The following is a 72,089-nucleotide window of genomic DNA, read 5'->3' on the forward strand; positions in this document are numbered from 1 at the left end:
TAAAATTAAAAACGGGATTATTTCCAATAAACAAAAATTGTCGACAGTTACAGCAAGATTTTACAAAGTGTTATACCATTTTGGAATCCTTACTAAATGCGCCAAATTATGACGTCACTTGCCACACTCGCGTAGTACAATTTTTTTTTCAGTACAGTCAGTTTAAACTAGGCAAAATTTTTATTTTGATATTTTTTTGGGAATAATGTATTTTTTTCATCCAAGTTGGAGCAGCTGGTTTTGTAATTTTGATAACAATTTAGAGAAGCATTATTCAGGGTTACATAACAAAAAAAAATTTGGAAAAAGTGAAGATTTGTGGCAACACGAGTAAAAGGACCGTCACCTGGAGTAGAATTTTTAGATTTTTTTAAAATGCCTATTATTTTTAAAATATGCCACATAGATTTTTTTTTATATTTTTCTGATAACCAGCACAACTTGCCTCAACACCCAGTTCCGGCTTGACGTTACATTACGGGACACCCTGTATAAAAGGAGAAACTGACTGACTGACTGACAGATCAACGCACAGCCTAAACGGCTAAACGTAGGCACTTGAAATTTGGAAGGGACGTAGTTTAGGTACCGTAGAGGTGCACTAAGAAAGGAATTCCCGAAATTACCACGGGAACGGGAATTAGCGGAAAAATCCTTTTGTATGAAAAATCTAAACCGCTTAAGTTAGATGCTTGAAATTTGGTGTGCAGGTACCTTAGTAAACTTAAAGCTTAGGTACAACAGGATATCGTAAAATTCCCACGGGAACGGGAGTTAGCGGGAAAAAACATATGTATGAAAAAATCTAAACTGCGTAAGATAGACGCTTGAAATGTGGCATGCAGGTACCTTAGTAAACTTAAAGCTTAGTTACAACAGGATATTGCAAAATTCCTACGCGAACGGGAGTTAGCGGGAAAAAACATTTGTATGAAAAAAATCTAAACCGCTTAAGATAGATAAAGGGGGTAAAACGGGATCCACGCGTACGGAGTCGCGGGCGGCCGCTAGCTATCATCTAATCTATCTAAATATATAAAAGGAGAAACTGACTGACTGACTGACAGATCAACGCACAGCCTAAACAGCTAAACGTAGGCACTTGAAATTTGGAAGGGACGTAGTTTAGGTACCGTAGAGGTGCACTAAGAAAGGAATTCCCGAAATTACCACGGGAACGGGAATTAGCGGAAAAATCCTTTTGTATGAAAAATCTAAACCGCTTAAGTTAGATGCTTGAAATTTGGTGTGCAGGTACCTTAGTAAACTTAAAGCTTAGGTACAACAGGATATCGTAAAATTCCCACGGGAACGGGAGTTAGCGGGAAAAAACATATGTATGAAAAAATCTAAACTGCGTAAGATAGACGCTTGAAATGTGGCATGCAGGTACCTTAGTAAACTTAAAGCTTAGTTACAACAGGATATTGCAAAATTCCTACGCGAACGGGAGTTAGCGGGAAAAAACATTTGTATGAAAAAAATCTAAACCGCTTAAGATAGATAAAGGGGGTAAAACGGGATCCACGCGTACGGAGTCGCGGGCGGCCGCTAGCTATCATCTAATCTATCTAAATATATAAAAGGAGAAACTGACTGACTGACTGACAGATCAACGCACAGCCTAAACGGCTAAACGTAGGCACTTGAAATTTGGAAGGGACGTAGTTTAGGTACCGTAGAGGTGCACTAAGAAAGGAATTCCCGAAATTACCACGGGAACGGGAATTAGCGGAAAAATCCTTTTGTATGAAAAATCTAAACCGCTTAAGTTAGATGCTTGAAATTTGGTGTGCAGGTACCTTAGTAAACTTAAAGCTTAGGTACAACAGGATATCGTAAAATTCCCACGGGCACGGGAGTTAGCGGGAAAAAACATATGTATGAAATTATCTAAACTGCGTAAGATAGACGCTTGAAATGAGGCATGCAGGTACCTTAGTAAACTTAAAGCTTAGTTTCAACAGGATATTGCAAAATTCCTACGCGAACGGGAGTTAGCGGGAAAAAACATTTGTATGAAAAAAATCTAAACCGCTTAAGATAGATAAAGGGGGTAAAACGGGATCCACGCGTACGAAGTCGCGGGCGGCCGCTAGCTATCATCTATCTATCTATATAAATAAAAATGAATTGATCTTCGTTAGTCTGATTAGAACTCGAGAACGGCTGGGCCGATTGAGCTGATTTTGGTTTTAAAATGTTTGTCGTAGTCCAGGGTAGGTCTAAACGGTGAGTAAATACGCGCGCGATATTGTTTTTCTGTGACAGACAAAATTCCACGCGGGCGAAGCCGCGGGCGGAAAGCTAGTTATTTACTCGGGTGTGTGTTGCAAAATTTAGAAAACTAAACTACAACAATGATCATAAAAGCGAAATCAATGCGTGGTAATATTATAATTATGTTGTGCTATGTTAGCACTTACAATTTATTTAATTTACAATTTTTATAATTTAAAATTACAGATTATACTAGTTTGATGTACAGTATATACCACACAAGGATGACAGAGTTAGCAAAAATCAGCCTTACAACTAGGGTTTAGAAAGCCAACACCAAAAAAAAACCATTAAATGCTTTAAGAAATCTCAGTAGCGTTTCGGTTGAGATAAAAATACCTTGAATGGGCGCCATTGTACCAACCTTTTAGATATGACGGTAACAAAATCTATTTAAGAGGAAGAAAAAGAGAAACAAAAGAATAGCCAGATTTATTTATTAATAGTTAATCTAATTCTCAGGGAGTGAGTTCCTAATTAGTCTCAACCGACGCACTACTAAAGTCTCTAAAAATCCAACCGCACTGTCCTTGGTTCGCTTGTAGTGGCAGCAGCGACAAGCAACGCTTGCCACGTCAGGTTCGGCGTCGCGGGCAAGCGACAGACGATGGCCGCACAGCAGCGGACCTCTTGACGGAGGAAGGAGCCCTGTAATCCACGTCATCGGTCGTTTTATTGAATGTCCGATTTTATAGTTTAGCTGCGACATCAGCTTTAAAGCGAAGCAGGGGAAAGATTTGTGCAAGAAATAGTAATTCATGATGCGGCAGCCAAACAAAATCAACTTTAAAAATAAATAATTCATTTTATCCACTAATACTGAGACTATAAGAATTTACTAAGTAGGTACTGAACTACTGAGTAAATATTTCACATTTGTTTGTGTAATATTCCTATTTTTAAGTACTAAAGTTATTTAATAATCAGCTTAACTAATTAAAGTAATCTATGGTAATAGTTAACAATATAATTTACAATTAAATAAAGTTTCTAAGATGACATGCACAATTCGATGACCATCGAAGGTCAAAGGTCATGTCAGGAACCATTTTGACTTATGCCTATGTGCGTAAAATAAAAGAGGATTCTGCATAGAACGTTTCAATACATACGTTTACCAATTAATTAGGAGTAATAAAAATAATTAAATACGCACTACTCATGCGAGCACTAAAATCTTATATCTACGTAAGCACTTACCTACTAGGCAACTAGTTAAGCACTAAAACTAGGTGGGATAGGTATTAAAATTAATTACAACACTCACCCGAGACTGGGGAAGCACAACAAGTAATTTAAATAAATCGATAAGTATTAGAAAGTTCGACCTCGTGGATCGCGAGTAATATTTTTCTAAGCGAGGTGTACTATCGGGGACTCTTTCGCCTGACCACTTTGTAGAAAATTTTGCGTAAGCGCATCGCTCCGGTCACGTGCTCACCCCGTCTCTAATTGGTTACGCATTTTACTATATTTTTTACTACGACCAATAGGAGACAATCGGGGCTTAGGTTGCAATACGGAATAAGTCTAAGAGTTGCCACATGCCATTGTGCACTTTATCGTCATACAGTTAAGGTTTAAAACTAAATATACAGTTAAGGTATAAAACGGGATTCGCCGCGCGACCGTCAACAACAACACAACTCCGTTGTTATTATCCGTGTTTGTTTGTGCAAAATGATAGGAAAAAGTGCGCATCGTTTAAGTCTAATGTGTTAATAGTGTAGACTAAACCCTTTTCTATAAAATTCCGGAAAAAACAGTAAAAAAAATCAAAATAGTGAAGTTTTAAACAAAATTATTCACAAGAAATTAAAATTATCGTTGACTGCTCGACAATCACTGGCGGGCCGTCGCTGCTGTGAGTCACCGCGCTGCTCGTCGACCGCTTCGCCCGCTACCACCGTACCGCCTGCCTAGCGATACGTGTCGCTGTATTATCGCAGCGTAACATAGTAAAAGGATTGCAGAAATGAAGTCTGGACGTGCGTTGAACTGCGCTGGATGCAAAAACAATATAAGGGACAGTAAATATGTATTATGCACGAGCATAAATTGCAAAAATGTTTTTCACCACCTTTGTGTAAACTTCAAAAACACCGAACCGAATGAAACCTGGATTTGCCCGGACTGCCGCAGCACTATTAAAAGAGTGGGAGATAATTCGGCTACACCTGTACGACCTACAGATAACGTCACAATAAGGAAGCCCAGAAACACAAGTCCAACTACCAGTACATCAACGAGCACCACAAACTCACTCTCGGAACTTACCCAGGAAATCCGTCTCTTGAGGGAAGAGGTCTCGTCCATGAAGTCTGAATTCAAGTCTGTTATCTGCGCGCTGACTGAATGTGAAGAAAGGCTGGATGACATTACCACCAAGATCTCAGCTCAAGAGGCTCGGCTTGAGGTCGTGGAGGGCCGCGCGGCGGGCATGACGGACCTGAAAGTCGAAGTTGAAATCCTGCAGGAAAAACTCAACAACCAGTATCAAGGTATGTTGAGGAAAGATGTAGAAATCCAAGGACTCGCTGAGACTACTGACGAAAATGCTCACTGCATCATAACGTCGCTGGCTAACGCGGCTGGGATAAAACTGGAAGAAGCAGACATTGACTTCGCTAACCGAGTAGGACCAGTTAAACCCAACTTACCCCAAACACCGCGACCTATAGTAGTACGGTTTATCCGGCGCGCGACGCGTGACAGGTTTTTCAGAGCAGTCAAAACACGTCGCCTAACCTCCAAAAACATCAACATTGATGGACCGGAACGAAACATCTATATTAATGAAAGACTCACACAAGTTAATAGACAGTTATTTCGGACCTGCAGAACCGAATTCAAAAGTGTGGGATACAAGCACTGCTGGACTAGGGACGGAATTATCTTTGTCAAAAGGCGCGAGGGGAAAGGAGAGGAAATATTTACAATCAGGAGGCATGAAGACATTCAGAGACTTTTGCAAAAAAGCAAAAATGAGCAGCATCAGTCCTCGGGCTGACAGGTTTACCTCTGAAAATAATATGCTTATTTTTATTATCTCATGTTTTATGTTATCTTTTTTCTTTTCATTATTAGTTTTTTCTTTGGACCCACAATCAAACAAACATAACTCTCATCACTACACACATCAACATCATACACACCTAAACAAGTCAACACCTCACCACACAATCGACGTGTCAAGTGCAATCTATAAAATGTGGCGGGGAGGATCCAGCTCAATTATAAATCATTATATTGACGACTTTTCATTTGAAAATGGCTGACTTAGATATATTACAGGAGCTGGATTCCATTGAAACCCCCTGCCACACTGTAGATTCTCTAGAAGCATGCAAAACACACATCTCGAATTATTATAATCTTAAAGTACTTAGTCTGAATATTAGAAGTATACAGCAAAACTTTAATCAATTTCTGGTAATTTTGCAAAGATTAAGCATATCTATCGACATTATAGTGCTTACTGAATGTTGGATACATGAGCATTCTGTAATTCCACAAATGAATGGCTATCTATCTTTTAGAACACACAAGTATATTAATAAAGCAGGAGGGGTAGTAACATATGTAAAAAACCACCTGATGCCTGAAGTCACGAAGCCAGATTTGATTGAGGCTAATTGTCTACAGATTATGCAAGAAAGGATTTTTTCCTGGCGGCTTGGTGACTGGAATTGAACCGCCACCGGTGCAGACTGAGAAGATGGTGAGTTGTCTGCACGTGAAAAAGAGGTTGTCCGGCTTGCAGAAATTTATAAAAGTTACCGTTCCTTGTGTTGTAATTAGAAATGTAAATAAAACAGCTCCCTCTCAATTGACACAATTTATTTTGTCTCGTAAGCTTGAATACAGTTGACAATTACGATATTATAACTACTGTAATAGATAGTGCCAATCTCAAGGGATTCAGGGTCGTTAATTAGGTTCGGTTTGGTGAATATTATTTCCACTACAAATTTCTTAAAACTCAGCCTAAATATTAAAAGACTCTACTAGTTAACTGCGCGATGTCAGGTCGGAAAGACTCCTACTTGAAGGATGGAAAAGTGGGTACCTTGGAAGCCATGCGGTTATAAGCCGTTACCCTGAACGTTCCTCTCTTCTTCCGGGGTCCAACGGGTCTCGCACACTTTTAGGCTACAAGCTGCGTCCTCCACGGCCTCAAGCGCGCAGTGCCAGATGAAGCTCTTGCATCTCCTCGGCAGGAAGGCGTTCACACTCTTGCAGAGACAGAGGTTTGATGACAAGGAGGAAATGCGAAGAGATCAGCAGTTTAGAAAGGAGAAATAATTCATACGAAATGAAGAGAAATTAAAATATATGAAATATCATCAAAACATTATGTTTAAATTATAAAATAATGAAATACCGCATCTGAAACGAAAAATACGAGTGTCAGCATCACAAGTGGAACGTGGCATCAGGTTATGAAAAAACCCGCAATGGGAAACAAATACTTACAAAGACTGTTCGCTAATTTGAGCTTCACTCGCAGTCTTCAGCAACCCAATACCCTCATCCGAATAGGATTTAGGGAATTTCTGAAAGAAACGATCACATGAAATACCACGTACTGGAATACGAAAAATATCAATCACGAAAAAATAAATAAATTCTCCGACGGGAACTTACCTCATGTGTGTTTATTTTAAATTATATTAAGAAATTATCGTGGATGCATTCTGCATCACACGATTTGAAACACGGGGGATTACATCCCCGAAAATAATAAAATTGCGGCTGCGCACGATCGACCAAAATTCCAAAGTGATTTGACAGCTCAACTGACAGTGACAATGACTCGCATTGACATCGCGAAACGTTTCGTTTCGCCGCTCAAAAAAGCAAATACCAACAAAAACCATGATGAAAACAATTTCCAGAACACTGAAAATATTCCATTAAAAAATAGAATAATCAAAAAATAACATTAGGAAATGTTTCACCAAAATATATTTGAATTGACTGAGCAAAAAGCGCCATCTATTGCAAACCTTCTTCAATCAAACTTCTAAATCCGCCAATAGATGTCGCTAGTGGTATCCTAAATCCAAATATCGAGTAAGAAAATCAATTTGTGAAAAACAGCCAAAACTGCAACGCTACAATACCCTCCCCCCTAGACATTCGCACGGAGAAAGAATCTGAGCTGCCCTCAGCGAACTACAAACTGAAAAAGAAAAAAAAATGTGTCTAAACGCAGAAAGACCTCAAAAGGAAAACGTTCCAGCAGAAACTTCAACTGAAAAAAAAATCGAGAAAACAAACAACGAGTTGTAGGGTATGCTGACATAACAGGAACAAAAACAAACTGACTTTGCACTAAGCAAAACAAACCAGATGAAAACCAACTACCAGGACTGATGTTCTTCTAACCTAAAACAATCTCTGCTGTCCGAGCATAAATAAAACCCAACACTAACATACAATCATCTTTCATACCTCTCTTTCATACCTGTAAGCATCAGTTTCAAATTACACTGCTTGCCACCTGCATTCAAAATTCCCCATAGAGTCCCAACTGTGAACCAGTGGTACTCGAATCCCCAGTAACGTTGTAAGGCTATTTCGGCCATTACTAACATATTTTCTGGAATAGCCATCCAGTGGGCCCTAGGGAAAGTGTATATTTCAACACATGTCATCCCTAGAAAAAATGTCTGGGTTAAAAACCACAGAACAAAAACGTCGCTGGCCACAATATAAATTGGACGTCATCGCAACAAAACACAAAACACAGGGAATAGTGCATAAAAGCACATGATGTCATCCCTGGAAAAACAAAACAAACGAGGCATGTATATAGGAGATACATAGCACTCACACAAAACAAAACAAAAACACAGAGATAAAATCTCTGGAAAAAAATCTGAACTTTAAGTTACAGATAAAGCACCGAGGCAAAACTGTAGCAGATACCCGACAACTCGATTGTGTCCAAAAAAAATTTGCTATAAAAGAATCTACCGTTGATAAATTCCTAACAGAAAACATTACACAATACGATTGTGTCCAAAAAAAAACTAAAAACTAAACTCAAGTTAGATATCAAAGTAAAGTACCTACCTACCCAGAAAAAAAAAATCCTAAGTCCTACGACTGAGAACCTTGGCAAAACTATAATTTAAAAAAAACTTCCTTAGAGAAGGTAGCTTAGTAAAATTATTTTTGAAAAAAACTGTGGCAAAAATATTTTCCAAAAATTATTTGAAAATTAATTATTATTTATACAAATTTAAGAGAATGGCACTTTACTAAAATTAATAACTTTTAATTGTTATCAAAACCATAATAATAATCAATTAAGTCATTCCCGTATAAAAATTAACAAGTTAGTAAGTGTACCCACAAACAACTCACTAGCCAGTAACAACATTATGACATTAAGTACCAAACATTAAGATACACTGCAGTATAATGCCTAAATAACTATTAGGTATAACTGTATTAAATTATTTAAAATCCATTACTTATGATTCAAAAGTACTGAAATGTAAACAAATATTTGCCAAAAACTATAAAGTTATAATATTATGCTAACATTATGTAATGCAAAATAATGTGTACTAGGTAACATAAAATAAAGGTTATATGTCCATAGTGACACAAAAGCAATTTGTTACCTAAGTACATAAACAATAATAAAGATTTCAGTTAGCATTAATTAAACAAAATATCCGGGTAGGTAATATAAACTACATTATGTACTTACTTTTTATGAGTACAAATAAATAAACACTAAAATTAAAACTAAAACTGTGTTTGTCTTGTATGAAAAAACAAAATAATTAAAATAAGTAACTAAAAGTTATAAGCTATAAAGCCCAAAAACAGTGTAGGTATAAAATAAATATAACCTAACAAAAAAAATATTACTTACTTGTCCCAACATAATATACAAAATAAGAGTTGCAACACAAAAAAATATGTAACCTAACATCATGTAAACTAACCTCATATAGAGTAGTACGCTCTGTTATAATGGTTAACATAATAAGTTTAAAGTTGACAACCTAAATAAAAAAAATTATGTGGGCATCACAAATAAAATAAATTACAAAAAAAACAAGACAAACAACAGCACACACATGAGAGACTCCCTAATAAAAAATATTTAACAACAAAATAGAAGTGTATGAGCGGATAGTCAGCACACAATGTTGCTTCTATTATTGGCTTTCCACCCATAAACTTCATAAAAAAGGATGGCAATAATAAACACCAAAAGATGGGCGCCACTGCAAGAAAGGATTTTTTCCTGGCGGCTTGGTGACTGGAATTGAACCGCCACCGGTGCAGACTGAGAAGATGGTGAGTTGTCTGCACGTGAAAAAGAGGTTGTCCGGCTTGCAGAAATTTATAAAAGTTACCGTTCCTTGTGTTGTAATTAGAAATGTAAATAAAACAGCTCCCTCTCAATTGACACAATTTATTTTGTCTCGTAAGCTTGAATACAGTTGACAATTACGATATTATAACTACTGTAATAGATAGTGCCAATCTCAAGGGATTCAGGGTCGTTAATTAGGTTCGGTTTGGTGAATATTATTGCCACTACAAATTTCTTAAAACTCAGCCTAAATATTAAAAGACTCTACTAGTTAACTGCGCGATGTCAGGTCGGAAAGACTCCTACTTGAAGGATGGAAAAGTGGGTACCTTGGAAGCCATGCGGTTATAAGCCGTTACCCTGAACGTTCCTCTCTTCTTCCGGGGTCCAACGGGTCTCGCACACTTTTAGGCTACAAGCTTCGTCCTCCACGGCCTCAAGCGCGCAGTGCCAGATGAAGCTCTTGCATCTCCTCGGCAGGAAGGCGTTCACACTCTTGCAGAGACAGAGGTTTGATGACAAGGAGGAAATGCGAAGAGATCAGCAGTTTAGAAAGGAGAAATAATTCATACGAAATGAAGAGAAATTAAAATATATGAAATATCATCAAAACATTATGTTTAAATTATAAAATAATGAAATACCGCATCTGAAACGAAAAATACGAGTGTCAGCATCACAAGTGGAACGTGGCATCAGGTTATGAAAAAACCCGCAATTGGAAACAAATACTTACAAAGACTGTTCGCTAATTTGAGCTTCACTCGCAGTCTTCAGCAACCCAATACCCTCATCCGAATAGGATTTAGGGAATTTCTGAAAGAAACGATCACATGAAATACCACGTACTGGAATACGAAAAATATCAATCACGAAAAAATAAATAAATTCTCCGACGGGAACTTACCTCATGTGTGTTTATTTTAAATTATATTAAGAAATTATCGTGGATGCATTCTGCATCACACGATTTGAAACACGGGGGATTACATCCCCGAAAATAATAAAATTGCGGCTGCGCACGATCGACCAAAATTCCAAAGTGATTTGACAGCTCAACTGACAGTGACAATGACTCGCATTGACATCGCGAAACGTTTCGTTTCGCCGCTCAAAAAAGCAAATACCAACAAAAACCATGATGAAAACAATTTCCAGAACACTGAAAATATACCATTAAAAAATAGAATAATCAAAAAATAACATTAGGAAATGTTTCACCAAAATATATTTGAATTGACTGAGCAAAAAGCGCCATCTATTGCAAACCTTCTTCAATCAAACTTCTAAATCCGCCAATAGATGTCGCTAGTGGTATCCTAAATCCAAATATCGAGTAAGAAAATCAATTTGTGAAAAACAGCCAAAACTGCAACGCTACAATTAACATTAAACACAGTACTACTCTACTGGCTGTATATCGATCAACATCTTTTGAAAATATTTGCCCATTCATTTCGTCACTTGTTCCTATTGTGAATGCCATAAAACACTCGCCTTGCGTAATAATGGCGGGTGATATAAATATTAATATATGCTCAGAAAATGTTTCAGAATCTAGCGCAACTTATTTGTGTGTTCTTGCGGAGCTTGGCCTTGTCCCTACAATCACAAAACCAACTCGAAACAGTGCTTGTCTGGATCACATTAACATAACTTCTAAATTTCAATCAGTATCAGTGATATGCAGGACGAGTATAACGGATCATGATCTAATTATAACAGCAATAAGATTAAAAACGCCGAATAAAAGCCATCGACATACAGTGAATAAATTAAACTTTGCTGCTATAGAATTAGAACTAAGCAAAGTGAACTGGCATAATGTAGTTAATAACAATTCGGTAAATGCTGCCGCCGCCGCATTTTCAGAGAAAATACTTGGTATTGTTGAAAAAAACACTTCTAAAGTTAAGGTTAGTCGATCAAAGGTTTTGCTTAAGCCATGGATTACACCTGGCCTTGTTAGGTGCTCCAAACATAGGGACAAGCTACACGCACAGGCGAAGAACAACCCTCATGATCAAATAAAAAGAAAAATTTTTACCCGCTACAGAAATTTTTATACTGATCTTTTAAGAAAACTCAAACATGAACACGAATCATTAGAACTAGAAAAAAACAAAAATTCTCCAAAAAAACTCTGGAAATCGATTAGGACTATAACACACACAAACAAAACTAAAGAAAAATCTCAAGCACTTATAAAAATTAAAGACACAACAGAGAAATCTCTGAACCACTGCAATGAATTCTTTTCAAGTATCGGTAAATGTTTGGCAGAGAAAATACTTACAAACACAAATGAAACTCAAAAGTCATTAGCAGCCAAGGTTTCATTGCAAGGTGCACCTGTCCAATCGTTGTTCTTGGAACCTACTGATGTGGCCGAAATCGAGTCCATAATAATAAATCTTAAAATAGATAGTGCACCCGGCCTAGATGGTGTATCAAATAGGCTATTAAAAGTAGTGAAAAACCACTTAATAACTCCCCTTACAGCTATCTGTAACTTAAGTCTATCTGAGGGAATATTCCCCGATCAATGGAAAGTAGCAGCTGTTGCTCCCATCTATAAGTCTGGCGACAAAACTGAACCGAACAGCTACAGACCGATTTCCTTACTGGGTGCTTTCTCTAAAATCTTGGAGAGACTAGTAAGCAAGCGTCTTATAGAATTTATTGAAAGCAACAGGCTGATCTCTGAAAGGCAATTTGGCTTCAGGCAAGGTAGGTCCACTGAAGGGGCGGTATCTCTGTTAACTAGTATAATCACAGAAAACCTTGACAATAAAATGCCCTGCATAGGAGTGTTCCTCGACCTCGCAAAGGCATTTGATACTGTGTCAACGTATATACTTATCGAAAAACTAGAAAAAATGGGTATTCGGGGCACTCCGCTTAATTGGTTTCAGAGTTACTTAGTCAGTGTGTCAGAATCGGGGAACACCAAAGTACAGCCAGCCTAGTGGAATATGGGGTTCCGCAGGGTAGCATTCTCGGCCCGACGCTTTTTACCCTCTATATCAATGATATCATATCCTCCGACCTAGTGAATGCCGAGACTATCTGCTACGCCGACGACACAGCGATTATTTTCCATGATACTACCTGGAATAGAGTCGTGGAACGCGTAGAGGAGGGGATGAAAGTAATCACCACCTGGCTGCAAAACAATCTGTTAACTCTTAACGTACAAAAAACTAAATTTCTCTGTTTCTACAAGACCCTGACTTCCTCGCCCTCTCTCACTGACATTACGATTCACGAGTGTAGAAATAGGCAACCTCAACAACCCTGTTCTTGTGGCGGCATCACCAGATCTCCGACAATAAAATATCTAGGTTTGGTCCTGGACGAGAAGCTATCGTTCAAAGCGCATATTGATGTAACTGCTAAAAGGGTTCGCAAAATTATTTACATCATTAAAAATTTGCGAACAGCAGCTGACATTAGTCTCCTAAAGACAGTCTATGTTGCCTTATGCCAGTCCATAATAACGTACTGCATTGCTACTTGGGGTGGGGCGACATCGATCAATATGATGTCACTAGAGAGAGCACAGCGATCCGTGATCAAGGTTTTACTTGGTAAACCTGTAAGATACCCTACCCGTGATTTATACCAAGAAAGTGGGTTTCTCACTGTTCGTGGGCTGTTTGTGCTCAGAGCAGTAATGAGTGTACATTTTTCGGTTGTAAAATCTGATAATTACAAAGTTATGCTCTCAAAACGAGTATTTAAGGTACCGGTCCCCACTATCAAAAGCGCATTTATCAGAAAATACAGCAACTTCTTACACCCATATATCTACAACAAGGTTCAGACACAATGCTGTATCAAGCATTGTTCCAAAATAGAATTAAAGAAAACTGTATCGGACTGGCTGGGCACACTTTCTTACGAGGACATAGAAAAATTGCTAAAAACTTCTGTATAATAAGCCTATTACGTGGAACACTCCGATCCCAAGACTTAGACTTCGTAGGGCTAATAGGCTTAAATATATTATCTTACCTTCTTACCTATATGTATACAACAAAGTACGTTCGCGCACGCACACACACACACACACACACACACACACACACACACACACACACACACACACACACACACACACACACACACACACACAAACACGGTCCAATTATGCATAAATATTATAGTTTTCATTTATTTTCTTTTTCGTTGTTGACTGACAGTTGAGGTCGCATATGATATAAATATTTTTGTTAACTTGTGACAAAATTTTATAAAAAAAAAAAACCGACTCCAAAAAACCTACACTAAAACGTAGAAAAATAATTACTAATTACCTACTTATTTATTAGGACGAATTAATTATTAATATTTATGTAGGTATACCATGATTGATACTTCTGGAGTCGGTGCCAAGATTATGAAACATGTAAAGTTTGCCTGCACCGACTCCAAAAGTATCAATCATGGTATACCTACATAAATATTAATAATTAATTCGTCCTAATAAATAAGTAGGTAATTAGTAATTATTTTTCTACGTTTTAGTGTAGGTTTTTTGGAGTCGGTTTTTTTTTTTTTATAAAATTTTACTTATTTCTTGCTTTTTAGTTAACTAATTATTACCTTGATGTTACCACTGAAGGTAGGCAGTACACTGAGACCAAAAAAAATTGGTTCATAATCGGCGGAGATATTGCGTATAAAAAAGTTCATCCCCAATTTTCCACCCTTGGGGGTGAAATATTTTCTTCAAATTCGCATGAAACCACCCTTTTGATAATACCTATTCAACAAAAAAATAATCGTTCAAATTGGTTTATAATCGGCGGAGATATTGCGTATAAAAAAGTTCATCCCCAATTTTCCACCCTTGGGGGTTGTTTTTTTATTATTAAATTTAAATGGGACCACCCTTGAGATATTACCTATACGCCGAAAAAAGATTTGTTCAAATCGGTTCATAATTGGCGGAGTTATCGCGTAACAAACATAGAAAAAAAAAAAAAAAAAAAACATACGGGTCGAATTGAGAACCTCCTCCTTTTTTGAAGTCGGTTGAAAAGATTGTCTACATGACAGGCTTAGCCTAGCGTAGAAATCTCAGTTACTTTATGAACTGAAGCGTTTGTCGGTACAACCTTAGCATTAAACGGGTCTTTAAGGAAATGTATGTACAACAATGCAATGTAAGCAATGTAAAAAATGTTAAAGTTGTTAAATAAACTTTTATTATTTTTATTATTTAAATGTTTTTTTCTTCAAATAATAGAATAATAGAATTTGGTTACAAACAAATAGATATTTTTTTTAAATATTAGTATATTTTTTATACGAGGTCAGTCTGCTTTTTGCTTTGGCGAACTGTCGACATCTCTCCTTTGTTTTTTTGTGAAGTTTTGTGATCCCTACGACCTGTGCTTTCTTACTGGACCGATTGATTTTGTTTTGTGTTAACCCGTGCTAGTAATTGGACTGTTTGATTGCCTTTTTATTGACCTCCGCGCGATTACTGGACCATGGCCTCTCAAAACATTTCTATTGAAGAAAGAGCAAGAATCGTTGCTCTTCATGAACTTGGCAGGAATATTTCTGAAATTTCACGAGAACTGGGATTTTCGGTAAGTTGTTTTATATTATACTAAACACTATTTTAACTTTTTAAGTGATAACTTACTGCTAGTTACAAAATAACTCATTTAATCATGATGATGCTGGCTTTTTTTTTTTTTTTTTTTTCATTTATTATCATTTTACAAAGGAAGTTCTTAAACATATTACAATTAAATGCATTGGCATAAACCACTGAGGTTTGTTTATAGGCTATGAGCGTGAAGTATTCAAACTGCAAAAGTAATTATTCAGATGTATTGAAAATAGACAATCACACGTTTTAAACTGTAGCCATATTGTTAACGTTTAAACTTTTATTTATTTCCCTTACTAGTAAAAACATTGTAGCATTAATTGTTGCAATTAATAATTTCTAATAATACTAATGACAGAGTAAATACAAATGAGTAGGCTATCTTCATAGAATCGCACCGAGCGCGGTTTGTATGTGAGCGCAAATTTAACGTGGATTATCGGGGAGCCAGTTAGTCGTGGTTGCGCCGAATTTTGTCAGCGTGCGCGCCGCATACGTATTGGCGCGCTCACATACAAACCGCGCTCGGTGCGGTTCTATGAATATAACATACTCATTTGTATTTACTCTGCTAATGATATTAATAGTATTTTGGAAGCTTTAGTGCTTTGGAAATATAATTTTTGTAACATTGTTTGCCTACCGACTTTTTACTTTCGTTGTTTTGTTTTTTTTTTTTTATATATTAGAGCAATGTTATGGAATTTATTTGCACAGAACCGGCTGTGGTTTTTGACTTGAAAATTATGAATTATACTATTAAGTTTAAAAAAGACTAAATAATTAAAGGCAACATCGTTATGATCTTATTAATACTAATAAAAATCCCTATGATTTTATGACAGCAATGTTTTTAGTTAAATACCTATGTCACCTTTGCATAGTTTGTGTAAAGGCAGGTATTGATTAAACGTTAATTTTTATTTCGCAGCGAAACACTGTTCGTCTATGGATTCGCCGCTGTGGTATCTTAAATAAAACACTGATATATGTTCACTGTGTAAGCTAGTGCAAGCACTGACGTCCGTCTCGTGTGGCGGCCCGACTACGACTGACTCCCCACCGCGCCGTACTAGTCAGTGTTGCCATAGCGCACACACTTTATTTGTGTAGTAGTACACCACATCTCTTCCTTATTTTATTTGATTCGAGACAAGCTATATTATAATTAATGCTACTACTAAATTAAAGTACATTGGTTTGTAATAACTAGTAAGTAGGTACTTTCTATAAGCTTACAAATTATACACAAATATTTTGCTTATTCAATTTCCTGACACGTTACTCATCTTCCTTTCAATTAAATTGAAACAAGTCAAAAGGTCAAAATATTCAATCATCTTTGGACAATAGCCCATTAATGATCTGTAATACTTAATTAGTAAGTACTTTCTATAAGCTTACAATTTACACATAAATATTTTGCTTATTAAATTTCCTGACACGTTACACATCTTCCTTTCAATTAGATTGAAACAAATCAAAAGGTCAAATTAATATTCAACCATCTTTGGACAAAATAGCCAATTTATCAAATAAAATATTAGACTCAAACATCACAACACATTATTATTTGACCTCAAATAAGTTAATAAATAGTAGGTGTGTCTACTTATTACATTACGAATTTTCCACAAGATAGATTGGTATCTCAAATTAATATGTGAATTATTTTTCTTACAATTTCAATTTCCTTAGTGTAGGCCTAGGATGCACGCCATGATAAACCTTTTATAAACTTTGAACGATAAGCCCATACGTCTGTTGTCTAAAATCATGGAAAGATTCCATCAGGGTGCGCATCCTAGCTCAGCTGATCTAGTTAAAATATAATAAAAATAAAGTTTCATCTACCACTGCTTCGGAACATTAAGTGGGCCAGTGCTGAGAAGAAGCAGCGCAAGAAACTCAGTCACCTCTGTGGGCCGCTTTTAAAGGCTTTACTAGTATTTTATATATTGATGCGAGCGAGCGAAGATAGTTATCATATTCGGATCATTTACCTCTATACAGTTTGTGACACAAAATATAGTGCGTTCGCTACTCCCACAGGTTAATCTTATGTAATCTGAAATGTGTAGGCAGGCACATCACTCACACTTTTTCATAGACTTGTCTTTATTTTGCCATGAAATATGAACTGTGAAGCTACTGTCTCACTGACACTATTTTCAACGTTCATTATTTTTGTATGCTACCGAGTTAATGAATTCCTATCGTTGTTATATTATGCATTTTTTTTAGACATAATTATGATGTATGAGGCTTGAAGTTATAAATGTCCATTCTTTTCAAAACTAAAATGATCTGTCACGCTATTTATTATATTGTATGTATATACAGGGTGTTTCTTGTAAGGTGTCAAGCCGAAGGCAGGTGATAGGTGAGGACTAGACCTATCGATTTCACCCCCATGTATGTTTTACGATTTTTCATAGTTTAGAAGTTATCGTTAATTTTGTGAATTTTTCAAATTGTATGACCTAGTAGGCTTTAAATTTTTTTATCTTTTTTTTGGGTCGACTTTTCTCAGATTTCTTTTTTTTGACAGATTCCCTATTAATTGCAGATTTTTGAAAAAAATAATCAACTCCCTATCTTTGATGCAAGATACAAAATTTTTGCTAGAAACATAAAAAATATGCTTTTGGCGGAACATTCTAAAATTTTCAACTTAAAAGTTAAAAAAAAAAAACAAAATTCCATAGGTCCAAAATAATTTTAAAAACTGCGCAGTTTTCTGAACTTTCATAATAACACAAAAAAACATGTACTTAATAGGCCATTATTTTCTGTAATCGCTCCACTAAAGTGGTAAGTCGGAGATTCCGTAACATGTTTTTGACTTTCTTAGGACCAAGTAATGTTTGCAATCCCTTAAGTTTACGTTATGTAGAACACATTTAGAGACAATATCGAGTAGATGTTCCACCCCACACTTCGGCATGAGGTAGTGGCATAGATTATAGTTATCTGGGAATGTTCGTTCAGCCCTCCTTAAGGCATTATTCCGTTTGTTAGTAGTCAGTAAACATATTCTGTGGCTACTATTAGAGTTACAATTTTCTGACACACCTTTATTTTTGTTGGGGTTATTTTCGTGCATAACTTCTTGTCTCATTGATTGTTCTATCAAGTTGTTTGAATGCACTATAGGGGGTTCACTTTCCATTGTAGAGGAGTTTTTATTTTTTGAAAGGGGTTTTTTACGTTGAGATGCAAGTTTTAAGTGATCTAGTTCATTCTCGCTATTTATGAGTTTTTTCTTTAATTCTCCATTTTCAGTGGTCAGACTTTCAATCGTTTTGTCAGCAATTTCAAGTTTTTTTTGTAATTCTAATATTTTTGAGTTTAATAATATGTTTACAGTGTCATTGCTCTTTGCCCTTTCATTTTCTTCATTTATGATTTCTGTCGTGGTATCTCCTTCTTGTGAGTGTAATGTGTCGTCCATGAATAATGACTCATTGGTACAGTTTGTATTTCGCTTCCGTCTCATAGTAATGTTACTCTCCGCAGTTGGTGTTAACCAATTTGAGTTGTTGCGTTCATCAGCCGTGTTGCTCAGTCTAATAGGTGTGTTTGTATTATCGAGCTTTGGTTGTTTGGATTTGCATAAAGGACACTTCCAGTCATTTTTACGTTCTATGCTCATTAAATTGTAGAATATTTTCTCACAAACATTAGCACACTTCAAATCATAACTTTGTAAACAAATAGAACATTTTAAATAGCTTCTACTTGTTATTTCTTGAAGACATCCAGCACAGGATAGTTCCATTATTATTTATTTTATGTTAGTGAAATTAAAAATTTTTCACACAAAAATGTTGAAGATGCTCGGATTCGAACTCGGGTCCCGTCAAACAAGCCCGTACTAATCAGAGTCTTGACCAACAGCGCCACGCGTTCGTATGAAAAGTTGACGAATTTAACTATAGGTTCTTCGCTCAGAGTTGACGTTAGGAAAGGTGATTTCAATTTATTTTTATTGTCTGTTGTACCCTCCTTGTATCATAATGTTACAACGATAATGCATTTAGGTGAAATGTTTCGTTATAATAATATCACTTTACACAGCACTTTTTTAGCTTCACGTAGGTACAGTCATATTGTCCGCAGTAAGTTTCTTGTTTGTGATTGTTTACATACTTTTTTGTCCGTTTCGTCAGTCTTGCTCGTCCACACAAGTTTTGAGTTAATTATTAAGTTTATTCACGCACACTAGTTTTAGATAACATTATCACTGTTTAGTCACAATATTTAATATCGATTTCACTGGTTTAATGTGTAGATAATGTCTTTTTACATTTTAAAAATCAATTTATTTACGGAGCTAGCTTGTTTGTGTGACAAGTGCTGCCACCTACAAGTTATCGTCAATTTTGTGATTTTTTCAAATTGAAAAAATCACAAAATTGACGATAACTTCTAAACTATGAAAAATCGTAGAACATACATGGGGGTCAAATCGATAGGTCTAGTCCTCACCTATCACCTGCCTTCGGCTTGACACCTTACAAGAAACACCCTGTATATAGGTAGGTGGCAGCACTTGTCACACAAACAAGCTAGCTCCGTAAATAAATTGATTTTTAAAATGTAAAAAGACATTATCTACACATTAAACCAGTGAAATCGATATTAAATATTGTGACTAAACAGTGATAATGTTATCTAAAACTAGTGTGCGTGAATAAACTTAATAATTAACTCAAAACTTGTGTGGACGAGCAAGACTGACGAAACGGACAAAAAAGTATGTAAACAATCACAAACAAGAAACTTACTGCGGACAATATGACTGTACCTACGTGAAGCTAAAAAAGTGCTGTGTAAAGTGATATTATTATAACGAAACATTTCACCTAAATGCATTATCGTTGTAACATTATGATACAAGGAGGGTACAACAGACAATAAAAATAAATTGAAATCACCTTTCCTAACGTCAACTCTGAGCGAAGAACCTATAGTTAAATTCGTCAACTTTTCATACGAACGCGTGGCGCTGTTGGTCAAGACTCTGATTAGTACGGGCTTGTTTGACGGGACCCGAGTTCGAATCCGAGCATCTTCAACATTTTTGTGTGAAAAATTTTTAATTTCACTAACATAAAATAAATAATAATGGAACTATCCTGTGCTGGATGTCTTCAAGAAATAACAAGTAGAAGCTATTTAAAATGTTCTATTTGTTTACAAAGTTATGATTTGAAGTGTGCTAATGTTTGTGAGAAAATATTCTACAATTTAATGAGCATAGAACGTAAAAATGACTGGAAGTGTCCTTTATGCAAATCCAAACAACCAAAGCTCGATAATACAAACACACCTATTAGACTGAGCAACACGGCTGATGAACGCAACAACTCAAATTGGTTAACACCAACTGCGGAGAGTAACATTACTATGAGACGGAAGCGAAATACAAACTGTACCAATGAGTCATTATTCATGGACGACACATTACACTCACAAGAAGGAGATACCACGACAGAAATCATAAATGAAGAAAATGAAAGGGCAAAGAGCAATGACACTGTAAACATATTATTAAACTCAAAAATATTAGAATTACAAAAAAAACTTGAAATTGCTGACAAAACGATTGAAAGTCTGACCACTGAAAATGGAGAATTAAAGAAAAAACTCATAAATAGCGAGAATGAACTAGATCACTTAAAACTTGCATCTCAACGTAAAAAACCCCTTTCAAAAAATAAAAACTCCTCTACAATGGAAAGTGAACCCCCTATAGTGCATTCAAACAACTTGATAGAACAATCAATGAGACAAGAAGTTATGCACGAAAATAACCCCAACAAAAATAAAGGTGTGTCAGAAAATTGTAACTCTAATAGTAGCCACAGAATATGTTTACTGACTACTAACAAACGGAATAATGCCTTAAGGAGGGCTGAACGAACATTCCCAGATAACTATAATCTATGCCACTACCTCATGCCGAAGTGTGGGGTGGAACATCTACTAACCGGATTAGAAACAAAGTTACAGGATTTTACCATGAAAGATTATTGTATCATATTTGTCGGGGAAGAAGACTTCTTAAGGACTCATAATTATGTTGATTTAGTTATATTAATTAGAGAAATGATTTTACCACTTAAACACACAAATGTTATAATCTGTCTTCCTACTTATAAGCTTAGTTATTACAGTAGCGTTTACAATTGGCGAGTTGAACATTTTAATAATTTAATGTATCTAGATATGTTGACCCATGAGCATGTGTATTTGTTAGATTCGAATATGAATCTTCAATATAACGCATCAATGTTTGATATACGTGATGGATCTATTCTCAATCGCGGGTTAAATACTATATTTAAGGATCTTTTTAACATTGTAACGGATATAGGGGATTATTTGTCTAGTGAGTTACCCGATATGAAAGAAAATAATACTAATATTACTAACAACTCGATGAGTAACACGACTGCAAAGATGCTAAAAAATACTAACTTCAACGAGACCAAGAATGATTTTTTTCGGACATAGCCTTAACTTAACATATTGCACCAGAACATTGCGGGTCTCATACGCAAGACAGACTTACTTGCTATCAGTTTAGATCAATTACATGATGAAGGTATCATTGTTGATGTAGTTTGTATTACAGAGCATTTTATTATGTCTGGGTTCGAGCAGTTCCTAACTTTACCCAATTTTTCCTTAGCTACTTACTTCAGTAGAAAGGATGCTAAGAGAGGAGGAACATGTATATTAGTAAAAAATGGATACCAATGGAAAGACATACCCGAGGCAGTTAAACTCTCTATTTCTGGAGTGTTCGAATGTTGTGCAGTGGAATTGATTGCATATCAAATTATTGTGGTCTGTCTTTATAGAACACCTAAGCCTAATAATATAAATCTATTTTTTGAACAGTTAGAGAAATTGTTACACTTGTTAAGAATGAAAAAATGCCGCATTATGATTGCCGGTGATTTTAATATCGATATTTTGAAACGTAATAACATTACTCGAGATTTCGAATATCTTTTGTTGAGTGCTAATTTAAAATTAGAAATAAAGCAACCAACTAGGCTTGCCAGCAATTCATGCTTGGACAACTTCGCACATGACTTTGGTAAAGGTTGTATAGCAAAAGTATTTGAGCTAGCTCTATCAGACCATACGGCACAGTTATTACACATACCCGTAAAAAAACAGTGCATATTAAAATACTGGCGTTTAAAGAGACGCGACTACAGCAGCGAAAATATAAATAAATTTAAACAAAGTCTGGAGAATATTTCTTTCTCAGAAATATATCAAACCGATGATCCTAATGAGGCGTATAATATATTTGTACAGCTCTTCTGTCTGTTCTATGATATGTGCTTTCCTTATAAAATAGTTATCCAAAAACCAACTAAAAAGCAAAACTGGATATCTAGAGGAATTAAGGTCTGTTGTAAAAGAAAAAGAAGCTTATTATGGCGTTATAGACTCAAACCAAATGACAAAAATAAATTCGCATTTAAAAAATACTCTAAAATTCTTAAAACCATTATAAACTATACAAAACGTGCACAAAACAGTTATAAAGTCAAAATATCAAATAATAAGGCTAAAGAAACATGGAATTTAATAAATAACGCTAGGCAATCTCAACCTAAAGAAGCAATTGACAAATTTAAAATAGGTGAAAATTTTTTGACAAACTCATATGACATTGTAAATGCTTTTAATGACTATTTTATTGACAAAATCAAACCTTTAAAAGATTCTGGTAAAAATGTTACTGCAAATATAAAGAGTAATTATAAGTCAATGTTTATGGCACCATGCTCACCTGCTGATATAATAAAGATTACTAATTCTCTAAAAAACACCACTGCCGTTGGATATGATGGCATCTCAACTAAGATAATTAAGACCGTAATAAATATTGTAAGTGATCATATTAGTTACCTTGTAAACTTGAGCATTAGTCGTGGAATATATCCAGATAATTTAAAAATATCAATAGTAAAACCTTTGTTTAAAAAACATAATAAAGAGCTAATGGAAAACTATAGACCCATTGCTTTGATCCCAATTATATCGAAAATATTTGAAAAATATATCTATCAACAAATAAACTTATATCTCGAGAAACATAACATTTTAGCAGAAGAGCAAAAAGGTTTTAGGCAAAAAAAGACAATAAATATGGCCATTTTTGATTTTCTGAATATAGTCGTAGAGAGTGTAGATCAAAAAATACCAATTTGTGCAATTTATTGTGATATGACCCAGGCATTCGACTACGTTGACCACGCAATTTTACTGCGCAAGCTTCATGCTTATGGAATACGCGGGAATGTCCTACAATTAATAGAATCCTATCTTAAGGAACGAAAACAATACACCGAAATTACTAGAATAAATTTAAAAACCAAAAATGAAGAAACTTATCGATCTCGTGAAAGATACACGTTTTATGGCGTACCACAAGGCAGTGTTCTAGGACCATTATTATTTAACATATATATAAACGACCTTCCAAAAGCTATACCGCAGCCTATGACATTATTTGCAGATGACAGCACAGTTACTATAAAGTGTAGGGACCTAGACAATTATGAAAATGACATTAATGTAAGTTTAAAATTAATAATTGAATGGCTGAATAATAATAATCTTGTTATTAATTTAAATAAGACTAAATTGACACATTTCAGGCAGAGAATTGCTCCATTGACCATGAAAATTAATTATGATAAAACTAACATTAGTGATATAGATTCAACAAAATTTTTAGGAATAACCATAGATAGTAAACTTAATTGGAAAACTCACATAGAAGTATTGTGCAAGAAAGTTAGTTCCTCTGCGTATGCTCTGCGAAAACTTGCACCTGTCTTGAATATAGATGCTCTGATGACTGCATACTATGGCATTGCCGAGTCACATCTAAGATATGGGGTTATATTTTGGGGTAACTCTACAGATAAGGAGATGGCTTTTAAAATCCAAAAAAGGTGCATCAGAGCAATGTTCGGGATAGAACCGACGGAAAGTTGCAAGCCATTTTTCCAAAAATTTAAAATACTAACTATTGTGTATTTGGTTGACATTGACAGTTTCTAATATTGTATCTAATTGTGGGTATACAAATAATAAATCAGTTATGCTTTGACTTGAGTTGATGTTGTATCTTTTAATGGCGACTGAGTAAAATTAAGTGATTGTGGTGAAATATGGCAGCTAATATGGCTCATGTGATGTTTCCTGGACCATTTAACCCCAAAACTGATAAGTGGAGTGAATATAAGGACCGTTTGCTGTGTGCCCTTGATGTGGCAGGGATTGGTAACAATGACCTTGACAAAGCTCGTTCTGTGTTTTTGTCTCAGTGCGGCAAAGAGACTTATTCACTTATTGCGTCGTTATTAGTGCCTATTCGTCCGACGAGTGTGCCTTTTAAAAACATTTTGGAGGTTTTGGACAAATTTTATGAGCCTGAAGTGAATGAAATATTGCAAGCCGGGAAATTTCATAAATGCGTACAATCCAAAGACGGAAGCGTGCAAGAGTTTGTGGCGGCTATCAGTTTATTAGGCGCCCAGTGTAATTTTGCGGATTTGAAACGTCAGTTACGGGATAGACTTGTGTTGGGGGTGCGCGACGAGCGCCTGCGCCGCGAACTATTGAAGGCCAAGGACCTCACGTACGAGTCCGCGGTGCAACAGTGCCTCAATTATCAGGCGACGTTTCACGACATGTATCCTGATCCTGTCATCAACTCAAAGCTAACTCCATCCACGTCTAGCGAGCCAATGGATATTGGTAAAATTCAGTCTGACGACTGTCGACACTGTGCCCGGCGTCATAAAGTGAATGAGCAATGCCCTTTTCGATGGCTCCTACGTATACTGGCGTAAGTGAAAAAAGTAAATTTTACAGGAGAGCCATTTTAGTGGCCAGAACCATATTTTTGGGTCATATCTTCTGACCTACTAAAACGAATTTAATGAAATTTCACATTTAGCCTTAACATGTAATGCTTTTGCTACTGCTGTTATCAATTTTTATATTTTTCTTATATATTTTGAGATTTTACGCATTGCCCTTTTACGTCGGCATATTTCTATAATTTCATGTATATTGTTCAACGTAAAGAGACTTAAATGACAACGTAAATATAATATTTTAAGCGATTACTCTCTTTATTTATGCATGTAATTATTTTAATTGTTATCATGTGCTATATCAATAATAAATCAGTTAGAAAAAGTCGTTTAATGTACCGTTTTACGTTTTAACGCAAATACGCCCATATACTGTGCTCGAGATTTAGTTAGGTCTTTTAACATAATGTGCCATATTTTTAAAAAATATAAATAACTTGAAAAAATCGAATTGCCTAAGGCGGGAATTGAACCCACGATGCCTTAGGCAGTTCGATTTTTAAAGTTATTTATAATTTTCAAATTAGTTTGAGATGCGACTCTTAACGCTAAAAATTAAATAACTATATAATGTGTCATAATTTATAAATAAAACAATTTGCTAAATATTTTCATGGCTTTATTTAAGATTTGGATTATAAAAAATATATGTTTATGTAAGCAACTACTCGTATAGATTGACGAATCGTATGATTGGGCTTTATACGTGGCGTAGTTTTGCACATACGCCTATTTGCCTAAAATTTTATTTTGTATCTAATGGAAAAAAAAATTTTTTTTCTTACTGATGTTATAGATTAGAGCAAAGTGAAATCATTGCTTAAATAATTGGAAAAAGGCGTAAGCGGCAGTTTCGCCCTTATACGTAGGAGCCATCGTTTTATGAAGGCTAGGTGTTTCTATTGCAAGAAATATGGACACATTGCGGCTGCTTGTTTGAAGAAAAATGCAAAGGTGCACCAGGTGGGATGTGATTGTGCAGAAGGAGCCAAGAACGATGTGAATGTTGGTTCAGAGCAGATGATGGGTATATACAAGTGCACGGAGAGTTATCGGCCGCCGATTACAGCCGATCTCTTGATTGATGGCGCATCTATTAACATGGAGATAGACTCCGGTGCCTCTCGAACCATCATGCCTGAAGAAACGTACAAGAAGCTTTGGTACACGCCTCCCCCTCTGAAGTCGACGGATGTGAAGCTCGTGACGTGGACCCGTGACCCGTTAAAGGTGTTGGGGGCCACACATGTTCGTGCGAGACTGGGCAATAAAGAAGCTCAGTGTGAACTCTTGGTGGTGTCTGGCAAAGGCCCCTGTCTATTAGGTCGAAACTGGTTTGAAGCCTTGGGCTTAGAAATCTCGGGAATTTGTTGGTCTGACGGTGAGGTAGATAATTTAGTCCGTCAGTTCCCAGATTTATTTAAAGAGACTCTCGGTGAATATAAGGGTCCCGCAATATCGTTGCATGTTCGAGCGGACGCTAATCCTCGTTATTTGAAAGCGCGGCCGGTGCCCTTTCCCTTGAAGCATCAAGTTGAAGAAGAATTGAGGCGCATGATTGATGCCGGTGTTCTCACTCCTGTCAGGCATTCAGACTGGGCAACACCGTTGAGGTTGGTGAAGAAAGACGATGGGTCTCTGCGGATTTGCGGAGATTATAGGTCTACGGTCAACCCTGCAATTGAGGTCGATACATACCCACTCCCAGCAGCGGTTGAATCTTTTGTGAAGCTCAGTGGCGGGCGAGTTTTCAGTAAATTGGATTTAAAACTAGCATACCTGCAGCTGAAAGTTGATGAGGACACGGCGAAGCTTTTAACACTCAACACACCGCTGGGATTGATGAAAATGAACAGATTAGCGTTCGGAGTGAATGCAGCGCCCGGTATATTTCAGAGAGTAATGGCCAATGCACTATCAGGCCTCGAGGGAGTGGCCTGCCTGCTTGATGACGTGGCCGTAGCGGGGAGAACCCTGACTGAGCACAATGAGCGTTTGGTTGCAGTTCTTAAAAAACTAAACGACTTAGGGTTTCATTTGAATCCGAAAAAGTGTGTATTTGCTACAAACTCGATCCACTTTTTAGGCCATATGATTGATGCTGAAGGCCTGCACCCATCGCCCTTGAAAGTCAAGGAAATTAAAGAAAAGCCTGTCCCAACTAATAAAGAGTCTTTGAGAGCGTTCTTAGGCTTGTATAACTTTTATGAGAAGTTTATCCCGGGCAAATCAACAATACTGGAACCGTTGTATCGACTATTGGAGGCAAAAAGACCCTGGACTTGGGGTGAAGCCGAGAATACAGCATTCGAGCGAGCAAAAGAACTGTTGTCTTCTGATTTGACTCTGGTTAATTATGAACTTGACAGGGAATTATTACTTATTTGTGACTCTTCCAGCTATGGCGTAGGGGCTATTATTGCTCATGTGATGGATGACGGTACGGAGAGACCTATCATGATGGCTTCTAGGACGCTGCAGCCGCATGAAAGAAGATATGGGCAAATAGACAAAGAGGCCCTAGCCATAGTTTTTGGATTGACTAAATTTCACGAGTTTTTGGCAGGTCGCAAATTTTGTATTATTACCGACCATAAGCCGTTGTTGGGATTGTTTAACCCAAAGAAACTAATACCGGATCAGATTTCGCCGCGAATGTTACGTTGGGCATTAAAATTGAGTGCTTACGAGTATGACATTCAGTATAGACCTGGGAAATCTTTGGGTAATGCAGACGCCTTAAGTCGATGGACAGCTGATGCGACTGCGGTGGACATTGAAAAGCCCGTTAGGGAAGTATTATTGCTCGAAGACCAACCAGAAGGATGGAATCTTGATGCGTGCACGATCTCAAGAGAAACTAAAAGAGATACGCTCTTACAGAAGGTGTTATTCCACGTTCTCCACGGTTGGCCGCGTTCTAACATAGATCCTGAGTTGCAGCCATTTTGGACGAGAAGGGAGGCTCTTTCACACAGTAAAGGGTGTTTACTGTGGTGCAACAGAGTGATCGTGCCTACGTCACTCCAGAGTGACGTACTGAAAATATTGCACGCCCCACACGCAGGCATAGTTCAAACTAAGGCGTATGCAAGAGGATACGTCTGGTGGCCGGCAATGGATCAGCAGATTGAACGGCAAGTGGCGGAATGTGTGCAGTGCCAGATGGTGAGGAACAACCCACCGCGAGACCCGCAAACTTGGATTATTCCCGAAAAGCCTTGGAGCCGCGTTCATGTTGATTTCGCTGGGCCATTCCAAGGCAAAACATTTCTAGTTTTGATCGATAGTTACAGCAAGTGGTTTGAGGCTGAGATTATGCCTTCAATGGCCAGTGAGGCAGTGATTGCAAGTTTGCGGAAAATATTTGCTTCTCAGGGCTTACCGGATGTTTTAGTCTCAGATAATGGCAGGAATTTCACTTCTCGAGAATTTAATACATTCCTGAGGAATAATGGGATTAAGCACTTGTATTCCCCACCTTATCATCCCGCATCAAATGGCCAAATTGAGAGGGCCATTCAGACATTTAAAAACAAACTTAGGAAAATGGCCGAGGAGAGCAGACCTTGGTCAGAAAAATTGCCAAAAGTCTTGTATGCAATGAGAACTGTACCGAACAGTTGCACCAATAAGACACCTGCAGAAATGTTAAACGGACGCCGGTATAGAACAGCCGTGTCGTCCCTGCACCCGGACACAACCCCAACTAATGCCGATGAGCAGCTGGAGGCGGCGGCACAACGCACACCATCTCGGACCTTTGTTGTTGATCAGCCAGTATTGGCTCGTATGTATGGGCCAGGCGAGAAATGGCAGAGAGCAGTGATCGAAATGGTAGAAGGGCCCAGCGCTTATTTAGTAAGGACGGAAGATGGTGAGCTACATCGTCGTCATGTGGATCAGTTAGTTGGACGAGCAGTTGCAACGGAACCAAGACCTGCTTCTGTGAGACAAACACAGGCGTCGAGTTCTACATCAACATCTTCCGACCCTCCTATTGTCCTTCCCCCACCTGAACAGTGGCCAGACATTATTGGCATTCCAATTAGTGATTAACTCATTATTATTTTTAATTATGTGAATTCTTTAGTTTTGTTTTGTCTTTTGATTATGGTGGAAAGGTATATTGTGTATTTGGTTGACATTGACAGTTTCTAATATTGTATCTAATTGTGGGTATACAAATAATAAATCAGTTATGCTTTGACTTGAGTTGATGTTGTATCTTTTACTAACGTTACCATCATTATATATACTAGAGATAGCGATGTTTGTTAGATCTAATCCTGCAATGTTTCAAAATATGTCAGATATTAATAACCGGACACGCCGGGACAATAGATTGGTTGTTCGTAGTTGCAATACTGCGCTTATGCGTAAAAGTGTGTTTTGTATGATACCCGCAATATTCAATAAAATTCCGAAGACATTAAGGGAACTCAATATAAACTTATTTAAGCTAAAACTGAAAAGTCTTCTTGCAGAGAAAAGCTATTATAGTGTTAATGAATTTATGACAGATAAACTTTAAATTTGAAATTAAATGTTTCTAAAACAAACACACACGACACAAACTAAAATAATAATAAGTAATTTTTTATGACATTTTAATTACTATTTTTGAATTTTTAATATTGAATTGACATTGTAATATTACGACGACTAGTGACTTATAGTTTTGACTACTTAATAAGCAATCAGTGTTTTGTGTCATTAATGCATGTGAATTATTAATTTATTCATTGATTTATTAATCACTTATATTATTGTATGCCAACCAGGCGAAACATAGTGAGACTATCACAATGTAATATTTTTATCTGTAAACACCTATGTTTCACAATAAATAATTTTGAATTTGAAATTTGAATTTGAATTTGAATATAATATTATGTAATATCATTTTGGTAGCGTTTGATTTCCCAAACGACCACCGGCACCGCGTGCCTTTCAATTTTCATCAAACATTACAGGTTTTATAACCATTTTGGTAGTGATTGGTTTCCCAAACCACCACCGGCACCGAGTGCGCTTCGATTTTCATCGAATCATCACGGGTTCTAGACCCATATTGTTTTCCCATTTAAGGCGTCACTAGACTATGTCAAACATATCAAAACCAAAAGCATCCAAATTGGTGCAGCCGTTCTCAAATTTTAGCAGGGAAAAATTAAATTAACAACAATCTTATTTTTTCCGTAATAATGTAATATTGTATTATTGGGCATAGCATCATAATATTCACATAGGATAGGTATAGATATATTTTTTTAAGCTAAGTGTACGAATGTCTGTATAGTTTGTCTGTAATTATAATGATATGTCTACCGGTGCCTCAGATCATAGAAAGAGAATAGATATGAAGTCGCGCGTAACTACAACGAGAACCAGTGTCCCCACATTTCCCCCATCACAGCTCTCACACACACATTCAACTGTGTAAAAACAAAGCGACTGAGAGTCTACGACAACATGTGCAACCGGCTTAAAAGTGCTGTGATTGGCCAGAAGGCGTGCCTTATGGCCAATCAATAGCCGCGTGACGTGACGCACACTTTGAAAACTAGTGAGAGAACAAAGATAAAATGAAGTCGACAAGATATCGATACTTTAAATCGCTAGGGGCAAGGCTCGAAACTGGTTTCACAAAATGCTTATGTATGAAAACCTTTTTATTATTATACGTTATTATTAACTACTATCACGCATTTACTTTTTAACCGCTTGAGTCCCAGACGGCATTAATTAATGTCATAACAATTGATTTTATCTATTGTGTCTAGATTCGCGGGCCTTGAAGGATTAATTATGGCGATCTCCGTACCGCATATGTTTATCAAAAATAATGCCTATATTAGGCTTTCAACTAGCTCTTATAGTAATTACATAGTTGACAGTTACTAATTACTTCTACTGTTATTACAATTTTATCGCAAGTTACACATATTTTTTTTATTTAAAATTACAAAATAGAAAATTATAATTTACTTCTATTTATCGATAATAGGAAACCGCATTAGAACACGAGCACGGCACTATGTTACGACCGGCACATGCGGCCGTACTGTGTATTTTCACACGACAGTGGATATCGGAAGAAATTAAATACATCGCGCAGTAGTTGAGCATGACATAAAGTGGTTGCTAACTAAATCGTCAATGTACAAGTGTGTTAGAATTTTTATCACCACTGATTTCGATATCGCAGTAACTGTTACGGCACTGAATTCGTTCGTAAAAATGTTAAGTTTTTTTTATTTATAACCAAAATACCAATGGATTTGCAATACTTACATGTAGTAAATGACTCCATTGTTCCTGTAGTTCTTCGTTTCACTTGATTTATTGCACGTAACGACGCATTATCCAGAAAATTCGGAGAATATTTCCTTAGTACGACTGAATCGCGACTAACCTAGCTACGCGGCCGATGTTCGTTTCTGGGCATATCGCGGAGACACGCGCCACGCCCCCGTTTCACATCTATTCCCAATGATATTATATAAAAACAAAAGCAGATATGTTATAAGCGCTCGCGCTGTGAATACTCAAATACGTCCCAATTGGGACGTCTTGTGTTTAGTCTTCGTGTGGCCTGCGTCGTGCGCAATCGCGTGTACCACACCGTAAGTTCCTGTGTTCTTACCAAAATAAATAAAAAATGCCATCGTGTGTGTTTCGAAAGTGTACCAATTATGACTCTAAAGTAAACAAAATACAAGGGATCTCTTACCACATGTGATTATGCAAAATTATTTAGTATTTATATTTTCAATTACACTGGTCAACACATGTTTTGTTTCCTTAATTTTTTTTCCTGTTATTGGGTAATTCTATGGCCCTGATTATGAAAAAAATACTGGGAGATCGCCAACAGCTTTACTTTTTAAAATATAGAGTTTTATTATTTTGACAAAAAAATACGAAAAGTTATACATTGTGTTTATAAAATTTCTATTGAACACTAACAAATGACATTTTACATGATTTCCTTGAATAGATAAGTTTGAGTAGATCTCGTTGCAAACTCCAGCAAAGGTCTGCCATTCATATATGAGCACCACGCCCCTGATAACCTTCTTCCATTGTCAGAAAATTCCAATGAAAACTTTTATCCTGCTCCTCACTAAAATCACCCACATTTTGTGGAAATCGATGTTAATGCGAGTACATGAAGTGTATTTTTATGCCCATGTTGCACCCTAGCTCTTGCAGGTTGGATAGCATGCTCTCAACAATCTCTTTTTCCTTAGGAAATTACTTATAACCAAAAAAAATAATTTTAAGCTTAGGACTGGACTTCACTCATTGATTTCTTAAAATTACGATCGTTCACCAGTTGCCTAATGGGAGTCCCATCAAAAATTACCAGCTTTTAAGTTTTCTGTGCTTAATCCTGAAAAATTGCGTGAAAGAAAATTAAAACATTCGTTACTTTTGTCAAGCGCCTTCAGAAACTGTTTCAAGATGCCGAGCTTAATATAAAGTGGTGGAAGTACGGTGATACGGTCTTGGCTAACTAGAGGCACGTTTATAAAATTGTTTGTATCAACTTTAGCTGAAGAGCTAAAAGTTGTGTGTACGGGAAGCCGCACTGGTCAAAATTTTTGTAACCAATGCTATTGTTTGTTACGACTATTCCGGAGACACATGTAACGGGAATTTTGTGTAGCCCCCTTGTTGGTCTAAAAGATGTTACCTATTCTCAGAACACAAATGACCCATTTGTGGTCTTGATTACTTAATTTCAAATATTTATATTAAAGTGTCGATGTTACGCAGTTTTCATCAAGTCCGAAAGAGGTTTTCGATGTTTTTCAAATATTATATTTACCACAAACATAGCAGAAGCCATCTGGATTAAGCACACAACATCTTATAACAAAGCAATATCGAGAACACCAACAAAATATTTTTTTTTTGTCCAATTAAATAAAAAATCTAAGTAAAAATATTAAATGACGGTAGATAGCTATAACTTAAAAACAAAAGCTGTTAGAGAAAAACTGTTGCCATATTTAAAAAATATGCGTCAATTTGAGATAGAAACAGAAAAAAAATCACAGGAAACAGACAATTTTATTTTTTTTGTTGACCAGTGTTATTTATGCAAACAATCAAGACGCCATGCGCCATGTTCAAGTTAAGAAAGAGAAAGCGATCTTGTTTTGACGTTAGAGCGATAAGGATGCGTGCGCTGCGGACATAGATTAGTTAGTGCAGAATCGTTAAAACTATAGCTATCTCTTTCATTTGCGTGCTATTTCGTATCTTTTGTTTCACTTATCAGTTACATTTGTCAATGTGTGCAATTTGGAATAGCTCGGCACGGATTAAAATCGTAATTTCTATGAACGTAACATATCATTGTCTATTCCCTTCTATGATCTGAGACCGGTGCCATCCGCGGTAGAACATTATTATTGAAACTGACTCAGATACTGGATACCTGTATTATCGTGACATTTGGTTCTGCTAATAAAATATTTGATTAGATTTGACTTAATTTAATTTGCTGACAAGGCTGATCACATTTCTCAATTTCAAAATAAAGAAAGAATATAGGTACATTTATTTGGCACATTAAAACAGAAAATTACAAATTTGGACAGCATATAAATTAATTTGGAAATAATACCAAAAAGGCTTCCACTCTGCATTTACTTTCCAATCGCGTGTGTGTATATATATATATATATATATATATATAGAATATACAAACATTTCATAATTAATTTCCACCCCTTTTTTATTCCCACATATATCCACCCACTAGCAATTTTGATTTACAACGTTGATCGCTTGTTTATAATCGTTCCACATGATGGCTAATACACATAATATTGGCCTTATCCCTGGCTATGCAAGATGACTATTACAACCCTGCCTTTTATACGCCTTTGTACCATTAATAATGTACCCTTGGTAATTGATTGGTGCTAACCATTGAGGTAATTTATACAAATTATAGAACACAACACTGCTTAGTTAGGTATGATCCATACAATATCAGCGATTTAGTTGCTTGCCAGCTTTAGACGTGTTATTAAAGTTAAAACAGTTTTCTTTCTTTCTTGAAATAATGTGAAATGTATTTGTGCTGTGACTGTGACAAAATGCTGTGATGTGAAATAAGATGTTGCATACATAAACTCAAGGAATACGGCAAAGTGCCAAGGAATAACTTCCCATCGGATAATAATAAGAGTCCTGGATGGCTCAAACGTGGAGTGAAAATGTGGCTGTGTTCCCCAGTCGATGGAACACATGATGTCGCGCCCCGCGCGCCCAATCAACTGCACGCGGGAAGATTCAATGTATACTACCGACAACACCACTCCTGAAGCGGAGCTCCGGGCTGACACCGTATAGGTTTGTTGTGGACACAACAAGAAGAAGAATAATTTGATGTCTTAAAATTCAATGCAATCACCATATTTGTAAGACGCTATAATATCTACATCTGACCAACGATACAGCGCTGTGTCAACTGCATAAACAATTTAGTTAGTTTGGAGTACGACTTTTGTGTACCGTCCTCTAGTTCTTGTTTTTTTTTAGTGGGATCTAGGTAGGTAAACGACATTTATTTTATATTTTTTACTTTGGTTTGTCTGACAATACCGATTCTTAATATTTGTACTCAGAATCAAGCACAGATTGGTTGCAATGTCGAGAAATAGATGATTATGGGCACGCTGTACTTGTATACTACCTTAATGAGTGCCGTATGCACGATTCACTGGCTCACCGTCACACTGCTGACGTCTACCATATTACTTCTAACTAGCGGCCGCCCGCGACTTCGTGCGCGTGGATCTCGTTTTACCCCCCCCTTCATCTATCTTACGCGGTTCAGATTTTTTCATACAAATGTTTTTTCCCGCTAACTCCCGTTCCCGTGAGATTTTTGCAATATCCTGTTGTAACTAAGCTTTAAGTTTACTAAGGTACCTGCATGCCAAATTTCAAGAGTATATCTTACGCGGTTTAGATTTTTTCATACAAATGTTTTTTCCCACTAACTCCCGTTCCCATGGGAATTTTGCAATATCCTGTTGTAACTAAGCTTTAAGTTTACTAAGGTACCTGCATGCCAAATTTCAAGCGTCTAACTTAAGCGGTTTAGATTTTTTGTACAAAAGGATTTTCCCGCTAATTCCCGTTCCCGTGGGAATTCCTAAGTATCCTATAACCTGCCCAGGAGTATGAAGAATAATTGTACCAAGTTTCGTTAAAATCCGTCAAGTGGTTTTTGTTTCTATAAGGAACATACAGACAGACAGACAGACAGACAGACAAAAATTTTACTGATTGCATTTTTGGCATCAGTATCGATCACTAATCACCCCCTGATAGTTATTTTGAAAATATATTTCATGTACAGAATTGACCTCTCTACAGATTTATTATAAGTATAGATTTGACAGGGATCAGTTGACAACCTATCACTTGTGCCCGTGATACAGTACTGTAGGTTGTAAATATTGTATACCTACCTTGTAAATATTTTCAATAGAAGTCACATCCATTTTTTTTATTTTTTTTTAATAGATATTCTAGGCTACCTTAAATTTAATGGTTACCACATAAGTCTTCATCTCAGATCATAGAAGGGAATAGATGTGAAACGGGGGCGTGGCGCGTGTCTCCGCGATATGCCCAGAAACGAACATCGGCCGCGTAGCTAGGTTAGTCGCGATTCAGTCGTACTAAGGAAATGTTCTCCGATATTTTGGATAATGCGTCGTTACGTGCAATAAAACAAGTGAAACGAAGAACTACAGGAACAATGGAGTCATTTACTACATGTAAGTATTGCAAATACATTGGTATTTTGCTTATAAATAAAAAAAACTAAACATTTTTACGAACGAATTCAGTGCCGTAACAGTTACTGCGATATCGAAATCAGTGGTGATTAAAATTCTAACACACTTGTACATTGACGATTTAGTTAGCAACCACTTTATGTCATGCTCAACTACTGCGCAATGTATTTAATTTCTTCCGATATCCACTGTCGTGTGAAAATACACAGTACGGCCGCATGTGCCGGTCGTAACATAGTGCCGTGCTCGTGTTCTAATGCGGTTTCCTATTATCGATAAATAGAAGTAAATTATAATTTTCTATTTTGTAATTTTACATAAAAAAATGATGTGTTACTTGTGATTATAAGATTTTACAAAAAAAATAATAACAGTAGAAGCAATTAGTAACTGTCAACTATGTAATTACTATAAGAGCTAGTTGAAAGCCTAATATAGGCATTATTTTTGATAAACATAATATGCGGTACGCAGATCGCCATAATTAAAAAGTAAATGCGTGATAGTAGTTAATAATAACGTATAATAATAAAAAGGTTTTCATACATAAGCATTTTGTGAAATCAGTTTCGAGCCTTGCCCCTAGCGATTTAAAGTATCGATATCTTGTCGACTCCATTTTATCTTTGTTCTCTCACTAGCGTTTTCTTAGTGTGCGTCACGTCACGCGGCTATTGATTGGCCATAAGGCATGCCATCTGGCCAATCACAGCACTTTTAAGCCGGTTGCACATGTTGTCGTAGACTCTCAGTCGCTTTGTTTTTACACAGTTGAATGTGTGTGTGGGAGCTGTGGTGGGGGAAATGTGGGGACACTGGTTCTCGTTGTAGTTACGCGCGACTTCATATCTATTCTCTTTCTATGATCTGAGGTCTTCATCAATCGTAATCATCACATCACAATTTCAAAAAAAAGAAAACCGTGACCAACACAATTTGTCAAAAAAAACAACACAAGACAAACAGCTGTTTGTACTGTGTGTGACGGTTCATAGCTAGTCTCTGACAATTCACAACTTGCCTGTTTTTTTTTTTTTTTTTTACTGATACAATACTTCTTTTTTTTTTTTTTGTCGGGAAATCATCTTAATATCGTGAAAGTTTAAAATATTATCTTGTCTAGGGTCATGTCAGTTCGTTGGAGTAGGTACTTTGCAATAAATTATGATAATTTTTTGTCTACTAACCTTAAATAGATATAAGTAGGTACTTACTAATATTTGATGTTTGTACAGATTTAGTTTTAAGACCTTTTTAAACTCTTAGTGTGCAATAAATTAAATGAATACGTAATTTGAAATTGACAATGTGAGCGCTTAGGATTTATCTCTAAGCTCACTTGCATTTAAAGTAAATAAATAAATCTATATACTTTACTATAATAAATCTAACATTTTCAGCCACCATAATAAACCTATATTATGGTGCAATTATTTCATGAAACTCAAACACACAACGATACCAGGAGGATAGAATATACTTTAAGACCACTTATGAATTTCACAACTTTCATTTTTGAATATTTTCTACGTGACAATAAATTATTATCTTGTCTCGTGTCGTTGTATGGAACTCTTTAATAACAGACTGATACTTTGTACTAAAACTATTTAATAATACACTGATACTTGATTTAATAACACACTGATACTTGGTGCTAATAATAATCTCCGAGTTCATTATTACGTGAATATAAATGAAGTTTGTTTATTATTCCATATTAGCAATACACTACTTGCTTTGTTTATTGTATATTAGCAATTCACTACTTGCTTTGTTTATTATTTAAGATTAGGTATATACCCAATCAGATTATCATAATTTCTTGACAATACACTATCTTGTCTAGTTTTATAGGTAGCATTGATGTAAACAGGAGGTAACCTACTCGTATTACGTAGGTATATTTCATTGTAGTGAAACAATTTACTTCGTTCAGGAATACGATCATTGTAATAATATAAATTATTTAGTTCGATATGGAATAATGATCAAAACGAGTCTCAGTGGCATTGCAAATTACAGTTTAAATAGGTACCCTTCAACTGGCAGGCAGACATATTCTGTCTGCGTCAGTTTGGCTCAAATGATCTTAGATGATTTAGTTTTAACAAGACTAATTATCATAGAATAACAAGTGACTTTTGGTAAGTAACGAGTTTGTTAATCAACATAACATTCTGTGACTCATGCGTACGCGCAACAAAATCAAAAACAATATTACTATGGGTTTGTAGGTTTGTTATTGTTTGTAAAATTAAATATTAATTGACTTGACGTTGATAATAATAATGATTTTGATAAATAATAATCGGCAAATAGACTGTGATTGTACATTCTGTAAGTGTAATGATTGTAGCTACCTCCCTTTTATTTTATTTAATTTATTGGGTATATAATCATTAAAATTATTAATTACTCACTTTTATCCTCGTCGCCATTGTGGTATCTTAAATAAAACACTGATATATGTTCACTGTGTAAGCTAGTGCAAGCACTGACGTCCGTCCCGTGTGGCGGCCCGACTACGACTGACTCCCCACCGCGCCGTACTAGTCAGTGTTGCCATAGCGCACACACTTTATTTGTGTAATAGTACACCACAGCCGCCATGAAGAAGAAGGACAGCTTGCTGATCGACCACGGCGGCCACGGCCGTTTCTAATATCCCAACAACAAAGTTCACAAATGGTGAACACGTATGCAACCGAGCCATTCACACCGGCAAGGGTATTTGCAGAACAATTTGAATGCTCCTTAAAAACCGTGAGGAGGGCCCTGCATCGAGCTGGGGTGCACCACAGGAAACCGGCGAAGAAAATAGTTCTAACCGAAGAAAATAAAGCTGCGAGAGTCCGATTCGCGCGAGAATACAGGGACTTTGATTTCTCGCACGCCATATTTGCCGACGAAAAATGTTTCAAATCAAACCAAATAGGACGTCGGCATTTATGGCGTGTTGACAACACTCGATATGAGCCACGTAGGGGAGACTGGGTACGGTTGAAACAATTTTGCTTTAATTGTCTATAATTTTGTTGTTTAATAACCAAGTGACGATTACGATACGTGAAATTGAAATTTGAAGTTTTAGCTATGATATGGCTGTATCATTATAGTTCCCGGGTTACTATTCATAGAAATATACGAAATTAAAAAAAAAAGAAATTTTGTTTCAACCGTCCCCATGCCAGGGGCGGTTGAAACAGCGATTGGAATCTGTTGAAATACATACAAATAATACAAAAAGTACTAATAAAACGTGTTTTATTTATCATTAATAGGTACTACGAATATTAAAATTATGGTACCACATGACGACATTAATCAGTCTAAGTATTTAATATTTCTAAAACATTAATTAGCCTTTGATAAGTAGTAAACATTAAAAAAAATAACAGAAATATGATTAACTAAACGATATTTCCAAACCTAATAAACATTAATAATAAAATAATATTAACATTCTGAATAAAGTTAACGAAAATCTTTTTTTGTTTTCAAACTATCCTTTTCCGCCGCTTTCCGCAGTGAACCTCCAGCTTTTACCTCCTCTTATGCTTTACTAAGTCAATTTCCTCTCTGGAAATATTCCTTACCCAAACTCTCGGTATCTACAAAAAATAAACATTAATACATTTTCTGTTTCAACCGTACCCACAAAAAATGTTTCAACCGTCCCCAACCCCACTTTTGGTAAAATATACTTTATAGTTTCGACACTAATGATAACACATCAAAAATAGTTACTGGACCTTATTCTACAAGCTTCATTTTAATCGCAAACGCACACTCGATACATTCACATAAAAAGAACAGGTAGTATAAGCGTTAATGTCTGAAGAAAAATACTTAGTTTTGGGTAGTAAAAAACAATATGGCGTTTTGCACACAACGTCAACGCGTTAGGAAGTTTTAGGCATTAAATTCGTGTTCGGACCTGTTGTCCGCTTCTTTTTCCCCTAGGACCCCTAACTCCTCGCAGAACCGTTTACGAGATATTTGCTCTGTTTCAACCGTCCTTTGTTTCAACCGTACCCAGTCTCCCCTAATGTGAATCCCAACAATAACTCGGGCAGAATATGCGTCAACATGTGGGGATGGATGAGTGCCGCTGGACCCGGGGAGCTCGTAGAAATATCTGGCAGAGCCACTGGGCAGTCTTACCTCGAGCTCCTCCAGGAGACGATGGTCCCTACTGTGCGAATGGTGTATCCGGAGACCGAAGTGCCAGAATTTATATTTTTACAGGATAATTGCCCAATCCACACCGCACGTGTGGTGCAGGGATGGCTCCAGGCACAGCCTGACATTCGCACAATTCGTTGGCCGTCACGATCCCCAGATCTTAATCCAATAGAAAATATCTGGGGATTGATGGTCCAGCGGTGGGATACTTTAAATGAAAGGTCCCGAGAAAATTTAATAGCACACTGCGACCGCGTTTGGGATTCTGTGCGTGGCTCAGACTTGTGCGAAGTCCTTGTGCGCTCGATGCGTTCACGTTGTGATGCTGTTATAGCTGCCAATGGGGCATCAACTAAATATTAATCAATAATCATCAAATAAAATGTAGAGAAACTCAAGTAATTTATATGTCTGATGTGATTTTGTAATTTTAATATCTATTTACACTATTGTTATAAACATAAATATTGTTAAGTTTACTTATTCTTTTCTTTATAGGTAGGTATTTCGTTGGTTAATACCATAATCAATGCGAATCACGTAACCATAATTCACAAACTTATACATAATTTTTCTGCATAACCCAAAGGTAAACTGGATGAGAATGCCTTATGGCATTAAGTTCGCCTGATGTTAATATTTTTGGCATTGAAGTATAAATAAATAAATACATTGCTAATTATTTAAGTATTATTTAGTTTTAAGTTCAATTGTTATACATTTAACACCTTGTGTAAACACACTTAATGTGCAATAAAAAAATTGAATTTGAAATAAAAGTAACTTAGTATTATAATATTTATAATAATAACCAATTACCTGGATCGTTGCTACTTAGTGCAATATTTGTTTGTATTAAATTGTAATAACGTAGATTAGTGTTTCTTTTAATATTGTTATAAACATAAATATTGTTAAGTTTACTTATTCTTTTCTTTATAGGTAGGTATTTCGTTGGTTAATACCATAATCAATGCGAATCACGTAACCATAATTCACAAACTTATGCATAATTTTTCTACATAACCCAAAGGTAAACTGGATGAGAATGCCTTATGGCATTAAGTTCGCCTAATGTTAATATTTTTGGCATTGAAGTATAAATAAATAAATACATTGCTAATTATTTAAGTATTATTTAGTTTTAAGTTCAATTGTTATACATTTAACACCTTGTGTAAACACACTTAATGTGCAATAAAAAAATTGAATTTGAAATAAAAGTAACTTAGTATTATAATATTTATAATAATAACCAATTACCTGGATCGTTGCTACTTAGTGCAATATTTGTTTGTATTAAATTGTAATAACGTAGATTAGTGTTTCTTTTAATATTGTTATAAACATAAATATTGTTAAGTTTACTTATTCTTTTCTATATAGGTAGGTATTTCGTTGGTATTATTAATCAATGCGAATCACGTAACCATATTTTTTATATTTACAAACTTATACATTGCTAATTATTTAAGTATTATTTAGTTTTAAGTTCAATTGTTATAGATTTAACACCTTGTGTAAACACACTTAATGTGCAATAAAAAAAATTGAATTTGAAATAAAAGTAGATAACTATAATAGTATTATAATATTTATAATAACCAATTACCTGGATCGTTGCTACTTACTGCAATATTTGTTTGTATTAAATTGTAATAACGTAGATTAGTGTTTCTTTTAAACGGGAAACAAAAGTTGGATTTCTTTTTTTATTATTTACTATATTTTGACGTTCATAAGTGCCACTTGTGGTCTAAACTGAATAAATATTTTTGATTTTGATTTTGCTAATGTATTAAAAATAATTCAAGGATTTAAGAATGTTATTTTGTAATTTTCAAGTGTAATGATCTCATTTTATCTGTAGAAGTAGGTAGTAACTGTTTCTTAGAAATGTAAGAAATTTATACAAAATAAACAATATTTACAACACTTAAAATTGTATGTTATTCAATACCCGTAATATAAATGACCCAACCACAAATTAATAATCCTTAACTCTTTACTAATTACATAATTCAATAACATTATTTTTTCGTTTATAAATATGAGTAAGTTTATTTGCCAAAATAAAATAATACAGTACTAATATTTCAAGATAACTACTTAATTAACCTAAACTAAACCTAATTTACCAATAAAATTAAACAAAACTATTGAGTTCCGAATAAATTATACTATTAAATAGGTAAAATTCGAAAGTGACTGATTGATTTTGCATTTCTCGCCTTGACTAGCTAAACTAATATCATGAGATTTACACTCTTTAATATCAACAATAATAATTATAGAAAGGGCTACTTTTTTCTCGGGAAATTGCACAGTTACCTCGGAATGTGCCATAGCAATTTTGTGACCCGAGCGGGCAATCGCTAGTTCAAATTTTACACGAAGCCCCATAATTGTGCCCATAATATTATATTTTCTAGCGATTCCTCATTGGGATTCAAATTGACTAAAATGCGACGTTGCCAACTGTTCCTTTCAAACCTTCTACCAAGTAGTCCCGCGAGCGCTACGGATTTACTAAATTGCTATGTTGCCAGACTTAATGTTATGCGGGTAAGCAATACTCAATCCAAAGCGCTTAACATAGAGCTTGGTTTGCTAGGGCAAACATCTACAGTGGTGCGCCGACGCTGCTTAGACCCGAAACATGAATGAACGGGGGCGTGGCTTAATCGAGCGTGTGTGTGCAAACGATTTATGCCCTTAAGGTGTCAAGGCGTCCGAGTCCCCTATAGTACCTGGGACCAATACCATTTCAATTTCTCAATTGTCATATTTTGTCCATCATCGCTTTGACGATTCCAAGCCACCATTCACGCTGTGTCCTGTTAGGGAGTTTGAGGTAGCAAAATATATTAGCGCCATTAAATCTAATGCAATTGGTAGTGACGGCATCAGCAGGGACATGATCGTGCTTACTCAACAGCAATCGTTACCTGTTATTACCAGTATTATCAATAGCTCAATAGCGACAGGGGTATTTCCTCATCAATGGAAAAGTGCACTGATAACCCATTGCCGAAAGTCGATCACCCCACCGAACTAAAGGACCTTCGACCGATAAGCATTCTTCCATTTCTATCAAAAATATTGGAAAAGGCAATACATGCGCAACTGGTTAAATATATAGAAGTCAATAGGCTCCTTCCGTCCCATCAATCTGGTTTCCGAAGAGGCCGTGGTACTGTCACGGCACTTCTCGATGTGACTGATAATATACTTGCCGATCAGGATGATGGACGGGGCACTTTGATGGCACTGCTGGATTTCTCACGTGCATTCGATAGTATAAGCATCCCATTGCTTCTTGCCAAGATGTCTTACTATGGTTTCGACACTCATACAGTTACATGGTTTGCGAGCTATCTGAGTGGCCGGTATCAATCAGTCAAACTTCGAAAGGAAGACGGTTCATACCCGATTTCGAAGCCCAGTGTGGTGAATCGTGGGGTTCCTCAGGGTTCTATATTGGGTCCACTCTTGTTTATTTTATATAGTGCAGACCTGGCACATGTATTCAAACACTGCAAATACCATTGTTATGCAGACGATGTTCAACTTTATATCGCCAGTGACCCAACTGAGATACATGCTGCCTCACGCGCACTGAACGATGATTTGGACGCTATTGCTACCTGGTCTAATGACAACGCTCTGTCACTGAATCCGACTAAGTCTAAGCTTATGGTTCTTGGTTCGTCAAAGTTGACTGAAAGGATTGTGAACGCTGATCCTGTAGTAAAAATTATGGACACAGTTATTGAGATGGTTAAGGAAACGAGAAATCTGGGCATCGTTTTTGACGCTGGTTTGCGCTTCGAGAGCCATGTGCTGGGTCTCGTCAGAAGCTGTTTCTATCGACTGAAGATTTTATACAAGGTCCGTAATCTTTTGTCCGAAAAGTCGCGTATCGTACTCTGCGAATCGCTGGTATTGTCACGACTTAATTATGGTGACCTCGTGTACGGGCCACGCCTCTTGAGTAAAACGAAACGCATGATACAACGAGTGCAAAACGCATGTGCCCGTTTTTGCTTTAATATACCTCCACGAACACATGTATCACCGTTTCTAAATAGTGCGTCCATGCTGAATATGGAATCCCGCAGAAGGCTACATATGGCCACCCTTATGTTCGATCTCGTTTCGCTAGAAAGTCCCGAGTGCATGCTAAACTGAGGTTTTCTGATTTCCATAGGCGTTACGGGCCTGGTCTGCCCAGATCTGCTCGTGTACCCCTAGCGATGCACAAGCACAGAACTGTAGGTTTCACAGGCAGTTTCCGCTACCAGGCTACTAAGTGTTGGAACTAGGGCATGAATATCGGAATCTCGGAATCTCGTAATATCGGAATCTCGGACTGCGAGATCCGATATTTTAATTCCGATATTGAGCGACCCAATATCGTAATATCGGAATCAGATAAAAGTTTTAATTGAGATTTTAAACAAAGCGTTTAAACTCTCCACAACCTGCCACAAAGCCCAAAGTACATGATTGGCAAATACCAATGATTTTCTCATGATGTCTCTCACCATCACTTTTTGGGTATTTCTCATCGCCACGGTTCTCATCGTCACCTTCGTGGCGAATTTTATTTCTAACTTATTTCAACTTTTTGTAAACAAAAATTGTAGCGCTTGATGTGAAGATTGTATTCTCAATAAATCAGTCAAATAGTGAGTCTCATTTGGAAGCTTTAACGTTTTGAATTTTTTGATGCCACGAAAGTGATTCTGTACTTCACAGCAACATTTTTTTTGAACTTTACTACTGTAAATGACTCTTAAGTGTTTATAAAACATATATTTTGTCTTATTTTCATAGATAAATAGCAATAACATAATATAAATAGGTACCTACTTAAATACAAGATAAAATTTTACCGATTACGTCACCTACTAAGTTACAAGATTCTACGCAATTGGTTTTAAGGGTGGGTGGCATTCTGAAATGCTAAGGAAGCAAAAAACGGATTATCAGTACCTCAATAAAAAAAGAACTCTAACTGATTTATCAGTCCCTCAACAAAAATATATTTTTTATTTAGGCCAGAGGGCACAACTTTTAACTCAAATTTCAGATTAAATTTATCTTACAAACAGATACACAGTCACATATACAGACAAACATACAGGCATACAGACAGACAACAAAAATACGAGGCCCTTATTTATTTATTGATGTATTGATCTCTACTTACCACGTATAATTTATTAGTTATTAAAATATTGTAAAAACATAAACACCAGTCACTATATTTTAAAATAAACTGTTGTAATAAACCGTGTCCGAAACTATCCGTAACTTTTGAATCAGTTTCGGTTACGGTTATGGACATTTTTTTATTTCGGATATCCGATAGTTTCGGTTACGGTTACGGATATCCATAACATCCCTGCTTGGTAAGATGGCCCTCTCCGTCCCGCTCATACCTTTTAAAATGGCTTCTCCACCTCACTTAAGCCAGAAACTTGAATTTTGGGCACATTAGAATAATAATTTTTAACCAAGGTAGATAAAGTTAAAAACGGGACTATTTCCAAAAAACCAAAAATTGTCGACAATTACAGCAAAAATTTACCAAGTGTTATACCATTTTGGAATTCTTACTGAAATGCGCCAAATTATGACGTCACTTGCCACACTCGCGTAGTACATTTTTTTTTCAGTACAGTCAGTTTAAACTAGGCAAAATTTTTATTTTGAATTTTTTTTCGGGAATAATGTATTTTTTTCATCCAAGCTGGAACAGCTGGTTTTGTAATTTTGATAACAATTTAGAGAAGCAGTATTCAGGGTTACATAACAAAAAAAAAAATTTGGAAAAAGTGAAGATTTGTGGCAACACGAGCAAAAGGACCTGGAGTAGAATTTTTTGATTTTTTTTAAATGCCTATTATTTTTAAAATATGCCACATAGATTTTTTTTTATATTTTTCTGATAACCAGCACAACTTGCCTCAACACCCAGTTCCGGCTTGACGTTACATTACGGGACACCCTGTATATATAAAAGAAAGTCGTGTTAGTTACTCCACTTATAACTCAAGAACGGCTGAACCGATTAAGCTGAAAATTGTCAGGGAGGTAGTTTAGAGCCAGGAGAAGGACATAGGATACTTTTTATCCCGTTCGAAATAAAAAAAGTCTGCTTATTTATTGCCATTAAGGCGGAACAAAGTTCGCCGGGTCAGCTAGTTGTTTAAATTTTAGAGGTAGAAAATATTTTTCAAGCAAGCGACGGTAAGTCTATGGATAATCACAAAAAGTTACGTATTTTTTTCGCGGAGCGACGATCGACCTATCTCACCTCCCCAATGGTCGAAGCGCGACTGACGTTAACCGAATACATTGCTGTGATTGGTTGCTGGTGTTTGGTTTAACGGCAATCTTGTATTAATACTCAAAATTTTAGGTACCTAAAATCGTGTGACCAACGTATTTCGCTTTCTCAATTCAAAATAATATTTTTTTATTTTTATGCATAACAAGGCAGGTATTTGACCACAATCGCACCTGATGTTAAGTGGGATGCAGTCTAGGATGGTACATATCTGCCCTGTAAGTGCTTATTCACTCTCGCCTTGAAGAGGCCCGGATTATAGTTTTCGGGAAAGAATAATAATAATAATAAATATAATAATAAGAATAATAATAATAATAATAATAATAAATGATTCTTTATTCAAGTTACTAGGACTCAGTTTGTTAATAACAATTGCACTTAAAAACTATGTTAGTTGAAACAGATGTAAAATTGAATTTAGATTAAGATTTAGAATTGAAATAAGTATTATAATAAATTATACTCATTTCAATTCCAAACCCACAAGTGTGAGGTTATGCATACATGAGTCATCCCCGCTATCATAATTATAAGAAGATATTTTTTTGACTATTGTGTGGAAAGTATATTTAATAACGATGATTTTAGTATATGCTACACACAAATTGAATGAAAATTGTGAATTTCTTTCTTTCTTTTCAGCCAAATGACGTCCACTGCTGGACAAAGGCCTCCCCCAAGGTTTTCCACAATGAACGGTCCTGCGCTGCCCGCATCCAGGCTCTTCCCGCGACCTTTACCAGATCGTCGGTCCACCTAGTAGGAGGCCTGCCCACGCTACGTCTTCCAGCCCGTGGTCGCCACTCGAGAACTTTCCTGCCCCAACGGCCATCGTCTCTACGAGCTATGTGCCCCTCTACTATACAGCTACGAGCTATGTGGGCCTCAGAATGAACATGGACAAGACAAAAATCATGTCTAATGTCCGTGTTGCACCCACTCCTCTGAAGGTTGGAGACTCTACACTCGAAGTTGTTGACAATTATGTATACCTGGGACAAACAGTCCAGTTAGGTAGGTCCAACTTCGAGAAAGAGGTCAATCGTCGAATCCAACTCGGATGGGCAGCGTTCGGGAAGCTTCGCCATATACTCACGTCCGAAATACCGCAGTGTCTTAAGTCGAAAGTATTTGACCAATGCGTGTTGCCAGTGATGGTATACGAAAATTGTGAATGCAGTAAACAAATGTTTCATTGCAACCGAAGGTGTGACACGATGAGAACGCGAAAAATGACCCCGTTTTTGATCGTTTCATGTGATTTTTTCGTATTATTTTTGCTTCTATTACGATAAAATTTAATTGTATGTAGCTAAATAGATATTTTATCATCTAATTTCAAAGTTATTGTTCTAACTTATACCGTTTATGAACTATTATTGTGTGACCATCAAATTTGAGTGTAAATGAGAAGTACCCTTTTGTTCCACTGCAAATATTTTAATATCTTTACTATTTATGGTTAATTTAACTTGTTCTAAATCAATTTTAGCATTTGTCATAGGTACTTGGTCAACAAAGAACGACATCTCAACTCCCTTTCAAACATTAATTTTACTTTTATGGACCGTCAGTTCTGCGTACTATGTGCCCTGCCCATTGCCACTTCAGCTTGCTAATCCGTCGGGCTATATCAGCGACCTTAGTTAGTTTACGGAGCTCCTCATTTCTGATTAGATCTCGTAAAGAAACACCAAGCTTATCCCTCTCCATAGCACGTTGTGCCTTATATTCAAAGGCCACGTTTTCGAGCCGTATATTATCACTGGTAACACACACTAATTAAAGACTTTCGTCTTCGTATTCGACGATTTACCTCTTTCTCGAAATTGCATCTAACTACCTAGCTGATCGTTTGTCCGAGATAGACATACTTACTTGTCAACAATCTCGAGAATCGAGCTCCTAACCGAAACTGGGTAAGGAGCAACATGGGCATTCAACATAAGCTTCGTTTTTTCCATATTCATCCGAAGGCCTACCTGTTGGGAAACTCGATTAAGGTCTTCGAGCTTTGTGATAAGGTCTTCCAACGGTTCTGCCTTAGTACGCAAAACAGACGGACGAAGAGGCAGCAAGGTTCTGAAGTGGAGGTCACGTACCGGAAAGCACAGCGTAGGACAAGGTGGACCGACGACCTCATAAAGGTAGCAGGAAGGCGCTGGATGCAGGCCGCCACCAACCGGCCATTGTGAAAATCAGCATCGGAGCCTGTGTTCAGCAGTGGACATCCTATGGCTGACATGATGATGATGATGGCTCGTGGTTTTGTGAGTTGTACATCGATTCAAAAAGGAACAAATTACAAGCATATTCAAGATTTTTACCACTCTCTACAATTTTTGTAACACGTGATTTGAATGACCAACTCGTTCCGCCAACATAAAACAGGGTAATATAATGAAGGAGTAAAAGTTTGTTTGATACCTGTGATTTTATAAAAACACTTTAATTATTTGCTAGTCCATATAGGCTCATTTTCAGTAACCATTCATTATCAGGTGATCCGTCGGCTCGTTTGCCTCTTGTCACATAAAAAACCAAATGCAATGGATGCCCATAACGTAAAAATATAACCAAATATTAATTTTATAGCACATGAACTCAATTCCGATATTAATATCGGAATTCTGATATTGAGATATAATATCGGAATTCAATATCGGAATTGAAAACCTTCCGATATTACATGCCCTAGTTGGAACAATATACCACCTCCAATAAGAGCAGCCAAATCAAAGCATGCATTTAAGACTCAGCTTAAATCTGCATTATTGGAGTCGCAAAAACCTGTAACCTGATTGCGCCTTGGTAGTGGTTTCTGATCTGGTCCAGTGGTTTCATCCGTGGTTATTTTGTTGAACCCTGGCATAATTTTTATTTTTATTTTATTTTTATCAGTGTATTTTCTCCTTTCCTCTTTATCATAAATATCTTAATCTATTTAGTTATATTTATGTACTTAAACTCACTACACCCCAACCGTCACGTTGACGTGTTACGCGCGTTCTTTCGCCCTTAGGCTATAGCTGAAAATCAGTGGTTTGCATTGCTGCGACACACATTTCTGTATAAAGTGTGTACCTATATTGTATGTCATAATGATTTTTTTCTTTTTATTTCTGTCTTACCATACTATGTCATTTTGTCCTGAGGGTAGGTACTATTTTATCCTACTTTTGGTACTTTCTGTTTGTAATGTGTGTTTCTGTTATGCAAATAAACGTTTTATCTATCTATCTATCTAAATACAATAAATGCTTCTTAAAATTAAGTTTTTATTTATTTTACTTTGCTTATACAACCCTGACACTTGAGATGTGAGGTAGATCAATTCTGAACACAAAAAAATTGCGCTCTTGTGAGCGTAGTAGTAAGGTGAGATTTCGAATGCACCATGTGCGTTGGATATTTTGCATTATTATTATTACCGTTAAAATGTCGGCATCTGATTCTACACAAAGGAGTGCAATTTCTGTTGCTACTATTATGTATTCTGTGATATTGCGATGGCTCCTACGTACACCGGCGTAAGTGAAAAAAATAGATTTTACAGGAGAGCCATTTAAGTGGCCAGAACCATATTTTTTGGTCATATCAGTAGTGTGTTATTGGGCGTTCTAACTCACATTCGTTCGGTCGCAGTTTGCGACCTCACTCTGTACGTTAGATCGCCCAATAACACGATCGTAAGTAAACCATGCACGATGAATATGAACCTTTTTCGAACTACATCTTTTAACCATCGACGTGAGTATATTGTCCTCAGTTCTTTGAAACCCACCGATCACAACAGTCAAGCTAAAAATTCTGTTATGAAATTTCTGAAACAAAAAGAATCACTTAAATTGGAATGCGTCTGTCCTGAAGCATCGAACGAGCTTAAGCGTCACGGGAAATTATTGCCAAATACTATACGTAGTATCGTGTGCGGTCCATCGAACTGTGGGAAGACCAATTTAGTTATCAGTTTATTGTTACATAAGGATGGACCACGTTTTCGTAACCTGTATGTGTATTCTAAGTCTTTATACCAACTCAAGTACGTATTTTTAGAAAAAGTATTGGACAAGGTTGCAGGCACATCTTATAACAAGTATAATCATAATAGTGAAATTTTGAGTCCCCACGAAGCATTGCCTGAGTCGATTATCATATTTGACGATGTTGCTTGTGAAAATCAAAACAATATACGCGATTATTTCGCCATGGGTCGGCATAAAAACATTGATTGTTTTTATATGAATCAAACTTATACTAAAATACCTAAGCAACTGGTAAGAGATAATGCAAATCTTATCATATTGTTTAAGCAAGATGAGTAGTAAATAAATTGGGAAGGCTAGCTCACGACGCCTTTAAAAACGGCGTCGCGATTTAGCCTCCCCAATTTAAATTATTGACATGAAAACATACCTGTTCTTTCAACGACCGATGATAAAACGGTGCACAATTGAAGTATATCACACACGCACACACATACACTTATTATTTCAAAAACTAATGCTTTTATTGTTCGATCACTAATTGTGAGACATTAATAACGTCTTATAACAAAAAGGCTGAACCGATTTTCACCTTGTTAAATAAAAACCAACCAATATGTGTAAATTCCTGTAATCAGTTATAGCATATTTAATAAAATTAACGTTTTATTTGTAAATTTTAATGGATGTTGATTAAATTCGTATTATTAATGCTCTAGTTTACAACCATACCAAAATGGGTACTTATTTCGGGCTGTATCCCGGACTTGCAGGGCACACACTTAAGCATTGAACGAATCAAGCATCCAACTTAAAATAAAACGTTAAAATTATATACTTACAACATGTTTGTGGGTATATAGGTAATGCCTTGTTTACAACCATACCAATAGGGGTACTTATTTCTGGTTGCATCCCGACTTTTAGGGCACCCACTTAGCATTAAAAAATATCACCACAATAAATTAGCACATAAAAATATTCTAAACAACGACTACTGAAACGTAAATTAACTCTGCATGAAAAAGAAAAACAATTCAGCCCCCTACTCAATAAATGATGTTAATATAAAATAAACGATTTAAATAAAAATGTTAATACTAAAAGCAAAGTTTTTGAATATTTCAATTCAACTACACAATCACACACTACTGATCGGAACATTGCTTCAAATGAAAGAAACATGACATCACGGGTTACTTGCTCGTGTACGTTAAGGCGAGGGCACACTGTTTATAGCCAACCATACATAGTTACTTTACTTACGATGATGACAATCCACAACCGCTGTGGTCGATAGGCGTGCACATCGGTTATCAAAGTGTCGACAGCTCTGAGATCACGGGTTTGATTCCCGGACAGAACAATATAGAAAAAGCACTTTACTGTCTCAAGTCTGGATGTTCGTTGTTTCTGATTCCATTACACAAGAAGCGCTTAAAAGCTTCTTATTTGGATTAGAGCAATGTATTGGACGTTTGGTATATTTATTTAATCAGACGAATGTTGCTCGATGCTAAGTGAAACTTATGCTAAACTGGATTATCATCACAGATTATCTACTATATTAACATATACATACGTACAATCTAAAACAAATTAATATTATAAACACCTAAATAACTGAGTGTATGCACAGCTTTATAATCAACTTTGCTTATTTAGCACACACATAGCGTGCGAACCCATTTCTGTCAACTTAACATATCTTATTACACATTACACTTGCGAGCAATGAATTCACCTATAGACCTCCATGGTCGAGTGGTGTACGCACCGATTTTCATGACATCGCTAGTTCTGAGGTCCCGGGTTCGATTCGTTTACTTTGGGATCAGAACAATGTATGACGTGATGTTGTCCACATTTATTATTATTATTTATTTTATCATTTACCTAAACTTTATATTGGTAACTAAGAATGTTAATGGCGTAAGTCTTTAATTAGATTCTGAGATATTTGTAACGTTATGGAAGTCTGAATACTTTTACCATACATACTGTAAATTATGTTCAGATGGAATTTGAGGTTTTCTAACAAGTGATAAAAGTAGTTAAGAATATGATTGTGGTTATAAAGAATTAAAAAGAATTACGTTCATATTACTAGTTTTAAAATGAATCGTAAATACAGTTATCCATTATTTTGCACTCAAGTGTACCTATGTACAAAACTGTTATGTCAGTTTCTTATTATCGACAAAGGTTTTCATCGCGATTAATACAGGGCGAGTTTGTAAACAGTATCCAAATTTTTTTAATAAGCTCTAAAGATCAATTCAACAATACAACTTTATCTTAATTATTTTTAATCACAGCAGTTTGCGCAAATCAATTTTGAAAATCTAATTCGCGGGTGCCCATAAAGGATAAGGCTTATTTTCGGGCACTATTATGTCTATTAAGCTTCGCAGTTAACTATAAATTACGTAATTTTCTATGAATAAAGTGTGTCCATTTTTAAAACACGCGCAAATGTTATAAATAATTAAATAAATATGAAAAAAAAAGTGTTTTCTTTATGCAAATTGATTAAGTTATGATTCTGAGTCGCTCCTAAAAATTTGGACACTGATTGCAAAGTCACCCTGTATAATTTTATTTTATTTTTAAGGTATGTTTTTACACATATCTTGTATGTGTGTAATTATGTTCATGTTTTATTTCTTACCTCGTATCTTCCAAACGGATTGATGGATTTCGTATCGAATTATTGACTTGTTTACTCATAAAGCTTTACCGGCTGAACGGATTTAGATGAAATATGGATTTAAGATAACAAATTGTCAAAACTGTAAGCAAAGCTAGTAAATAATCTATGTAGTACATTATCAGGAATGCCTTATATAAATCATTTCATCACAACGCTGCTGGATCCTATACTCCCACTGTTGGGGAACATATTGTCTGTAGGTACATGTACGTTTTATAAAACTGTAGCAGAAGCGTGCCTGCAAATTGGAGGTGCTCATTCCAGGAAGCTCTGAATTTGAAATACCTATTCATAATAATACATAATTATTATTGATTTGAGCGACTAATATTACTAACTACATCAAATGATTTTGAGTCATATAAAACCATAAATAAAACCATAAGTGTGATTTGGTTGAAACTTTGTGAAAAATCAAAAATGTGCAGGTGGAGCCGCGGTCAATCCCTAGTGATTGAAATAATATTTCGTAAATTTCACGCGAATAAAAGTTGCTGATGGGTAAATAATATTTTAAAGTAATTTGATAAACTTGTTTGTTCAATCAATTGCTGATCGGCATTATTTGGTGTGTGCGTTATTTTGACTGTTTTACAGTGTTTGTGTGAGTGAAAATTTGGATATAAAATAAGCGGTAAGTGAAGTAATTATCATTATTTTCTGCGATTCATATCTGATCATCTTCGATTCTTCGTGCCGTAACTCTGCGCTTCAGCTTCACTTCTGGGAAAATGTTCGTGAGTTATTTTATTATAATAAATAATATTTTTGGTTCTCAAGGTTTAGACATAGTAGACTCAGTGCAACTGTTTTGTTTTGGTATCTGAATTTAGGGTTTCAGGTCGTTGAGACTACTAAAATACTCAATCCCCAGTACTATCATTGTTTATTTCACAGTCCGTTCAGACATACACTAGTCTTTGTTATTTTTCAAATAATTTACTTACAGGTCGGAATCCGAGTACAAGAATCGTAGCGCTGCTGCAGCTTGCTTGGAGTCAGTACCTCTAGTAGGAAAAACTTTCGAGTTCGTTTCGTTGCGTATTCAAAGTGTCATCGAAAAATTTTGTATGAAAAATTAAACAGCGCCCCCTAGGGTGGCTATAATATAGGGGGCGCTGTTTAATTTTTCATACAAAATTTTTCGATGACACTTTGAATACGCAACGAAACGAACTCGAAAGTTTTTCCTACTAGAGGTACAGAGTCTGAGTACTCGTCAGAAGATAATACTTGGTAAATATTGATTACTAAATTATAAAGACTGAAATAATGATTGATAAAAATACGATGAAACTTGCTTTAAAACCTAATTATTTTTAATATAGCCCTCCAAAGAAGACGACCAAAGGCAGCGGCAGCAGCAAGGCTAAGGTGATAAAAAAAAAGATAAGGTTCGTAGCTTAAATATTAAATTAATTAAATGTGTTAGGTTAGCGTACAATTTACTATTTCACTTATTACTGTGTTAACTCCTAAATGTATATTTTACAGGGCCGAATCAGACTGTAAGAAACGCAACGCTGCTGCAGCTGGCCTGGGTTCTGACTCGGAGTACTCTTCGGACGAAGAAGAAGATCTAAGGTACATACTCGTATTATGACTTACCTACCTTCTTTGTATGAAAGATTCGTTATGAATAAATGATATTCGTCTAACTGATAATCATCAAATTTGTTACAGTCCCTCCAAGAAAACTAAGGCCAGCAGTCAGAGCAAGATCAAGGCTGCAAAGAAGGAGACGTCCAAAAAAAAAGGCTGGGTACGTATACTTGTTATAATTACCCTATAAAATAACATCGTTTCTATAGCAACTTGCACTTTCTCACTTGCACTTTGATTCTATTTTACGATAATTTAAACATAATTAATCCTATATTGTTTCTTTGTTTAGTGATAATTAAATAACATTTTCTTTAATAAACTTTCGTGAACGACTAGTAACTAATCAAGATAACATTTTTTTCAGGAAGAACAGTAAAACTCTCAGCGGCATTTACGAGGAGCTGTTTGGAGACGCCTGCGAGCCTGCTCCCAAACATCAGCCGCTGTGGTCCTCGCTGTCGCGGCGGGTCGCGGGCGGAATCAGCCGCCAGGGCACGCTGCAGGCTGACGGTGACGTGTACATCGACCTGCGCGTGTTCGACGTAGCACAAATAATTGGCGTCAACCCGAGAGAGCGCTTCGACAAGTGGAACGGCTGTCTGAGAGTCCGGCTGAGCCACGACGAGCCGTTATGGGCCGGTATTAAAAAAATATTTAAGGATAGTAGGAGGTTATTTAATAATATAGAACCAACATTTTATGCAGATTAAAAAAAAGTAGATTTAATTTTATTTTCTGTTTAGCTAAGTTAGTTAACATGTGATTTCAAATGCATTTGTTTATTGATGAATAATAATTTGTCTAAATAAAGTATTTTTAATTATAGTTCTTACTATTACATCTATCCTAAAATCTTAAAATGACAAATTTTAAAACGATCTTCTGCTCAGTATGTCAGAAATCCATACTCAGAAAAGCATTTCCAGGGCACTTGCGCAGTAATGTCCATAAGAATAATACTGTAATGTATTATGATGTTGGAGTTGAGACAGTTAATTCAGCCTTTAAAGGCCGCATTGTATCATATCGCATCAGTGCCGAACGCGAGCGTGCGCCTAATGGTGAAGAGTTGGCAATAACGTCACCATTGCACTTCATGCATTCTATTTCGTCTAGACTGCGCAAAGTACTTGATTCCGCTATTGCTTCCCACATTAGTGTGAAAGTAAACTTTGAATTGTTTGTTAAAGTTATTTTGCCCAGAGATGATTCAATGGAAATCAAATCATTTGCAACAGAAAATATTCCTATCTTTCAAAATTACACGTTCGATGATTTATTAGAAAACGGTTCTCAAGTAATCTGTAAAAAGATAGATGAGTTCCAAGAAAAAGGAAGTGGTTGGTCCCTTTTAGATATTCTTTATATTGAAACTAATATTAACAAATATTCACCATTAGGTGGTTCTAGTTATATAGATTTGCCAAAAAAAATCAAAGTTAAAAAAGCTTGTTTAAATGTTAGAAACAGTGATGAATACTGTTTTGCCTGGACGGTAATGAGCGCTTTATATCCTGATGTAAAAAATCCTAACCGAGTATCATCATATCCATACTTCACTGATGTCTTGAATGTTGATAATATGCATTTTCCAGTTTCATTAAAAGATATTAAAACTTTTGAAATAAATAATAATGATATCAGCATCAATGTGTATGGGATAGACGAGAAACAAAATATTATCGGTCCGTTATATAAAACGTTGTTACGAAAAAAACACCATGTTAATATGCTTCTGTTAGAAAAGGACTCCAAATCCCATTATTGTCTTATAAAGGATTTAACAAATTTGGTTCGAAATCAAGTTACGAAGCATCATGGGAAATTACATTTTTGTGACGAATGTTTGTTATTTTTTAAATCAAAACGAGATCATGATGACCATGTGTGTGGTGGAGTGGTCACGTTATTGCCTGAAAGTGGTACTACGATGCAATTTAAAAATTATCATTGCATGCAGGATGTGCCATTCATCATCTACGCAGACTTTGAGACCATATTAGAGCCTTGCTCCGAAAGTACAGGCGCATACACTGCGAAGATACAAAAACATGTGCCAGCAGCGTTTGCTTATTACATTGTTTGTAATTATGATAATTCGCGTAACCATCTGGTAACGTATCGAGGAACCGACTGTGCTACTGTATTTGTTAAAAGGTTACAAAAAGATACAAAAAGAATTTACAAACTTATTCAATCTGCGTCTGAAAGTCCTGTTCCTATTATGTATAATGAGGAGGATCAAACAAACTTTGAAAGAGCTGAGAACTGTTATTTGTGCTCTCATTTACTAATTGATGATAAAGTACGGGATCATTGTCACTTTACCGGTAAATATCGCGGTGCTGCTCATTCGTCCTGTAAACTTAAATTTAGGATTCCTAAATTTATCCCGGTATTTTTTCATAACTTATCAGGTTATGACTGTCATTTGTTTATTCGCGAACTAAGTAGTTTTCCTGGAGAAATAAAAGTTATTCCTAAAAATAAGGAAAACTATATTTCTTTTACCAAGTTTATCCAGATTTCAACTACTAACTTTGTTGCTGTGCGTTTTGTTGACTCATTCAAATTTTTGGGTACAAGTTTAGAACAATTAGCTAAAAATCTACAGCAAAACGATTTCATAAATTTGCGCGCACATTGTGACAATGAAAGTCAATTGACATTGCTAAGTCGAAAAGGTGTATACCCGTACAGTTACTTGTCAAACTGGCAGGTTTACGAAGAAAAGAACTTGCCCTCAATAGAAAAGTTTTATAATCATCTCACTGATGAGGCTCTAAGCCAATCGGATTATGATCATGCAAAAAATGTTTGGCGCTGTTTTAATATAAATAATCTCGGAGAATATACGGATTTGTATGTAAAGAGTGATGTTTTGATATTAAGCGATATTTTTGAAAAGTTTCGTAAAACATGTAAAATCAATTATGATTTAGATCCTGCATTTTATCTCACAGCACCAAGTCTTAGCTTTGACGCCATGTTATTAAAGACAAAAGTAAAATTGGAACTGCTTTCAGATTTAGAAATGATACGAATGATACAACAGGGAATTCGTGGAGGCATTTGCTTATGTTCAAAAAGGTATGCTAAATCAAATAATCACTATCAGCATGATTATGATCCCTCTCAACCAAACAGATATCTGATGTATGTAGATTGTAATAATTTATACGGCTTTGCAATGTGCAGTTATCTACCTTATGCGGATTTTAAACTTATTAATGAAAAGGAATGTGAACAACTCAACATAACAAGTATTCCTAATGACAATGATTATGGATATATTCTCGAAGTTGATTTGGAATATCCTGAGAATTTGCATGATTTACATAATGATCTTCCATTTTGTGCAGAAAACTTTACTCCACCCGGTGCCAGAAATGTAAAACTTACGCCAAAAGACAATGCCGGAAATTGGCGTCTTTTTTTTTTTCGCGCGGCCATCGACCAAACCTTGTTTTTTGATTACAAAATAGTGTAATAAACCAAACTTACTATGACATGTATACCTCTAAACTCAGTCTGAACTGAGTTACGAGCATTAGAAGTTTGATGATTTTCATACTAGATTTGCTTTTTGCGCGCAAGTTTTGTAAGAAATTGCAACAAAATAGTGACATTGTATGTGTAAACAAACAATACCATCCATTAAAGGCTCCATATATCAGTATGCAGCAGAATCAGCGCAATAAAAAAATAGCGCAATGTTTTGTCGCAATTTCTTACAAAACTTGCGCGCAAAAAGCAAATCTAGTATGAAAATCATCAAACTTCTAATGCTCGTAACTCAGTTCAGACTGAGTTTAGAGGTATACATGCCATAATAAGTTTGGTTTATTACACTATTTTGTAATCAAAAAATAAAGTTTCGTCGATGGCCGCGTGAAAAAAAAAAGACGCCACCTTCCATACAAAATCTGGCATTGCCATTTGTACAATAAATATAACTATATTATCCACTACGTTCATTTAAAGACATGTATTCAACATGGATTACGCCTAAAAAAAATTCATAAAGGAATATCGTTTAGACAAAGCCCATACTTAAAGGAATATATAGATTTAAATACTCAGTTGCGACAAAATTCAAATTCGTTATTTGAGCAAGACTTTTTCAAATTGCTTAACAACAGCATTTTTGGAAAAACATTAGAAGACACTGAACGAAGAGTAGATGTAAAACTTGTTAGCACGTGGCAGGACGAGCGGAACAAAACCAAGAAATGTTTTACCGCTGAACAATTGATATCACGTCCTAATTTTCATAGTGTGTCAATATTTGATGAAAATTTAGTAGCTATACAATTAAAACGTGAAAAAGTTATTCTTGACAAGCCCATATACATTGGTTTTACGGTCTTAGAGCTCTCCAAAAATCATATGTACGATTTTCATTATTCAGTAATGAAAAATTACTACCATGATAAACTGTCTTTATGTTATACTGATACTGATAGTCTTTTGTACTCTATAGAGACAAACGATTTTTATTCAGACTTGAAAGAAAACTTTTTGAATTACTTTGATACTAGCAATTATGTATCGAACAATTGTTTTGATATCATGCCTAAAAATAAAAAAGTTCCTGGATTATTCAAAGATGAATTAGGGGGCAAAATATTACTTGAGTTTGTAGGACTACGATCGAAATTATACAGTATTAGAACAAACAGTCATGAAGTAAAAAAAGCAAAAGGAGTAAAAAAAATGTAACCAATAAACTGAAATTTTCTGATTACACCAATGTTTTATCAACTGGTAAAGAGTTACGAGGTAAAAATATTCTTTTTAAAACAATAAAGCATCAAATTTTTACCACAGAGCAAAACAAAGTGGCTTTGTCCCGAAAGGATGACAAACGTTTTATTACGAAAGATAATATTTCTACTATATCCTGGGGACATTATTATATTACAGTTTAGTTAATATATTTTCTTTTTCTGAGACGAATTATTATTCATCAGAAATTCAGTTGCTTTTCGCCAAAATGTATTTACTAAGTGTATTAATTAATCTCACTAGTTAGTAAACTACTATGTATTCAAACCTATTTAGCCTAAAAAATATATTTACTGTGTAGATGTAGTGTAAGGGTACATTTTATTACTTTTATATGATTAAAGTTTAAAATAAATTAGCTAAACAGAAAGCCTAAGTTTTTTATTTATATTTCTACCGTAAACAAGTTATGTTGTCACTTTTAGAAGAAATGTTAGTTGTACTTACGCTCCCATAGTAACATGCATTAAACAAGTCGTAACTTGTCCAATGTATAATGCTGATTAAGTATCATTTTACAGCATATGCACTGTATGCACTAAGCAAGTCGTAACTTGTCATCATCCTAAATATATTGCTGATTGTGAATAAAATGTCTCTGGATACCTAATATCGTACACGTGCATTACTTACGTCAACCGTAAGAAGTGCAAAGTTAACAGTTTTTAATAAGCATCATTTTAGTAAATGAACAAAATTATTGTCTAATAAGCTGTTTCATGTTGAAACTCGAATTATTTCTGAGTAAACATTAATGCACGTGTTGACAAATATTACCAGCTCATCAATTTTGTTAGAGGCAGGCATTACTTTTGTGCGGCATTTTTCATCATTCGATAGCCGACCGCTGCGAAAGCCACTTGGTACTCACTACACTTAGTGACAAAACAAAAGAAATGGACAGTACGTTGGAACAATACGCTCAAGATCCTCTTGCTGGCTTTAATTCAATGTATCCAGAGCTAGCCAGACAACAGCTGGAACCAAAGAAAAAAAGAAGCAAACGTCCTGCTGAAACTCAGGAAAATCCTACGCCACCGAAGAAACAGTGTCTTCAAAGTGGATCAAATTATGTGTACAGCAATGAAACCAGGCGAGGTCTTCGACTCATCAGGATAGAAGTCGTGGACTTGGACGGTGCAGTTCAAAGTGATAGTGATAATGAAAAAATACTTTATAGTGCTCAATACATTGTTACTGACAATTTTAATCCAATTATGGAGCAAACGGAACATTTAATAACCAATATATGCAAACAAATTTGTAATGATAATATTTAAAAATAAGTGACTTTTGTTTTTAAATTAAGTTTAAGTGTAAGTAACTTGTTTTTATGTTTTAATAGGATAAGTAAAATAAGATATTTGTGTTTAGTTAAGTTATTGATAAAATTAAATTGATTTAAACTTAATGACTTTTTATTTTCTTAAAACATAATTTAGGTTTAGGTAAATGAGACAGTTTATTTTATTAAACACATTTATTCATCATTTTAAATAATCATAATACAGTAATTAGCTTTTATTAATTTACACAATAATTAAAATAACACTACACTAAATAATACAATAAATTCATATTGCAAAATTTCTTTCAACACACCATTTCTTTATACATATAACATTTTTTAATGCACAAATTTTCTCATGGTTAACACAGTTAAATAATTTGGGATTATCTGAACACTAAATTTTGTAAAGAGTATTTAAACTAGGAACACCTAGATAAGTTATGTCCATTACACTATTTTGATTACACAAATTATGCACCCATTTAATATTTTCATCTCCTTTTACCAAAATATATTTACCTTTTAAATAAGGTACGATAATTCTTTGAAACTCTCTATAAACAATATAGCCTTCATTCCACCGATAGCCTCTGTTCTTTTCGATCCAACAAACTTGTCTTTTCTCTTCAACAGTTAGTGAACTGAACGGGTATGGAGGCTTGATCAAAAATAGGTGGGTATGCTCTTGGGTAGCTATAGCAAATTCTTTTATTATGAATTCATTTCTATTGTTTTTAAATCCTTGAAGATCTACAACTATATTGCTATTCATGATATTTTCTTAACAATGTTACTCAAAGGTTTGTATTCGAATATACAATCGTTTAATATCAAGCAATAAGCAGATGTCTGATCTGGTATTTCTTGGTCTGTTTCGATTTCAACTCTCACGTCGATTGAACCTTTTAAAGTTTCGTGTTGTCTCGAACAGTCGATAACAATTAAAGGAGCTACGTCTCTGAATTCTTTCAAACTTAACAACGGCTCTGACCGACGTCCGTGATATGACTGTTGAAATCTTGCATACTGTTCGTATAATAAAGAAAACCTATCTTCTGAAAAACTAATATTTAGACCTTCATACGGATAATATGATGAATTTAAAAAGACTCTTACATCACGGACGTGACAATGATCAAACTCTGCCATTGACAATGCAACGTTATGTTTGCGGTTGGTTTGTAAGGCGATGACAACAAATCGCGGTTTCTCTACTTGTGAAGAAGTTTTTATAGACCAAGTATGCTTACGTGTTTTAGGCAGTAATGGGTATTCATACAGATCCCAATTACGAAACGTTAATGGAATAGCTCGATCTTTCTCTAAATGTTTTAATAGGTTAATTCTTTCTCGGTCCGAAACTTTGATGTGTGGAACTCGCCATATAATTTTATTTATTATAATGTCATCTACAACTTCACCCGCGTTTAACTTGACCGCATTAAGATTAGTATTACTTCTCAGTAATACTAACTCGTGTTTAGAGTTAATAATAATTTTTTCGTAGTCTTCGGCAAATCCTAGTATCCTGTTTAATGGTATAGATGCAGAAAATGATCCACCACTGGCATTGTTTGTTCCTGCGGTTGACCAGCCCCAAACTCGACCACACTTAGATTCATTGTCATTTAATGATAGGTAAGATTTTATTGTTGTAGTAATACCAGCATTCTTAATTTTGTCTATTTCTACTCCATTTAATTCATATCTTATATCTTGGAAGAGAAATAGGGCAGGATTATTTACGAAGTGTACATTTGATACTTTTTCTTTGGTGGTGCTGTTATACACAATTACTTTTCCTTCGATATATAGACTACTAAGTGAAGGTAACACGTACAAGTCTTGTTGGTTGATAGGTATTCGTATTTCATCATTCTTGTTGAAACTTGTCACGTATGGTTTGTACGAATGATACTCGAAACTTTCAATGCTGTTATCGTATGATGTTTGCTGAGATATATTTAAGTAGTATGTTATTGGGCGTTCTATCTCACATTCGGTCGGTCGCAGTCGCGACCTCACTCTGTGCGATAGATCGCCCAATAACACGATCGTAAGTAAACCATGCCTGCAGTAATGTACGATGAATATGAACCTTTTTCGAACTACATCTTTTAATCATCGGTGTGAGTATATTGTCATCAGTTCTTTGAAATCCACCGATCACGACAGTCGAGTTAAAAATTCTGTTATGAAATTTCTGAAACAAAAAGAATCACTTAAATTGGAATGCGTCTGTCCTGAAGCATCGAACAAGCCTAAGCGTCACGGGAAATTATTGCCAAATACTATACGTAGTATCGTGTGCGGTCCATCGAACTGTGGGAAGACCAATTTAGTTATCAGTTTATTGTTACATAAGGATGGACCACGTTTTCGTAACCTGTATGTGTACTCTAAGTCTTTATACCAACCTAAGTACGTATTTTTAGAAAAAGTATTGGACAAGGTTGCAGGTACATCTTATAACAAGTATAATCATAATAGTGAAATTTTGAGGCCCCACGAAGCATTGCCTGACTCAATTATCATATTTGACGATGTTGCTTGTGAAAATCAAAACAATATACGCGATTATTTCGCCATGGGTCGGCATAAAAACATTGATTGTTTTTATATGAATCAAACTTATACTAAAATACCTAAACAACTGGTAAGAGATAATGCTAATCTTATTATATTGTTTAAGCAAGATGATGTAAATCTAAGACACGTTTACGATGAACATGTTGGGTCTGACATGTCATGGTCGCAGTTTCGTGAAATGTGCTCAACTGTATGGAGTAAACCTTACAGTTATGTGGTCATCAATAAGGATTGTGAACGAAACAAAGGCTGTTATCGAATGAAGTTTGATACATTCATAGTAATGGACTAAACTTTTTATAAGTATAGATGTTAAATTAGCAAACACTCAGTTTAATTAGAGAAGTCAAACAGAGCAGGAATCTTAATAATGGAACGAAATTTAAAGGAACAAATAGTAAAATCTGCTGCAGCTGTAAAAAGAAAAGTAGAAATGATTAAAGATGTAAAAAATTCAAATGATATGGCTTTGGACACAATATTTAAACCTATCATTAACCCGCTGAAACTATTAACAAACCAAACTGATGAAAAACGTCTTATAAATGAAGGATTGGAGCAAAATTCAGAAGCTAAAAGAGCTAAATACAGTGAAAGTGAAGCATCAAATACTTCTACTGAAGATTATGAAGATCGTGACAATGATGAAGACGATTTAGATAATATAGATGTTTGCAAAACATCTAACAAAACCCTTACTACATCGCCCTCGGTGGATTACGATGTCCATGAAAACTCATTTAAATCTCTTCAATCGTCACCGAGTATCAATAACGAATCTTTATCATGGTCGGTGTCATCTGAAGTGATGAGTGATGTACCTTATGGTATTAGAAATGTAAAGGGAAAGCTGATGCTCGGCAATACGCGTGTTCATGATGATGATCGCATTTTGAAAATTGGAAACCGTAGCCTAAAAAAAACTCCTGGCTTAAAAGAATTATTGTACAAAAAAACTCCAGATTTAAAAATGATTACAAATGAGGACTTACAAAATTATAAATTAGTACTTATAGATACCAATGCACACAAACGAAACTGTGATGCATCAAAACCAATAAACAGTAACAAAGGATTTAAATATATGAACGTGATCAAACCTTTGTTTAAGTTCTCTAGAAGTCACACAAGTAGTGTAGAAAGTCTCCCACGAGGTGAAGGTGTCGATATTTTGAAAGAAGTTAAGAAGGATACTGATTTGGTTTATTGGGATGATCCAAATGAATTAGTGGAAAGGTTAAAATTACTATTTGGGTCATGGGCAGCTGGTAACACTGGAGTACAAAATGAAATTTATTCAATAATAGAGGAATTGCATGAAGCTGGTATCATAAAAGATATAAAATATATAAAGCTCCCAACAGGAGGGTTTGGCAGTACTATTACACTACAGAAGCCGAGCAGACGGCAATGAATATAGATAAATTTGGTCATCACATTCATAAGCGTTTACGATTGTCTGAGTTTACTAATATTCTTACTGATGACACATTAGTAAGGTCAGATGCAGGCGACTTTGATTTAAAATCATCGAGATTAAAAGGATTACCAACCCCTAGAAAAGATGATGAGGCTGTAAATAAAGAGTATGTGGATAAATGTGTTCAAGATTTTAAAAATGAATTGAAAACCATTCAAAGTAATATTAAGAAGTATCTTAATAATTTGGAAAAATTAACTACTAATAATTTATCTACATTTTATTACACAAAAGAAGAAATCGATCGGATGATTGCAGCAAAATCTATCAAGAATGAGTAAACAAGATATAGTCAACGAGCTACACAAAGCAGCGAGAAGAAATTTCATCCGCCGACATACGATTATTAAAGGGATAGATGATTTATGGCAAGCTGACCTTATGGATTTTCAAAAATATTCATCATTTAATAAAGGATATAAATATGTTCTAGTTGTAATTGATGCTTTTTCAAAATACGTATGGGTTAGACCGTTGAAGTCCAAATCCAAACAAAGTGTTACGAATGCAATGAAAAGTATATTTATCGAATCAACAAGAAAGCCTAAACATTTGCAAACAGATCTGGGTACAGAGTTTTATAACGATTGTTTTAAACAGTTAACAAAAAGTTATAACATAAATCATTATTCCACATACTCGATTAAAAAGGCGGCAATTGTAGAACGAGTAATAAGAACGATAAAATCTCATCTCTACAAAGTATTTAGTTTATGCGGTCGTTATCAATGGTTTAAAAATAATTTAGATGCAGTTGTACAGCAGTACAATAACACTTTTCATCGGGTTACTAAATTCAAACCAATAAATGTTAATAATTCCAATGAGACTGTCGTTAGATCTAATATTATCAAAAGCCAGATTCCACAAACGCGTAAACGGTCAACTTTTCAAGTTGGCGACTTTGTTCGTATAAGTAAATTCAAAGGAGATTTTTATAAAGGTTATACACCTAATTGGTCTACCGAAATTTTTCGTATCATAAAAATTAAACAAACAAATCCTCAAACGTATCAAATTGAAGATAAACACAATCAAATTATTCTTGGTTCTTTTTACGGATATGAATTACAAAAAACTAAACTGCCTGATCTTTATCTTATCGAGAAAGTTATAAAAAGGAAAGGAAACAAACTTTTTGTTAAATGGTTGGGCTTAAGTGATAAGGAAAACAGTTGGGTTGACAAAAGTGAATGTGTGGTGTAGGTATATAAATAAATCATAAATTCTCCTATAACTCACTTTATGATAATCAATGAAGGGAGGCAGTGGTATAATTAATACATTGATAGATCATTTACCGTTTGAGTTACATTTACCTGGTTATCAATTTTGTGGTCCTGGAACTAAACTTCAGAAACGATTACTTCAAGGCGATCGAGGGATCAACAAATTGGACGAGGCTTGTATGCACCACGATATTGCTTATTTGAATAAAGACTCTGGTGTTCGACAAAAGGCTGATTTAGAATTGTTAAATATGGCTAAGAAAAGACTAAAATCAAAAGATGTTGGAAAAGGAGAAAAAATAGCTTCATGGATAGTTAAAAATGCGATGAAAGCTAAAATCAGAGCCGGTGGAGGCATAACATCATTTAAGAAAGGGATAAAGAAAATAAAATTAAAATTAAAAAAACTGAAATCTAAAGATAATAACTCGGCTATAAAATATGCTTATGCAGCTGCAAAAAAACTTTTCGGTAGCAAAAAAGGAATACGATTACCTCGATGTATTCCTCTTCCAAAATCTGGAGGACTTTTACCACTTATTCCTATATTTGAGGGGTTATCAGCTTTAGGTTCTCTTGCGGGAGGTGCAGCTGGTATAGCAAAAGCTGTTAATGATTCTAAAGCCGCACAAAAGAGTCTAATGGAATCAGAAAGGCACAACAGAATGATGGAAGCGGTAGCCCTTGGAAAAGGACTGTATATAAAACCTCATAAAAAAGGAGCTGGTTTATATCTCAATCCGTCAAAAAACTAATTAAGCGGCTACCTAGACGTGCGCTCACTAACCTGGATATATTAGAACATGCTAGTGATATTCCATTCTTTCGTGGTGTATTCATGCGAGATACATTACCTGCGAAACCAAATAAGATAGAATGTGCTATCATGAATTTAGATATTAACAAAAATCCTGGAACACATTGGGTGGCCTTTGTAAAGCAATATGATTACGTTGAATATTATGACAGTTTTGGTAATTTAAAACCACCGTTGGAATTAGTCAAATATTTTAATAATTTACCTATAAACTATAATTATGTACGATATCAAGCCTTTGGTACAATAAACTGTGGTCATTTGTGTTTGAAATTTTTAAGGAATTATTGGAAAAAACATTTATATAATGAAATTTATAAATAAAAGTATCAGTATAATAATGTCTTTCACTGTGTCTATAACCGGAACAGGAGCCTCCTTAACAACAAATTATTCACCAACTTTAGAGCTTCGAGAGGACTACGAATGCGGTCTTTTATGTTTTTCAACCTTCAATTCAATTCCCAACATAGATGAAAGAAACAACAAGTTTTACTATGGTGAAAATGAGATCATCGAAATTCCTGAAGGGTCTTACGAGCTTCAGGATATTTGTGATTATTTAAAAAATAACATCAAGAACACTACATTAAATCTTACTTGCAATAATAACACATTGAAAACAAATATTTATTGTTCTGAAGACGTTCATTTTAATAAAAGTGGCTCAATTGGTAAAATATTAGGTTTTGGAATGGAAACAATAAATGCAAATATAAGTACTGAATCAAAGTATCCTGTGAGCATTCTATCAACAACCATTGTGAGGATCGAATGCGATGTAGTCAGTGGTTCATTTGTGAACGGGAAAGCAAGCCATATAATTTATGAATTCGTGCCTAATGTACCACCTGGTTATCGAATAATTGAAATACCTAAAAATTTGATTTATTTTCCTGTCAACCAAAGTTCTATAAGTGCTATCAGCATCAGGCTGTTGGACGCTGAAAACAAAGAGATAAACTTACGAGGTGAAGAAGTACAACTGTATTTACATTTCAGAAAAAAATGATTAACTTCAATAAAAATCCTTCTACATTGCTTACTCCAGTCAGTTCTAAAAAAACATTCCAGAAAGACAGACCGCTTCAGCTAAAAAAGAAGCTAACCAAGACCAATAAAGAATTTCTCAAATTAATTGGTTTAATAAAATGAATATTTTAAATATATCTCAACAAACATCATATGATAACAGCATTGAAAGTTTCGAGTACCATTCGTACAAACCATACGTAACAAGTTTCAACAAGAATGATGAAATACGAATACCGATCAACCAACAAGACTTGTACGTGTTACCTTCACTTAGTAGTCTATATATCGAAGGTAAAGTAGTTGTGTATAACAGCACCACCAAAGAAAAAGTATCAAATGTACACTTCGTTAATAATCCAGGCTTATTTCTCTTCCAAGACATAAGATATGAACTTAATGGAGTTGAAATAGATAAAATTAAGAATGCTGGTATTACTACAACAATGAAATCTTACCTATCCTTAAATGAAAATGAATCCAAATGTGGTCGAGTTTGGGGCTGGTCAACCGCGGGAACAAACAATGCTAGTGGTGGAGCATTTTCTGCATCTATACCATTAAATAGGATACTAGGATTTGCAGAGGATTATGAAAAAATTATCATTAACTGTAAACACGAGTTAGTGTTACTGAGAAGTAATACTAACCTTAATGCGGTCAAGTTAAATGCAGGTGAAGTTGTAGATGACATAATAATCAATAAAATTATTTGGCGCGTTCCACACATCAAAGTTTCAGACCGTGAGAGGATAAACCTATTGAAACACTTGGAGAAAGATCGAGCTATTCCATTAGTGTTTCGTAATTGGGATCTGTATGAATACCCATTACTGCCTAAAACACGTAAACATACTTGGTCAATTAAAACTTCATCGCAAATAGAAAAACCACGATTTGTTGTAATTGCCTTACAAACCAATCGCAAACATAACGCTGTGTTGTCAATGGCAGAATTTGATCATTGTCACGTACGAGATGTAAGGGTCTTTTTAAATTCAACATATTATCCGTATGAAGGACTAAATGTCAGTTTTTCAGAAGAAAAAATTGCTTTATTATATGAACAGTATTCAAGATTTCAGCAGTCGTATCACGGACGCCGGTCAGAGCCGTTGTTGAGCTTGAAAGAATTCAGAGACGTAGCTCCCTTATTTGTTATCGACTGTTCAAGACAACACGAAACTTTAAAAGGTTCGATCGATGTAAGAGTTGAAATTGAAACAGACCAAGAGATACCAGATCAGACAGCTGCTTATTGCTTGATTCTAAACGATTGTATATTTGAATACAAACCTTTGAGTAATATCGTTAAGAAAATATCATGAATAGCAATATAATCGTAGATCTGCAAGGATTTAAAAATAGCAAAAATGAATTTATAATAAAAGAATTTGCTATAGCTACCCAAGAGCATACTCACATATTTTTGATTAAGCCTCCATACCCGTTCTCTTCATTGACTGCTGAAGAGAAAAAGCAAGTTTGCTGGATCGAAAAAAACAGAGGCTATCGATGGAGTGAAGGATATATTGACTATAGAGAATTTCAAAGACTTATCGTACCTTATTTAAAAGGTAAATATATCTTAGTAAAAGGAGAAGAAAAGATCAAATGGGTGCATAATTTATGTAATCAAAATGACGTTTTAGACGTAACTTGTTTAGGCGCTCCAAGTTTAAGTACTCTTTACAAACTTTATTGTTTTGATAACCCCACATTATTTAACTGTTTTACTCATAAGAAATATTGTGCATTAAAAAATGTGATGTGTATAAAGAAATGGTGTGTTGAAAAAAATGTAGCAGTATAATGTAAACTATTGAGTTTAAATTCTTTCTAAATCAAATCAAATCAAATAAATTTATTAAATATTTAAATTTATTAAATATTTCTAATGTACATATAATCATTTTCATTGTTTAATTCATAAAAATAATGTGTTTTGAAAAATGTATTTTGCATAAAACATAGAGTTCTCTAAATGGATATGAAATGTTTAATAAGGTGTAATGAAATGTTAATAAACTGATTATTTATTGATAAAAAAGGTTGTTTAATTTAACTGGAATACAAAATATGGAAATCCTAAGGCCTTTGTCCAGTAGTGGACGTCATTTGGTTGAACGAACGATCAAAATAAGAAGACACTTGTTACTGTAAGACTATATTTTCAAAAACACTTGTAATAAAAACACATGAAACCTTAATTTTATCGTCACCAAAAGAAAAAAAGAAAGAAAATAAAATTATTGCCTGATTAAGTTAATATAATAAGTACAAAAAGACTGATAATTTTCGGTTAATGTACTACAGTGTGATTGCTTCTATTCTTATAATTACATATTAATTTACAAGTTTGCGTTACACTTTAATAAAAACTTAATACTTACATTAAAACTATACACTTAAAAAACACTAAAAGTTATCACCACAAAGTTTTTTCGATATTTTTTGAACAAGATTGTCAGTGAGGTCCATGATTTCGTCGTATGAATCCTGGACCACGTATTGTGCGCTGATCAGCACATTATCCTCTTGGTCGGTGATTTCTGAGGATGAAGCCGATCCCATATCACTCACAATATCAATAACTTCTATTTTGATGAGCCTCTTTCCTTTCTGATTTTTCGTTATCACATAGGATTTCGTCGGTCCTAGTCTTCTTTTTGAAACACCTTTTTTATTCTTAGGCTTTTTCACTTGTCTTTGAACAGCGTGCGCGTGGAGTCTGGAACACAGCTCCGGAAATTCTTGCGTAAATCCCTCCAGCGGATCTTGAGCGTACTGGGATAACATGATGTCAGGAGATTGAGCCATTATCTATAACAAAATAAAGTTTCATTAGTAAAAATATTTTTAACGTAAAACAAAGTGTTACACAAACTTCGAAATAAATACTTACAAGAATAGAAGCAATCGCACTGTAGTACAACGTTCGTCAGAGACAAAGTGTGAATGGTAAGAAAATAACCGAGTTGAGGAATCAATCACATTTTGCTGAGTTTATAATTAATATCGTCGTCACTGACGACCTACATAATACTCAGCACGTGTACATAAACATGACAATCAGTATTGTCGAATGTTTCTTTTGCTTGAATTTTATAAATAAAAAAACAAAATATCAATTTAATTTAGCAGGTAAGGAATTTTGTAAGAAAACCAAAAAAAAATATTCTGAAAATGATTTATTTTTATAAGTAAGTAAAAAGTAATGCTAACAGAAAATGCAATATAATATTAAATTTAACAATAAAGTCTAAAACTAACGTACCTATTTTACATAAAAATTATTTATATTTAATATTTATTTCAGCTTAAAGTTATTTATTACAACAAAGAGCTATGCCCCCATGCCATTGTGGATATTTTGTCTTGCAATATAAAACGTTTGTCATCCGCATTTGACAAAGCAATCTTATTAACAGTCTGTGTAAAAATATTATGCTTTATACATTTAAAGAGAATATTTTTCCTACGCACTATTTTATCGTTTAGTAATGCGTTACTATAATCAGATGCCTCCAAGTGCTTAATAACATTTTTTCTTATTCCTTTTGCCTTTTTAATGACATTAGAATCAGTTTTAATGCAATACAACTTTGATCTCAACCCTACAAATTCAGTCATTATACATCCGCCAAGTTCGTCTTTGAATAGACCAGGTACTTTTTTGTTTCGAATCGGAAGGTCATACTGATTTTTCAGAGCGTAATTACTGGTATCGAAATATTGTAAGAAATGTTGCTTTATATCTACGTAAAAATCATTTGTTTCTATTTGGTAGATAAAGCTATCGGTGTCTGTATAGCATAGTCGTACTCTATCTCCGTAGTGAGGCTTTATTACAGAGTAATGAAACTGGTACATGTGACTTTTAGAAAGTTCTAAAACGGCAAAGCCAATGTAAATTGGTTTATCTAATATAATTCTTTCCGGTTTCATTTGAATAGCCACTAAGTTTTCGGAGAAAATGGTGGCGCTATGGAAGTTTG

General features: G+C 35.3%; 1 protein-coding gene across 1 annotated transcript; it reads left to right on the forward strand.

The window, feature by feature from the left end:
• Positions 1–4,594: 4,594 nt before the first annotated feature.
• LOC135086432 (uncharacterized protein K02A2.6-like) lies at positions 4,595–55,628 on the forward strand. The gene is made up of 6 exons (XM_063981157.1): positions 4,595–4,915; positions 26,087–29,082; positions 54,755–54,844; positions 54,944–55,003; positions 55,230–55,504; positions 55,609–55,628. The coding sequence occupies exons 1-6, from the start codon at positions 4,595–4,597 to the stop codon at positions 55,626–55,628; spliced, it is 3,762 nt and encodes a 1,253-aa protein (XP_063837227.1).
• Positions 55,629–72,089: the final 16,461 nt, after the last annotated feature.

The sequence above is a fragment of the Ostrinia nubilalis genome, chromosome W (assembly GCF_963855985.1).
Source record: "Ostrinia nubilalis chromosome W, ilOstNubi1.1, whole genome shotgun sequence".
In the NCBI taxonomy this organism is placed as follows: domain Eukaryota; kingdom Metazoa; phylum Arthropoda; class Insecta; order Lepidoptera; family Crambidae; genus Ostrinia; species Ostrinia nubilalis.

What these genes read in the sequence shown, in the direction of transcription:
- LOC135086432 (XM_063981157.1), top strand. Translation starts at nt 4,595, where the DNA reads ATGAAGTCTGAATTCAAGTCTGTTATCTGCGCGCTGACTGAATGTGAA. An exon ending in ACATTGACTTCGCTAACCGA is followed by an intron (nt 4,916 to 26,086) that starts GTAGGACCAGTT and finishes TTCTATTGCAAG; the next exon opens with AAATATGGACACATTGCGGC. An exon ending in CATCGTCGTCATGTGGATCA is followed by an intron (nt 29,083 to 54,754) that starts GTTAGTTGGACG and finishes TATATTTTACAG; the next exon opens with GGCCGAATCAGACTGTAAGA.